Source organism: Aspergillus fijiensis (assembly GCF_003184825.1).
Source record: "Aspergillus fijiensis CBS 313.89 unplaced genomic scaffold BO72scaffold_72, whole genome shotgun sequence".
In the NCBI taxonomy this organism is placed as follows: domain Eukaryota; kingdom Fungi; phylum Ascomycota; class Eurotiomycetes; order Eurotiales; family Aspergillaceae; genus Aspergillus; species Aspergillus fijiensis.
Window position 1 is genome coordinate 58,278 of NW_024469048.1, and position 72,089 is coordinate 130,366.

A 72,089-nucleotide genomic window follows, 5' to 3' on the forward strand; every position below is an offset into this window, starting at 1 on the left:
ATTTTCTTTCATTTTATCTATTTCTAGCTAGATTTATATTATTAGAATTTATCTGTATACTTGTAGGATATTAAGATATAAACATTTAATTGTCTCCACACCGCTTAACTTCATAATATCAAATTTAGTGGCTTCATAATCTGATGAGGTGTCTTTCGCAGGTTTCTGAATCTTCATATTTGGTATAGAGTAGGTAGCCAAGTCTATCTTAAAGCGGTGAGAGCCAACTAACGGCAACAAGGCGGCAAAATCCTTTCACCTTTACTATCCACCTCAGCTCCAGCTATCCTTACTGCGCCCGAAGTGGTAATAGTCATTCTCCGGCCTAACCCTAGCCAATGATGTTGGATACAGTACTACTCTCTTTAATATAAGACCGGAAGACAACAGTCTCATTGACACGCACAGCCTGATTTTCTTGTGAAACCAGCAGAAGCCGTAACAAGACAACATGGACTGGGATCGCAACAGAAGGTTTGGTCGACATGCCCTTTCCTATATTTCCATCCAATCGATTGAGGCTGATGGAGTTTCAACCCTAGATTTGATGATCATCGCGGTGGTGAAAGCTACAGACCTGCTGGCTCTAGAGGTTATAGTCGTCGCAGCAGATCACCTCCCAGGGTTCGATCTCCACGTCTCGTCGCGGACACATGGGTTCCCAGTAATCGGACATATGGCCGTGCTCGTAGTCGGTCACCGGCTCCTTCCAGGCGTCGCCCTTCACGTAGCCCTCATTTCTACAGTCGAGATACTGTACTGGGCTCTTATCAGAAGACATCCTCTCCACCCCGCCGTTTCTCGCCCAGGAGGGAAGGCAGAAATCGATCACCACATCAGTCACTGTGGCGATCAAGATCACCTTATGGCGATGGCCCGTATCGGGAGATGAGTTGGGGCCGAAGCACCCCGAAAAGATTGCGAGAAGCGTCGCCCCCCGGTCGAAATTTCAGGCAACCCCGTAGAGAGCGTCCTTCTCTCCCCGCAGACAAGTATTCAAAAGCTGAACTACCAGCTCGAGATAGCAGTGGCCGCACCCCCCTACTGCACCGACCACGCAGTCCTTTACACACAGTCCGCAGAGATCGGGCACCAGAGTTTGGCGTATCTCAAAAGCGGTCATCACCATCTGCCAAGGGTGAACCATCTCCAGCGCACACGTCGGCCTCTGCTTCTTTACCCAACTCAAGACGGTCATCTCCGGTCAATGAGAGATCCAACGCCTTTCCCGACCAAATCCGGGCTCGCTCTCCGTCGCATCGTACACCTATTTGCTATCAACCTAGAAACTCAGATTATCCAAGATTACGCGAAGATCCCCCAGGTTCGTTGACAGATAAGCCCAGGCATGAGGAAGTAAGATCAAGGGTGCCTGCCCCAGACCATGCGCGCACCGCTACAGAGAGGCGAGGTACAGACCGAGATGACCGACGTCGGTCTTCCGATGCCCAGTTCACTGGAAAAGCACACATGCCCGCTGCTTTTCATCCCAATAGTGTCCCAACACAGCCGAAAGCTTACAACGCCGCACAATCCCAAGCGCCACCGTCCGGTCCTTCACACGGCCTCAGAGTTTTGCCGCAGCAAAATCGCGGGTCGAACATTTCTTTACTATCAGCCCCGACTCGGCCCCGTGGTGGTGCGAGCTTCAAAGATAATTCCTGGTTAGCAACGTCAGCGCGTCGCGGAGGTGCATCTATTGGACTCCACGGAGCTCCTCCGACTGGCCCGCGCAGCAGTTTGCCCCCTACAACACCAATAGCCGAGACAAATCGACAATCGTCTGGCAGACAGAATAGTGTCCCTGGGCATACTCACTCGCGCGTGCAGAAGATTCCTAACCACTTATCCGGACTACGTGCAATTGTAACTGAAGGCAGACCCTTTTCCTCTGGCCTCAACATCCTTATGGAAAAGCGCCTCTCTCAATTGGATATCGATAAAGACAGACTCATTGAGCAGACAATTGACCATCGGAGACTGATTCGCCTTGGTGCGCACGACTGGGACAAACTGGACAGAGAAATTGCTATTTGTGCGCTGAAGAGCGAATTGGCAGAGGGGCATCTGCAGCGAATTAGTGATAGTGATAGCATACACCTTAGCACGACATTCTAAGGTATGCGAACTCGGACTTTGATTTCCCGAGTTGTGACTTTGTGATATGTGTTGTGGGGTTGTTCCGGCAGACTCTTTGTTAGGTTCCGTATGGAGGACATGTAGCTTCTGGTCTCACTGGCTAGACTTTTGCCTATTAACAGCACTGCTATCAAATGTGTAGGGTCGTTTGAACATTCAAGGTGTATGACTTCCACTATCTCATCCCTATGATGTAGAAAAAATGTTCTGGGAAGATCAGACAAGTGGCCGCCTCCTGGCTGAATGGTATATACTCCACATGGTTTTTGTAGGGAAAATGGTTGTACTCTTTACAAGTATCAGTTTTCGCCATTGCCCAGCAGATTGACCGCCTTCATTGCTCTTCTACCGCTTCCTTGTAAAATCGTAGTGGGGTAAACACTCTGCCTAATACCTTGGTTTTCTCACAAGACTCACTAACTTGGGCCCTATTAGTAATGATTTTGCAATACTACTTAGTATGGCGGTCTCATATAGTACGAGTAAATGGGTCCTCGGTGGCGAAAAGCCCACCCTAGATCTATCCGGCAGTATTTGATTAATTAGAATCTTACATTTCGGTTGACTCAGCTGGCTGTTGAAGCTGTTTGGTGATATAATTGTTCAACTTCCTCAGATCGATACCTTATTAGAGAGCGGCAGGTAACGTATTTGGTAAGCGAGTCGGCTATATGAGCCAGTCGGCCACCCATATATTATATATAAAATAGCTGATTTCTAGATCATATTATCTTAACCAGTTTCTATTAAATTGTTTTTCAAATTAGATATTGAAGATTACATATATATATATATATATAATCTTTTTATCTACGAAATAAGAAATTTTAATTATCTTTATTAGCTTTAATATATACTATTTATATATCTTACAAAAATTATACTCTATTAGAGAATTACTACTAGTAAATAATAGATTTTAGAAGAACATAAAGTAATTTATTTATATTAACTAAGTTCTTAAACTAAATATTACAGACTTCTCAAAGTATATATTCTAAGATTATTGAAATATTTAAAGATTGAAATCAGCTTTATATATATAATACATGGGTGGCTGACTCGCTTACTGATTATGTTAGTAAGTGTGAGGTGTGGGACTGCTGACATTTACAATCTGAAGGCACCCAGGTATGTAATATATATTTTTACTACTTTTGTACTCACCGGCGATTGTCAGCGAGTGCGAACAGTACAATGAAAATATTACAAGTAGTAGTACTGTGACTTATTCGATTTAACCTTTAACCAGATATACAGTATGTACATAGTAAAATATTCCATAATCAAGCTACTAACTAAAAGTAGATACTTACTTTATTCTGGTGTTTGAAGTTCCTCAATAGTTCTTTGTAGTCTTCTGTGATCGGCTTTATGTGCTGCAGCATTCTGTGTTGCAGTATCAAGTCTCTGTGCCTACTACTCGGATAGTGTCAAGATGCGGGCTGGCGAGGGTTGGAAGGTATAGCAGTTGGGGCTGGAAACTCTCTTATAGAGTTCTCTGAACTCTTATCTAGCTACTCAGTCAGACTATTACTAGATTTATAGACAGGACATAGCTTGAAAAGCTATAATAAAATTAGAAACAAGCAGAAAATAAAGAAATGATATATTATATATAGAATAATCAGAAAGAGCTGTGGAAAAGAAATATAGATATATATATTCAGTGTACATACAGCTATATGGTCTTTCCTTTGAGAAGTAGTAGAATCTAAGATTATATAATTTCAGATCTATCATATTTTTTATAAATGAAAAGATTGCTACTAAGTCATATATAAGAAAAGAGCATATAAAACTACTTATATCTTTAAAATAGAAAATAAGTAAAATATAATATTATTACAGGTAATCCTTAACACCCTGATTAGCTATTTATGAGTCTTTTTTATTTTTTATATATAATAATTATAATATTGATAACTATAATTCTTTTTATATACTTAACTTTCTTTTTCTTACTAAACTACAAAAAATTAAGAATTAATTTTATCAATCAATTAGATTATTATTATTCTATATCTAACTAATATTTTTTTAATGATTCTAATTTGTTTTAGTATTTATAGAATACAGTATACTATTCTAATAATTATATTAAAACAATAACTTAAAATCAGAAATTCTTTTTATTTTTAAAAACTTTTTATTATTAATATTTTTAGAATTTTTTGGAAAATCTTACTACAGTTAAAAATATTATTAGCTATTTATAAAATTATTAATATCTATATTATTAAACTATTAAATGATAAAAAGGACTTAATAAAATAATATTAAATTAATATTAAGTTACTAATAAAAATCTTTCTTTTTCTATATAATTTTAAAATAAATATTAAAATTAAAAATATTTTATAATTCAAACTTCTCTTTAATATTTAAAAATAATCAAAATAATTTTATAATTTAAATTACAAATTTTTTGAAAATATCTATCAAACTTAGTACTAATTATTATAAGATTCTTAAAACTATAAACTATATAAGTATAACCTATTAATAAAAAAAATTAATATTTTAATAAATTATTATCTGAATAAAAAATTTATTAGTTATTTATAACTTATATTCTTAAAATAAATCTTATTTTTAAATCTAATATTTTAAGCCAGTTAAAAAATCTAATAAAAAATAATTAAAATTTATATAAGTTTTATATTTATTTTAATATTTTGAAATGATATTTTTCTAAAATTATTAGCAAAACTAAAATTATATTTTTTATTAAGCTATTTTATAACTTTAGTTATTATATATAAGCATATATATATTAACTATCTAAGAAATAAAATAAAATACTATTTTTTATTATTTATTATTATTACTTATACTTTTAATACGTGAAATAAAAATAAAAATTAAAATTATTAAAGATTTTATTAAAACTAATTCTAATTTTATAATAATATATAATTTTATAATTCTAATTCTAATTATATGAATTTAATAAGAAAACTTTTTTAATATTTTTTATATAACAGCATTAAATGTTTGACTAATTGAAATTTTTTAAAAAAAATTAGTCTTAATATAAAAATTATAATTTAAAAAATAATATAAAAAATAAAATAGATTAGAATTAATTTTTTATTTTAATCCGAAGTTAAAAACTAGAAATACCTAACAAAATATTAATATTTATATAAATATTTTATACTAAAAAGATTTATATATATATTAATAATAATATAATATATAATTTGGTTAATAATAATTTTATATATTAATATTTTTTTCTAAATTAATATAATATTTTTTTAGCTAGAAGTTATCAATTATACTGTAATTATTAACTATAAAATATAAAATATTTTTAAATATTATTAATTTAAATGTATATAATAATACTTTATTAGAATATATATTATTCTTATTTAAAATATTTTAATATTACTATTTATAATTATATTTATAAATTATAAAATTTATCTATTTTTACAAGATAAATGATAATAGTTTAAATTTATTTATATTTGAAAATTAAATTTTTAAAAATGTATTAAAACTTGCTAGAATTATATTTATATATATATTTTAGTTAAAATCTTAGAAAAGCTATAGCTTTTTAAAAATAAAAAATTATCAAATTCTTTTTAAAATAATTTTATTTTATTAAAATCCGTAGAATTTATAAATATTTCTTATTTAATTATTTAAAAAGTCTTTCAGAATATCATAATAAGAATTATATTATGAACTTTATTAAAAATAAATTTTTACTAGTTAATTCTATTTATTTTCTATTCCAAAATCTTTTCTAATTTTAAAAATTATATAAATAGAAATATTATTAATAAAAAAATAATTTTTAAAAAATTTCTTTAAAAACTTTTATTTTTTTTATATATTTGAAGAATAAAAGTTTATATCTATATATAGATTATTATAAACTATAGAATTATTATTAAAAATTAATATCTACTTTTTTAAGTTTTAACATTTTTAATTATTTTGTAGAATATAAATATTTTAGTAATATTGACATTGTGAATATCTACCATTATATCTATATTAAACAATAAATAGGAAATTATATTTCATATATATTATAACTATTTTAAATATATAATAATATTATTTTGTTTAAGTAATATTTTTATATGTTTTGAAAACTATATTTATTTAACTTTTTTTATAATATTTTTTATTATTTATATTATATATCTAAATAGTTTTAATATTTTTTGAATAATAAGATATAAATATATTAAATATATTAAAGTAATATTCATATAAGTATAGTAGATTAATTTATATGTTAAAATTTTAAAATATTTTTTTCAGAAATGAGTTAAATTTTTAAGCTATATTATTTTTTATAATAATATTATAGTAAATTTTAGTTAGATTAAAATTATTATTTTATAACTATTATTTATTATTTATTATAATATTTACAGTTTTCTAAAAATCTATAATTTTTCTTATTAATTTATTTGAAATTTTTTTATTAGTTTTATTTTTTACTAATATACTAAAAAAAGCTAAAGAAAGGAAGATCTAATATTTATTAAATTATTTTTAGTTAAAAAACTAGTATTTTATTAATTTATTCATATTTTTTAAACTATTTTTCTATTATATTTTTTTAATCTAATTTAATCTATCTGGATTAAAACTAATATCTATAATAAAAAAATAGCTGATATTCTAATTTAATCTAAACCAACTAAATAATAATATCTTATTATCATATAATCTAAAAAAGTCTTAAATATAAAACTAAACTAAAATATTTTAAATTAAAAACTTTTTATTATTATCTATTTTCTCAAATATTAGTATTAGTATCTTGATAGAACTTAATTTTTGATTAAAATCTTATTTAATAATATAATCTTATAAATATTTATAAATTAATTTAAACTTAATAGATATTGAATATATCAATATACAAACAAGCCTGATATTTTTTAAAAAGAGCATAAAAAGAGATAAATTCCAGCTATCTAAACATTTATTTAAACTAGCGGTTAAAAATAGTAAGCTGCTAAGCTAATATAAAACCAGATATTTTATATATTTTTTTAATTTACTGTGAGATCTTCATATTCTCAAGCTATTTAAACTATATAAAATTATTATAATAGAAAAGATAGATTACTCTTTTAGTATTAAAATATTAAAATAGTTGTATAAAATAGAATTAATAAATTTTATTAGTAAAATAATTATAAAAAATATAAATAGTTCTTTATATAATAATATTACTAAAATATATAAATTAATATAAATAATATTTAATCCATTTAAATAAATATTTGAATAATATAAGGTCTGCTGTAAAAAAAAGCTTAATTATTATAATATAGACCTAATATATCTATTCTGCCTGTTCTATCTGTTTAATCTATTTAATCTATTTAATCTATTTAATCTATTTAATCTATTTAATCTATTTAATCTATTTAATCTATTTAATCTATTTAATCTATTTAATCTATTTAATTCTAATAATCTGACTGTTTTTTCTAACTATTTTATATATAATCTATAATCTTTTTAACTATTTATTTATTTTTAATTCTGTTTATAGCTCTTCGAGCTATATCTTATCTAGAAATCTAAAAATAATCTAATCTAATAGCTAGTAAAAAATTTAGAAAACTAGTTATAAAGAATTATCCAGCTAGAACTTTTATTTTTACTATTTAGTTTGACTAAAAACTAGATATTAACCTGTTTTCTAATATTATATAGCTTTAATTTTTAGAAATAATAATTTTAATAAGATACTAGTAATTCTATAACTTTTAATTATACTAAATAATCCAAAAAGGTTTGCTTAATATATTAATAAATATTCTAAGAAATAGTATAACTACTATAATTAGATTTATATAAATATATTATAAAAGCCTAGAATCAGCTTATTCTAAAGAAAACTTTATTCATATTCTAATCCAACCAGACCTAGTAGAAAAGAAATAAGATAATCTAACTATTATTTAATATTATTACTACCCGTAAGATTACTATAAAAAATTTAAATCTAATATTAATATATTAAAATCATTCAGATTACTATTTTTATAGTAAGTATTTATATATATATATTAAAATCTATATTTATTATTAGAAATACTACAGCTGCTATAATAAAAATATTTATATTAATTAATTTTAAATTTTCTGTTTTTATTCTTTTCTTTTTAAATATCTATCTAACTTTAATAAGTTTAAAGACAACTAATCTAATTTTTATTAATTTATTTTTTAAATTAAAAAAATAAATATAAATATACTAATATATAACTACTACTATCTAAAAGTTATATATAACCAGCTGCTTAAATAAAATATTATATATCTAAATATAATCTTATATTAAAAATAGAAAATATAATTTAGATAATTTTATTAATATTTTATATTTATTTAAATTTTTTTTAATGATTCTAATTAGATCAGAACTATATATAATAGATTATATTAATCAAAATAAAAATCTTATAATTTTATAGTATTTTTTGCTAAATTTAAATACTTAGCCCGAGAAGTATATATATATTTAAATATTTTTCTTTTTATATTTGAAGATTATATTCGCCGAGATTATTAAAATATATTTTTTCAATTGATATTTTTTTTAAAAAAACTATTATAACTTAGTTTACTTTTTTAGATTTTAAATAATTACTATTTATAATATAACACCGAAGTTTATAACTATTTTTAAGAATCTTTTTTTAATTCTAGATTTTATAATTCTAAGAACTAGTATAAACCTCGGAATAATAACTATATAGAAAAGTCTATTATTTCTAAATATAATTCTATAAATCTATTTACTTTATATTATTAATCTTTTTATTAAAAAACTAATTACTATAATTACTAAGAATACTTCTACTTAGATTAGACTACTATTTTATTAAAAATTATTTTAAGTCTAATATTAAAGTACTATCAATATTATTTATATATTTTTTGTTTCTAAATCTTTATACTTACTTACTATATTTATTATTTTTAAATTTTAATATTTATTTACTTCTGAGATATTATTTAATTTTTTATTATTTTATAAAATCTATTTTTAATAACTAGATTTATTTATAAGTCCCATAGACTTTTTAATTTTATTTTTTATTATAATTTAAATATTTGTACTTATTCGATTTTAATAAATAATTAAAAAAGTAAGTTTATTTTAAACTAGTAATAGATTAATTCTTTAGCATAATTATATATTGTTTTAAAAATTATATTTAAAGAAATTTCTATTAAGAAAAAACTCCTAAAAACTAATTTAATAGTTATTGTTATTATTTTAAATTCTAAAAATAGAAAAATTTTAATCTATATTATAATTAATACTAAATATTTTATTTTAAGAATAATAAACTAAAGCTAGGCTTAAGCCTAAATAAGTTATTATTATATTTTCTAAAAATTTATAAAATAATTATAGAATTTAATAATTAATAAAAAAACTCAGACTATATTATTTATTATATCTAAATAATTCTAAAAATTTAGAATCATATAAAAAAAGGTATATTTTTTCTAATTATTTATTTTATTTATTATCTAATTATTCTTAGATTTTTATAGCTAAAAGTCTATAATATTTGTATTAATTAATTTATATATATAGTTTAGTTTACTAGTTAGTATTATTATATCTATTATTATATTCTATTAAGATTTTAAAAAATTAGAATATTATATAATATATTAATAAAAGTTTGTTCTAAGAATATTATATCTTTAAAAATTCTAATAAAAAAATCTTTCTTTAGTTTTATTAACTATATAGACTATTTATATATACTATAACTATCTAATATTTATAATAATAATTAATTAAATTAATAAAATATTATAGATTTTTAATAAGCTAGAAGAACCAACTCTATTTAAAAAATTCAAAAAATTTAAAAATAATTTTTTTAAAAAGACTGAAACGCTACTTCTATATTAAGAATATAACTATATTATTATCCTAAAAAATAAAAAAATCTATTATTTGATTTTTTTTATAGAATATTCTAAGATAAATTATAAGCCTTAAAAAATAGCTTTTAAAAAATCTAAAAAAATCTAACATTTATATTAATTATTATATTTCAAATATTATTTTTATATAAAAAATACCTTTTTCTACTTATAAAAAAACTATAAATAATCTAAAAAAATCAAATCTTTTATAAGAATTAATATTATTAGTATCTTTAATAATATTAGAATTAAGAAGAGTTAGAAATATTTTATTATATTCTAAACTATTTAAAATTATATAAAATATTTATAATATTATTTAGACTTACAGAAGCCCTATTATATTTTAATAATATATTAATAATATTATAAAAGATTATTTTATTATATTTTATATTATTTATTTAAATAATATTTTAATATTTAGAGAATATCTATTAGATAGTTAAGAACTTCTATTATTACTATTCTAATAAACTATAATCTATATTTTAACAGAGCTTGATTTTAGAAAAAAAAATGTACTATTATAATATAGACTTAATATATTTATTCTATCTATTCTATCTATTTAATCTATTTAATCTATTTAATCTATATAATCTATTTGATCTATTTAATCTATTTAATCTATTAAATCTATTTAATTTGTTTAATTTATTTGATTTTAATACTTTGACTGTTTTTTTAACTATTTTATATATAATCTATAATCTTTTTAATTGTCTGTTTATTTTTGATTCTGCTTATAGCTTTTTAAACTATATTTTATTTATAAATCTAAAAATAGTCTAATCCAGTAGCTAGTAAACAAGTTAGACAACTGGTTATAGAAGATTATCCAGCTAGAGCTGATATTTCTATCACCCAGCCAGACTAAGAACCAGACACCAGCCCGCTTCTTAACATTAATAAAACTATTTTTAAGATTTTTTTATATTCATATACTACAAGTCTATCTTACTATTTTATTATATGTTTTTTATATAAAATAATCTAATATTAACTTATTATATCAATTTTAGAACTATAGATATATAAATAAAGTTAATTATATTATTCAAATTCATATATATAATTATTTTTTATTAATAAACAGATTTATTTTTAGAATAGATTTATATAAAAAATAGTCTTATAAATCTTTTATAAAATATTATATATTTAACTAATATAAATAAAATTATTAAAACTATATATTTATATATAGACTATAATACCGAAAATCTTATATTTATAATAATATAAATTTTATAAATTTTATATTATTATTATTTATAGATAAAATATTAATATATATTCTAAATTATTTACTACAACTCAACTGTACATAATATTAAATATAAATTTTTTTAAAATAATATAAAATATATTCAATAATATTTTTATTTATTGACTACAGAAAGATTATTTAATATTAAAATTTATATATAGTATTTTCAATATTAACATATATTTTTATTATTAACTAATTTAGTTTTTCTAGTATTTCTTATGTTAATTTAAATTTATAAAATTAAAACTTTTAAATAATATTTTATAATATTTAGAGTTTATAGAAACTTTTTATATAATAATTATTTATATTATAGTTGATAAAAAGTTTATTAATATAAATCCATTAATTAATAATTATTATTCTAGTCTTATAATTTTAGTATATAAAACTATTAAGAAATTTTATTAAGTTATTAAAGTATTTTAATTATAAAACTTTTCTAAATTTATATACTATAATTTTAATTTTTATTATATTAAATATAGCAAAAAGAAAGTTGTTTATATAGAAAAATAAAATTATTTTTTTATATATATATAAATATCAATACTTTATTTTAACTACTTAATTTAAATATATATAATATTTAATTAATTATTTTATTTTATAAAAATACTACTTACTAAAAATTGTATAATATTTTTTTAAATATAGGATTCTACTAGATAATTTATAAAGACTTATCGGTTGGTATATATATATAGATTAACTTTGAAATTTTATACTAAAATCTATTATATAAGTATAAAAATATAATAATAATAATTATAAGTTTTAAAATAATATTATTGAAAATTACAATACAATTTTTTTAAAATTAAAACCGGACTTTTCACAGTTTTTATAGATTATTTAATATATTTTAAAATATTATATTTATTTACTATTATTAATTTTTATAATATATATTTATCTCTTAAAAAAATATATAATAAACAGCTGGTTCACACAATTAAATATATATTTTTTAATTATTCTATTTAGTTTCTATTATTTTCAGCCAATTTAACTATCAAAAAAAGATTTTAGTAGTATTATATATTTTTAGAATTAAGACTTTGATAGTATATATAAAGAATATACTATATAATTAAAATATACTCTAAAAGCTAAGTCATTTGTATAATATATTTTTTTAAAGAATCTAATATCCAAAATAGTTTAAATTTATAATTTTTATTAAAATAGTATTTTTATTTAGACTTCATATTAGTTATTGCTATATCTTTTCCAACAACAAATAGTCTTAGCTAAAGATTTTAATTAATTTAAAAATTAAAACTTATAAATATTGTATATTACAAAATCTTAATATCTATATTAGCTGCTATTTGTTTTAATTTTTAAGATATTTTTAATATTATAATTTAATATAGTTTTAGTAAAATATTAATATTATATAATTTTATATGTTTTTATAATTTTTTCTACAGATCTTTTAGTAGTATAATTATAATATAATTTATAAGATTATAAAATTTGATATCTTTTTTAATATAATTTTAAAATATTTTTATATTTTTTATATTTATAATTATATTTATTATAAAAATCTTACTAACTATATTAATTTTTAATCTTATAATATTTTTTAAATATTTTTTAAAAATTATTATTTAAATTAAATATGTAGGAATATTATATATAAATAACTAATATATTAGTTCTAATACTAGAATATATTTTAAATTATATAATTAAATTTATAAATTATTATTATTTATTATTGGTAGTATATATATTATAATAATAAAATTGAATAAAAATTTATATAAATATAGTAAGAATAATAATATAAATTAATATAAAGTACATAATACTTTTTAATTTTTATTATTTACTAAATTTTATAAACTTTCGGCTATTATTAAAATATTTTTTAGTAATATATTACTCTATAATATTTTTATATTACTTATTAAATATAATTAATATATTATTAGTTCGAGTTTTAAAACTTTTTAATAAACAGATTTTTTACAGTAAATAAATAAATTAATAAAAATTGAATAATATTATTACTTTTAATATCTACCAATTTTGAATATTAAATATTATAACTCCAAATATCTTATAGACTCTATTATTTAATTATTAGTCTTCATAATATTCTTTTATATATTTTTAATTTTATAATTTTAAATTTCAGTTCCGGCTTACCTACTATTTTATTAATATTTTTCTTTATAATAATTAATTTTAGTTTATCTACATAATCTAAATAATAGTATAAAAATATAAATTAATAATGATAAATTAAAGATATTCCAATAGTTTATTATTATTATATATTTTAATAATAGATATTTTATTGTTTTATATATATTTAATAATATAACTAGTATTAAGATTTTTAAACTTTTAATTTTTACTATATTAAATAATATTATAATTATTAAATATGTTTTCTACTAATAATCAATTATATAAAATATTAGAATTATATTTTATTTTTATAATTAATTCCATAGTTTTAGTAGTTCTAATATTAAAATATTATTTAATTTTTTATATTTTTTAGTTTTATTATAATTATTAAAAAAATTAATATATTCATATATCTCTCTAAATATCTATATTCTATATTTAATACAAAGTTAAAATCTTGTATTGATAGATATTCATAACTAGAATTCCATATTAATATAATAAAATAGTCTTTTTATTAGATCTTTTAACAACAGTTATATTAATAAATATATTAATATAATAAGAATATATAATAACTATAAGATTTTTTTAACAATACAAAAAGTTAGAATATTATATATAAATTTGTAATTTTTATTTTTAAGAATATATATTTAAATAAAAATAAAAATATAAATTAATACTATATTTATATTTCTTATAAAAATATATTTATCGCCTTTTTTATATAAAAAAACTTTTAAATCTAAATAAGTTAATAATTAGATTAACTATTTATTAGCTTTTTTGGTAGCTATGTAATATTATTTCTTTTCTTTTAAAATATTGTAAGATTATATTTTTTAATTTATATTTTTTAAATATTTATAAAATTATACTTGCATGACCGGCGTCTGTTTCTTACTTTCTAATAATCTTTTTAAAATATATTATTAAATTAAAAAACTTAGTACTATAAAAATTATTATTATTTTTATTAATATTATTTTTATATATTATTATCTATAATAAAAAATTATTTTCAAATAATATAAAAAATAATAATAATAAAAATATTAATCTTACAGCTGAGAGTCTAGATATTTAAATATTTATATTATAATATATTAATAAATTATAACAGCTTTATATATAATAAAAATCTTGTAATTAAAAAACTGATAATCATAATTCATTATTTTAAATATATTTTTCATACAAATAATTTTATAAATAATAGTAAAAATCTTGTTTATCTATATAATCTCCGACAATTAATTTAAATACTTTCTAAGTATATTTTTCAATAATAAGTTTATAAACTATTTATTAATTAAAATTAATTATTATATTTATATATTAAAATATTTCTCGCCCGGGACGAACTATAATAAAATTAATTTTATTAATTAACTTTTTATATAATAATAGTGGAAGCTTATTTTAATAATATATATTTAAATATTTTATTTTTATTATCTATAAAAAATATTAACAAGATTAATAAGAAATCTAGAAACTTATTAAAAGAAATTATAAATTTTTTTAATATTAAATATAATATTATATAATAATTTTATTTTCGGCTTTTTAATTTTTCAAATTTAATATATATTAGAGGTATTTCAGCTATTAATTAGCTAGCTATAATACTTTTTTAATATATAAAAATCTATAGATTAAAAGAAATAGAAAAGATATTATAAATAATATAAATTTAATAAATATAGGATCTTTTCATAAAATATTAATAGAGTTAATATTCTAAAGTAAAAAAATAATAAATCAAAAAAAGACTCATAATCTGAAAAGAATATAAAAAGAGATAGATTCTAATTATTTAAGTATTTATTTGAACTACCGGGTAAAGATAGTAAGCTATCCAGCTAATAGAGACCAGATACTCTATATTTTTAATTTTATTTTTAAATATAAATTAGATAGAAGTAATTTAATTAATATTTTATTTAAATTATTCGAGCCAGAAAAAATCGTCTATAATAATATTTTAAAAATATTATATATATAATTAATACTTATCTTAATAATATCTAAAATTACAATCCTAATTTAAATATAATAACATATTTTGACAAAAAAGCTTTAAATCTAATATTTATATAATAGTAAATAGGTTTATAAATTTAGCCGGTATAAAATAAGCTAAGTAAACTATAGTTTATATAATAAATTATTTAAAATCCGCTGGTATTACAGCTATAAAAAATATAAAAAAAACAAGAAAATTTATAAATCTCAATATAATCATAATTTAATGAAAATATTATAAAATTAAAATTCTAAGACCGAGAAAAAGAAAGTTTAATTATTTCAAAATTAAGAAATTATTTATAAAAATTATTATATTTTAAGAATAAATTTTATATATTAAAAATCGAAGATCTATATTTGAAATCATTATAATAGTATTAAAGTAATCTATAAATAAAATATCTTAGTTTAAATAAAATTAAGTAATTCTTTATAAAGAATTCTACTAAATTAACTTCTAAAGTAAGATAGAAAATTATATAATATTTTATTCTATTTATTAGTATTAGACTATACTTAAATATTATTCTTCTAAAAAAGTAAACAAATCTACAAATTATATTATTTCTATAAAATAAAACATTTATAGATTTTATTATAAAACTAGTAGAATTATACTATTAAAACAATAAAATAAATTCTATTTTTATAATTATAAACTACTTTAAAAATAACATATTTTCTTACTATGTTTTATATAATTCATATAACAGAAGTAGCTAAACTTCTTTATTATAAACTTAAATTAAAATATAAATTATTTAACAACATTATTATAAATAAAAGTTTTTTATTTACTAGTTATTTTCAGTCCGATTTCTATTATTAAACCAAAATTAAAAAATGATTATTAATAATATTCTATTTATAAACTAATAAGTAAGAAAAAACTAATTAAATATTGAAATATTATATGTAATTTATTGTTATCAAATATTAGAACCACTAGACAAATTTATTTAATAAAATAGAATTTATATATAATAATTATCTAAATAGTTCCATAAAAACTATTTTTTAAAATATTGATAAAATATTTTTTTAAGTTTAGGCTTTGAATAAAGAATAATTTCATAGAAATAAAGATATTATTAATTTTTAAAAAAGTGAAAATATTATATATATATTTAAATAAACTAAAAAAACGTAATAAAAAATAAATAAAAACTATTTAACTTATTATAATAAATATTGTAATATTTTATTATTTGAAAACAAAATAAAATAGCATATAAATAAAATAAAATATTTAAACTATTTATCATAAATATTAAGTTTATAAAAACTACTCAAAAATTAATTTCGAAATTTATAAAACTTTTTAAATTTTTAAAAATAGTAAAAAAATAAATATTTTATCTACATTCTTTAGAATAATATATATAGTTATATAATATATTTTATAATTTATTATTAAAATTTCAAAAAACTAAGAAATTATTATTAAAATACTAGTAATATAAGATTTATATAATGATAAAAAATAAAAAATAAAATAAGTATTAAATGATTTATATTACTTTAAAAAATAGTTCTATTTAATTAAATAATAAAAATAGTTTTTTATATATAACTAATAAATACCCGCAGATAATTTAATAAATATCTAAAAAAAGCCGTGCCAGCTATACCAAACAGCACGCTACTATTAAATTATTAATTAGAAAGAAAAGAAAGTTATATCTAATTTTCTTTTTTATTTAATATTTCTTAATAGTATTTTTAGTTTTTATAATTATATAACAGCTTAATACTATTTAAAATATTTTTTAAAAAGCTAATATAATCTTAGATTAGAACCAACTATTATTATAAAAATTTATAAGTATATATAATAATTATTAATAATATTTTTAAATAATTTAAAAAGAAACACAAAAAGATAGATAATAGTTTATCTAACTTTATTCTTCTTTTACTAATTAAAAATCTTATTAATTTTATTAGTTAGATTATTAAAATACTTTTAGTTAAGACCCTCCGCGAGAATCTTAAGAAAAATTAAAAATATTTTTAAAATATAAGCAAACTAGTAATTATAAATTATTAAAATTATTAATAATTTTTAAAATATATTTATATATTAATATTATTTATTATATAGTTACAACTGTTATCTTTAGATTATATATAAATAATTAGCTTATTAAAATCTAAATTAATATAATTAATATTATAGAAAAGTCAGTAGGTTTAAATAATCTATTAGTATAATTAATTTTTACTAAAAATCTTATTATCTATATTTAAAAGACTATAAATATTATAATTAATTTATTATACTATAATAATAAAAAATTAAATAAACTATATTAATAAGAATATTATTAATATAAAAAATAAAATAATTATTTATTATAAAATTTTTATAACTTTTATATTATCTAACAGTAATACAATTTTTATAACTAATAATCTAAAAAATTTAAAATATCTTATTTATATATAGTTGTTATAAGTTAAAATACTTAATCTAAATATAATAAACAAAAAATATAAATATTTAATTATAATATATAATAAAAATATTAGTTTTATCAGCTATAAAAACTTTATAAAATAATAAAAAATCTTAACTAAAAAATTAAAGCTATTGGTATTAGCTGTTTAATTATGATATTTACTAAAATTATATATATTAGCTAAATACAGCTCTAAAAAACTATTATTAAAAAATAAAGTCTTTATACTAATAGTTAAATTTAATAATTTAAATATAATTGATATTGTTTTCTATAGAGACTTTATGCTTAATAATAAATACTTTAATATTAATTATTATAATTATAATTAATAATTTTTATAACATCTTAAATATTAAAAATATAATTATATTAAATAATATTATTAAAAGAATAAGATTTATATATATTATACCAGACTATATAAAATATTAGATTATATATTTAAAAATAATAAAACATATATTAAATATATAAACTATAGCTTCAAATATTTTATTTTTAACTATATATATATTGAAAAAATATTTTAAAATTATTTAGTAATATTAACTAAAAATATTTATATTATATATTAAACTTTTTATTAGTAGTAATAATACTACTATTTTAACTATATTATATGAATATTATATTAATTAATATTATCTTTAAAATAACTTTTAAGCTGGCTTAATTATAATATATTTATAACTATTTAATTATAAAAACTAAAATTAAAATAGCTTATAGTAAAAGCTGCTATAAATTAACTATAAAACTAAAAACTATATTAATTCCGATAATAAAAACTTTTATTAAAATAAACATCTTCTATAGTAAACAGCTAAAGTAATATTATAAAAAAAATAATTAAGAAACTATAAAAATTAATATTTATAATTAATGTTTTTTTATAAATAATATTTTAGTATAAATTATAATATAGTCTACAGCAGCTTTAATTTATAATCTTAAAAATATTTAGAATATTATTAGAATTATAACCTATTACTACAGCTAATATTACAACTAGTTTATTATTCTAAATAAAATAATAATAATAAATTTAATAATATTTTTATATTTAATACTACTAAATCTACTAAAATTATTAATAATAAATAGTTATTATAAGCAGCTTAAAATTATATAAACAAATTATTAGAAATCTGATAATATTATAATATATTTTTTTAATAAAAAAAGAATATAAAATATAAAACTTATTATTATTTAAGAATTTTAAAAAAACTACTACAGCAGCCAGTTAACTATATATTTTTAGATTTTAAAAAACTATTTTTATCTAGTTTAAAAATTAATATTAAATATAGATTTTATATTACGCGTCTGCTTTTTTATAAATAGATATATTAATCCGAAAATATAAGTAATCTAATATTATTTTTAATTTTTTAAAATTTTTATATTATAGATTTTAAATACTAGCTGTATTTATATTTATAATATATACTAATTTAAAAAAATAATAACTAATATAAAACTAATAAATCTAAGCTGATATTTAAGTCTAAAAATAAAAACCTCTATAAAAAAATCCGGTTTTAAAACTATTATTTATAATATTATAAAAGCTGGATAAGTATATAATTTTTAATAATTTTAATTTATATTATCTATTTTAAAATCTATTAAAGTATAATTATACTAATAAAATAGTTATTTAACTACTTAATATTACTACTAATAAAAATTTAAAATTATTTTTACTAAAAAAAACAGTTATATATAAAAGAAATAATTTTTATATTATAATTAGTCTTATATAAATTATATAATAGTTTAATAAACGTCTTAACTATTATTTTCTGTAAAAAAACTAATAGCTAAATATTAATTATATATTAATATAAACTGTTTTAAACTTTAGCCCGGTATTTATTTTTATAATAAAATATTAAAACTAGCTAAATATTAACTAATAAACTTATAATAATAAACTAGCTAGATAATTAGAATTATAATCAATTTTAAGCCAACTAGTTAGACCAGTTATAATTAATATAATAATAAAAAAATCTTATAAAAATCTTAATTATTACTACTAAAGTTACTATACTAATAAAAATAATTATAAACTATATATAATCTAATTATATTAAAAAAATAAAAAAACTAAAATATTATATATAATAAATAAAGTAGTAGATTAAGTCTAGTTATTATATAGACTATAAAATTTATAATTAAGTTTATAATATATTATATTAATAAATTATTAAATAAAAATATTAGCTTTACTATAAAAAAATAAAAAAATAAAAAATATATTATTAAAAAATTCTAAAAACTTATCTACTAAGTTTATATATAAAAGGATTTATAGATAATATTTATATTTATATTATAAATAACAATTAGTAAGCTAATTAAAAAATTAAAAATTAAAACTAAGCTGTTTTAATAGATTTTATTTTTAATTATCCAGATTATAAATCTTACTAATATTAAAGATTTTAAATATTTTCAACTATATAATATATTTTAGATAATTTTAAAAAAGATTTGCCGAGCTGTTTAATAAATTATATTTAAAAGTTTTTTTAGTTTTAATAAACTATTTAATCTGGTTTTTTAGCAAGCTTTTTTTGATTAAAAAATATTTAAATAAGAATTTTAATATATATCTTAATATAAACTATTATTCTTAATATTTTTATTATTTAACTATTATTATTATCCGCAAGCCTAATAAAAATAATTCTATTATTTTTAAAAATTATTATTTAATTATATTATTTAATATTATAAATAAGATTCTAAAAACTATTATTATTTTTTAAATAAATTATATTATAAAAGTCTTAGACTTACTTTTAAAATACTATATAAATAAATATTAGAAGTAGTTATATAATTATATTCTATATTTTATTCTAAAGTAAGTTTATATTATATAATAAATTAATTATTTAGTAACTAGTTTATTTATTATAAATATTTAAAATATTTATAATAATATTATTTATTAATATCTTATTTATAATCTATAAGAATTTTATATCAGCTAAAATTATTAATTAGATTATTTTTTTTATTAACCAGCGAACTACTATTACTATATAAAAAAATTATAAAAAAAAGAAATATAGTTATTAATATTATCTAAAACTTACTATTTTTATTTATTTTTTATTTAGTTTATAATATTAATTTATTTAAACTATCTATTATAGACAGCTGTATTCTAATTATTAATTATATAAATAATATTTATATACTAATATAAAAAATATTATTTTTAAAAATTATATTTATTTATAATATTCTTATTATTATATTAAGATTTAGTAATACTAATATATTTTAATATTCTTATTTTTAATTAATTAATATAATAATAAATATTTTTATATAGCTAAATAATAGTTTAATTATTAGTAATATAATAATTAAACTAATATAAAGTTTCTACCATCTTAAAGTCTTTTTAAATCCGAAGCTAGTAAAAATTATTTATTTTTTATAATTAAAAATTAAAGCTACTCAACTTATTATAATATTTTTTTAATTATAGATTTTATTTAAAATATATTTATTACTAATTTATACTGTATATATATTATTATTTTTTCTTAGTTATTATTTACATATTTTATCTAGTTTATCCGAGGTATTTAAAACTTTTAAAAAATTATTATTAATATTATAAAATATTTTAAAAATATTTAATAGAAAGTTTTTTATTATATAGCTGAAGTTTTTTATATTATTATTTAAGCTATTTTTAAAATCTATTTTAATATACTATTATTATAAATTTTTATAAAATATACTATCAAAAATACTTATTCTTAGATTATAATATTATTTTTTTATTATAAAATCTTATTATTTATTTATTAATTATATTTTAGAAAATATTATTCTAACAGTTCGAAAACTAATCTAATTATATTATTATTTAATTAATTAAAATATTAATTAGCTAAAAACTTTAGGCTTAATTTAAATATACTAATACTTATAAAAACTATTAAACTAGTAATAGTTTTTTTATAATAAAAATCTCTGTTTATTAATTTTGCTAATTCTAAAAATAAAATTATTTACTAATATATTTTTTGATATTTATTATTTTTTTTATATATACCGACGATAGCAGCTATTCTAGTAATATTAATATTATTATCATAATTTATAATAAAAATTAAATTAAACTAGTTAATTATAAAAATATATATATTATATATTCTATTAAACTAACTAATACTAAACTGGTTTTAAGTTTTATTAAAAAAGATTTAAGAAAAATATTTCTCGGGTAAGATTAATTATAATTATTTTAAAATTTAAGTTAATAATTATTTTTATTAATAATTAAGTTATTATCTATATCTGTATAGAATTAAAATATTAATTGAATTAGAAATTATTAAATAGATTATTAACTAGTTAAACTATGTATAAAATACTAGTTAATAAATATATTTTTAAATAGCTTTTAGGTTATAAAAATATATTTAGTAATAAACTTATTAATAAATATATTATTATTATTATTTTTTAAACTATAAACCAACTAATTAATATTCTATTAATTTTTATTATATATTAGTATTTATAAAAATTAGCTAATTAATAATAAAAAGTTAATTAAACTAATAATTTATATAATTATTATAATTATTATATTTATTATATTCTTGCTAATATAATAAAATTAGTTTTTTTAGTTTATATATTAATTTATACTAAATATAGTTCTTGGTATTAATATAAATACTAACTAGTAAAATTATTTTAAATATTTCTTTAAATATTATTAAAACTGCTAAACTAACTACATATTTTTATAAATAAAATTCTTAATTAATTAAATATATTTTTATTAAAGATTTAAGATATAATTTTCTGTGCTAAAATATTTTTTAAATCAAAAAAAAGCTTACTAACTTCTAACATATTTTTAACAAAAAGTTAGTATAATAGATAATTTATTTTATATTATATATCCGGCTGTTAAACTAATTCTATAGTCTAATTAATCCGATAAAAAGATTAATATTCTTAAAATATCTAATATATTTTTATTACTTAAAATACTAGTCTATTTTTATATTAAAAAAGAAATAATTAATATTATTAGACCTTAAAACTTAGATATATTATACTAGTTATTGTTATTTTTTATTTTTTTATTTTTATATTAGTTTTATTCTTTATATTCTATATACTCTTTTTGATTATATTAATTATATTTTTATTAAGAATTTTAAAAGTATTAATTTATATTTCTTAGCTCTGCTAAAATATTAATAAACTATAGTTAAAATCAAGCTATATTATTGTATTTATTTTTTATTAAACTATCTTTTTATATTTTAGAAAATTCTAATTTTACTATTTTAATAATAATTACATTAATATTTTTATATTAACAGCTTTTATATTAGTATTTTAAAACTTAGTACTTATAAAAGCCGATATAAATATAGTTAGATTAAAAAATATAAAAAAATCAAGCAGTAAGAAAATAAGAAAAATATCTTTTTAGATTACTATTTTTTAAACTACTTGTTGCTGTCTAACTATATAAAAAACAAATATTTATTAAATAAAAAAATAATAGGCTTTCTGCAGATATTCTTAGTTTAAAAATAAGTAAAAAAATAATAATAAATAAAACTATAAAAGATGAAAATTATAAAAAAAAACTATTAAAAAAATTATAGAGCCGGAAAATATTATAATGATAAATAGTCAAATAAAAAAGAAAAAAAAACTTTATAAAGATAAAATAGTTTAGACTTAGTAAAAGTATATAATATTCGGATAGATAATATAAATATTTTTAGAATTAGCTATCTAAGTATCTATAAAACCGGATATTCTAATATTTCATCAAAATCTTTTTATAAAGAATTGATAGAGAAAAAAAATATTAAATTTTTTAGTATATAAGATCTTAATATAAAAATATTTATAATTATAATTCTTAGAAGCTCTAAAAATATAATACTAGTTAATTTTAATTTTATTAATTAAAAAATTTATTGAGATTAATATTAAGAACTAGTTATTTAACTAGTTAAAATATATATATTATTTTTATACAAAAAAGTTCTGTAAATATCTAAATTTTCGAATAGTCTTATTAAATATTAAATATTTAATAATCTAGTTTAATAAATAAAAAACTATATTTACTAATTCAAATAATCTTAAAGTTCTAATAGCATAAATTATATAATATACTATATTTTTATCCAGCTGTTAAATATATTAACTATTTAATATATTATAAGGTATTATAATTTAATTTTCTAGTTCTATATATTTTAATATTTCTGTATCTATATTATTTTATATAAAAAATAATGATATTATAAAATAAAAATATAAAAATATATAAAGAAAAAAAAAGAAAGATAATTAGAATCCTAGTCTTTATATTATCTGAGGTATAAGCTTAATAGAAAAAAGAAATATTAATATTTCAAAAAATAATCTCTAGTATTCTAAAAACATATATCCGAAAAAACCCAGAATTATATTAGATATATTATTAACTTATTAGTATATTAGACTAAAAGTCCTAAAATAAAAAGATACTAAAATAATATAATAGTATAAAGTTATTATTTCTTTTATATATAAAGTATAGAATATTAAGTACAGATATAAAAAAAGACAAAAATAGAAGAAATAAATAAGAAAGAAATAAGACAAAAAAAGGAAGACATTAAGACAGAGAGATATTAAGATAGAGTCAACATATAAGAATAATTAATAAATAAATAAATATTTTAATAATATATTTTCTAACTATTTATATTCTTATATTTAACTGCTATCAAATTATAAAAAAATAATAGGTTAAAGATAATAAATTTTATCTATTTTCCATTAATATAAGTATTTGGGGAAGTCGAATATAGAATTTTAATTATTATATGTATTATCTTTTCTATAATTTAGAAAAAATTTATTTTAATTATAATAGTATCTACTATCTTAGCTATAGTCATTTTTATAATTATTTTAATATTTTAAAGAAGATAAAGAAGAAGTCTTGTTATTTTTTATTACTTAAACTAGAATTACTATAATTATTTTCAAATTAATATAGCTGATATTTATTAAATTATTTATTATTTTTAATATTTTAATAAAAATATTTTTAATTTTTATTTTCTTAATATATTATTTTTTTATTTTTCTAATATCTGTTAGGTTCTAGACATTAAATATCTTAAAATAAAAGTAGATTAGAAAAATAATAATTAGTAGTATTATAATAAGAACAAAGGATCTTTTAATATATTTAATAGCTTTGTTATCTTAATATTCTATATAATTGGTATTTTAATATCTATTATATTAATAAAACAGATATCAATATTTTTATAAATAATATATAGATTTCGGCTTATAAAATAAGAATTATAAGAATTAAAATATATATATTTTTCCAAAATGATTTTTAGTAGGATATTCAAAGATCGATAATAATAACTAGATTTATTGAATTTTGAAATAATAAGCAACTACTTAATTAAAATTAATAAATAGTTTTTTTACTAGAATTAATTTACTTTATATCTATTTCCTTAAATATTGTAAATATTTTAATATTCTTAAGTTTAGTATATTAATAATGTATAACTATTATTAATATAATAGATAAACTATATATAGAATTGGATAATTAAACTAATTTGATATTTTAAATAAATAGCTTATTAAAATTCGACTTATTAAATTAAAAATAAAAAGAGCTGTATTTAATATATTCGAAAATATTATTATTAAGTTCATAAATAAAATTATATTATATATATAACTGAACTTTTTACAGCTCATACACTAATTCTAATAACTATTTATATCTATTTAAAGATAGCTTTAAAATTAATAGTCGAATAATTTATTTAGTACTTGTGTTCGGTATGATTAAAGATTTTAGAATAAATATATTATTTAAAAGAATAAAAATATTAGTTTAATATTATTACTAAGATAATTCTACTTGTTTTTATATCATTTCAATAATATAAAATAAATTAAATAATCGAATAGTTGTTATGTACAGAATATAAAGGTTTCAAGAATAATAAAACATAAACAGTAGATTTTAAGAATAATGAAGAAATAAGATTTAATAGATATAAAAGTAATAATCTTTTTTTATTTTTAAGATAAATAAAAGCTTCAGTATAGATGATAACAGAAAACAAATAATATAAAATATTTAGAGACAAGTTGCGATATAATCAAAAAAAGAATTATATATAATAAAAATATATAGAATAAGATATAATTATCTTTGATTTTTAATACAAAAAAGATCTTACAGCTGATGTTGAAATAAAAAATACTAAAATTAACTAATAAATAATTATAATTATTTAAGTAGACAAAGAAAGATCTCAAATAAAGAAAACAATAACCAGCCTTTTTGAAAAATCTCAGAATAATATATTTTAATATACTTTACAATCTAAAGCAAAGAAATATATAGAATATGAATATTAGAAAAAATATAAATTCTTAAATATACTATAGAATAAAATAGTTAAGTATATATTATATAAATATACTACTAACTATAAATAAATTATTTTTAATAGAAAGTAAATAGATAAAGAAGTTGTTTATTTCATAAAAATCTAAAAGACTGAAAAGCTAAGTACAGCTTGCTGTAAATAATAATACAGAAGGACAATACACCGAGCCGCGGAGGCAGCGGCCACAAGAACCTTGGTTATATTAATATCTCGGCTTTTTTTTCTACTTTCTCAATATAATCAAGAACTTAATTATTCATGAGATTCGTCTTTAATACAAATGATTAAAATAGAATATTAAAAATATTAATAATATACTATAAAATGAATAATAAAAATAAGAATAAGAACGATATATAAAAACAATATATAAAAATAATATAAAAAATTGATAAAAAATTGATAAAAAATTGATACAAATTAAGATTTGAAAATAAAAATTTATTAATATATATTAAATCTTTTTATTTATATATATATATTTTTTATATTAAATTCTAATCAGATTATGAATATAAAATATATATCATTTGCTATTTTAGAATTCATAATTCATATAATATATAATACTATAGAACAGCTTTTTTATTATAAAAATACTAAGTTTTATTATTTTTTAAAAAAAAATTTTAACAGGAATACTTTATTAAAATAAATAATAAAACTATTTATAGCTTTACTATTATCTTAAATACTCTAAGTCAATAGAAAAATATAATTATTTTATAATATTTACAATTATAATAATTTATATTTATTACTAGAATAGTTTATTTTTAGATTAATACTAATTTACTGGACTTTTAATTCCAATATTTATATTATTATACTATTTATTTCTTTTTTATATAATATACTCTTTTAGAATCTTATAGAAGAACATTTTTAAAAATTAGTTTTAAAAACAATAAAAGATTATTTTTAACTATTTTTGTCTTATCTAATCAACGTGTCTACTGCGTTGAGTAGTTCCGAACAATATCAAACCAATATTAGAATGCCCTCGTCCTTGACAACATATATAGATACTTGAAATTACTACTTAAGGATGACGAACATCTAGCTAAGATCTCCCATTATGTCTTCATCAACCCCAAAAGCAGCATGATCGATACTGCTCTTGCCGCCTCCCTTTCCTGTAACACCAGACCACCCCTGGCATCTCACAAGGACATCGATGTTCTCACGGCCTATCTTTAACTCATTGTTACATTCCCTACAGTTGTGGCTCAAGAGCTCGAGTGCATGGCTTTTCCTCATTAGCCCAACCCTCATCCTGCTTCGACTGCAATAAGGCTGTATGGACTTAGGGAAACGCAACATGCTGAGAGATAGATCGCAAGGCCTTTGCAACAGTCGTGCCCCTAGCACTCCAGACATCACAAGAAACGCAATCAAATTCTCGATCTTCGCTGATGAGACCAAGCCTGCAGACGCCGCTTTTGCTGCGATATCTCTTGTTGTCAGAGCGGAGAAAACTCTGCAAAGTTTGAGTACAAGAAACATGTCATAGGCCTGCAAAAGCTGGCGAACAAGGCCAGAATTGAGATCCTGGTAACGTATCAGCGAAGTTCGCTAGTTTTAGGTGTTGCCCATGCATCAACTCACAGCACACCAAACTAATTTCCCTAAATCCGCCTCCGTGCGCAATCTCTGCTCATCCGACTTTTCAAAAGCATCGGCGAGGGAAAGATAGGGTCTTGCTACGGCTTGGTATATCTTCATAACATGCGAGGATATTATCTTTGGAGCAGTAACGAGCTAACTCAAGCAATTAGTGAAATGCGAATGAGGTTTTCACCCTGACCACGCTGCTAACTCACCTTGCCGTGTCTCAGTAAGCCCACAAGCACCCACTTTTTGAATGCTTCAATCATGACTTTGCTCACTGAATTGACAACAGGGAAAGAGATCACAACACTCAACCAGTGCAAGGCCTTATCCCACTCTTTAAGTGCCATGTATATCATGGCACCATAGAGATAATACTGCACAATATCCTTGTGTGTCAGTCTGGAAGAGATGTCGGGTGCTTCTGCAATAAAATCGTTGGCATCGTTGTTTGAGGCTAGCATATATCCGTTGTCACCCCGGGCAGGCTGCTCCAAGCTTGTATGACTACTGGATATGTGTTTATCAAGTACAGGCAATGCATAGCTGTAAGACTGCGATAGCAGGCACAGTCGGAGGAACCTTGGGTGCAACGAGGTGAATTCACACACGTTTTGATCAATTCGCATTATTGCGCCACTCAGCACGCGGACTGCTAATACTGGCTGTTGCATGTTAGATGCCTAAGACAGGTTGGATATTTAGAAGAGAAACTCACCTTCGAGTCATCTTCTGCGGCATCTAGAATAATATTCACAAGTTGACGCCATTCATGGCCCACAAAATGAACTTGAGGTCCTTTGAACTCTCTCAAAAACTGTACGGCTGGAGACCATAGTCGGCCACTGGGCTTTATGTCGTCTGGCAAAGCACTTCTTGTTCTGCTGCGTGCCAAGTCAATCTGATGGAGCAACACGAATAAGTAGGGTAAAGTGTGCTCGTGGGGATTCAGGTCCTTTGAAGAATTAGACTCCAGATCAGTACAGACTTTGATAGAGGCCGCATATGCCCGTCATCTTTCTGAGGAAGCGTATATCTTTGCTTACAGTCAAGACAGCCTCGCTGAGAAGGCTGTGACTTGATCGCCTGAGAATAGCGACCAATTCCTGGACCCGGTTTACATAGTCGGTTTCAGATAAGCGATTTTGAGAATGCAGATGGGATGATAAAGAGATAATTTGCTCAACAGACTCTGCCATGATTAGGCTGTAGGATCGGGTTTGTTTTGATGCCTCGAGGAAGACTGAGTAACCTCTGCGCCCAAATGAGGGCTGGCTTTCAAGGTTTCAATGATTGACGCAATCTCATATGTATGGTGCAATAGAGGTAATGCCCAGAGAAATGGTTGAGGCGTCAAAACAGCATGAGCATGGGCTGGTTGAAGAAGGTAAATGATGTTCTCCACTAGCTAGAAGATGCTGCCGAGGTTGAATATGGGATTTGGCCGACGTGACCCACGGACGTTATGCTAAGGATGCCCGCCTTTAGGATAAATGGGTCTGCAGTAAGATTGTATGCAGCTGGGTCAATTCAGAGTGTGAGATGTAATCTCGACATACGGAGTATGTTTCAACATTGTGTAATAAGTTCCAGTTGTGATCCAGGCGATCCGGCAGGGAGCATAACGCACCGCCTGGGACCCCACCAGACTACGGGCTTTTTGGTTAGCAGCATTATTTACAGGTTACGTACCTTGTATCTTTAGCGTCCTAACCGTGACTCACTGACCGAAGTCTGGCAGAGGCTCGAACTGCACCCCGGATTTCGCGATCCAGACGGCTCACTTCAGGCTCTGAACCTGTATTAGTAAAAATTGAGCATCTTCACTTGTATTGTGGTCTATGATGTCCCTCACAAATTCCTCACCAGGCGAGATCGCAAAATCTGCGTCTATAGCGTCTCGTCTTTTAGCAACCCTATCTGGGGCCGAGAGGGATGACGCTCTGACAGCGCTCCACGAAGCCATTGCGAAAAGCCGGAATGATATTCTAGCAGCCAATTCGAGAGATGTCGCGGCTGCTGAGCGCGCAGTTGAAGCCGGCGTTCTCAATCAAAGTGTTCTCAAAAGGCTCGATCTGTCACGACCCGGGAAATTCGAAGATATGCTTCAGGGTATCTTGAGTGTCAGAGACTTGCAGGATCCAGGTATCAATTCCACCAAATTACTACGTGACCTCTCCCTTGCGATGTGATCAAAGAGCTGACGTAGCGAAGTCGGGAATGTGACCATGAGGACACTACTGGATGATGGCCTGACGCTCGAAAAAGTCAGCTGCCCCATTGGGGTGCTGTTAATCATCTTTGAGGCTCGCCCTGAGGTGATAGCCAACATCGCTGCCCTTTCTATAAAATCTGGCAATGCTGCTATTCTCAAAGGTATGTCTATTCTTCTTTTGTTGCAGAGATCGCCTGGGACTAATAGCGATCAAGGTGGCAAGGAATCTACTGAGTCTTTCATGGCAATATCCAAGGTGATTTCAGAGGCTATCGCACACACTCAGGTGCCAAAGGCTTCGATCCAGTTGGTTGAGACGCGAGAGGTTGTCTCTTCCCTTCTTGCTCAGAACACCTACATTGACCTGGTTATACCCAGGGGCTCCAAGGACCTTGTTCGTTTCGTACAGGACAACACCAAAATCCCTGTTCTGGGCCATGCAGACGGTCTTTGCTCCGCATACATACATCGCGACGCCGATCCCGATGTTGCCTTGAAGGTTATTGTAGACTCCAAGACCGACTACCCGGCAGCGTGCAACTCCCTAGAGACCTTACTCGTGCATGAAGATGTACTCCATACTATCTTTCCTGCTGTTGCTGAGGCGCTCTTAGCTAAAGGGGTATCACTCCGTTGTGATCCGTCTTCGAAAGAAGCGCTGTCGAGCAAGATTGTCGGTCAACAACATTCTTTGGTTTCGGACGCTGTCGAGTCTGATTACGAGACCGAGTTCTTGGACCTCATTCTGGCGGTGAAAACTATACCCGGCGACGATTCACCTGGGAAAAGCCTTGACGCAGCAATTGCCCATATCAACAGGCACTCGTCAAAACACACCGACATGATTGTCACGAGATCAAGAAGCACTGCCGAACGGTTTATGAATGGTGTTGATAGCGCCGGAGCTTTCTGGAATGCCTCGACGAGATTTGCAGATGGGATGCGTTATGGTTTCGGTACGGAGGTTGGAATCAGCACAAACAAGGTCCACTCGAGAGGCCCTGTTGGCTTAGATGGATTGACCATTTACAAGTATAAAGTCCGGGGGCAGGGCCACAGAGCTGCGGATTATTCCGGAACGGGTAGTGGAAAAAGCTGGAAGCATGAGGCGTTACCTTTGTGAGATGCTGTTACAAATTCCATCATTTAAAATTGAACGTTTCAATCCATTTTCATTTTCGTGGCGCCCAAGCTTCTCTATCTGATTATTCATGATTAACAGCTAGCCTGGCGCAGGAGACGAAGTAATCGGGCGCTAGCCATGGTTCAAGACCACATGTTTGAGGTTGTGCTACATTCTCCTGCATAACTGGGCAGCATCTACTTGACAAGGAAAGTATGAGCCTGACCACTATTTTTAAACCTTGAAACCACGAGACCTTCTCCGACCACGAGCACGCTCAAATTTGCGGCCCTTGCTGCGCACATACGGTTTCTGTAACGTATTAGCCCGGTCCAATCCACTGAATCGATATAACATGCCTTGTGGCTGTGGGGGCCGAAGCCAAAGTGTTTGACAGCCTCTCTGGCATTCTTAGGTCCGCGAAGCAGAAGAGTGTTGGCTCCAGTGGGGGCGCGCAGAGCAAGCTGATCGAGAGTAAGAGTCTCACCACCGGCCTTCTCAATCCTGGCGCGAGCAGTGGCAGTGAAGCGGAGAGCGGCAATCGAGAGCTTGGGGACGGTGAGAAGGCGGTTGTCGTCGGTCACGGTTCCGATCACAACAATTGTCTTGCCCTTGTGGGAGTCGGTAACGTTGGAGACAATGCGCGAGATGGAAACCGGGGGGCGGTTGATCCGGGACATGAAAAGGCGACGGAGCACGACCTTGTTGAAGTTTGATTCCGTGCGACCTGACATGGAGCAAATTTATCAGTCTTCATTTGCTGGGTATTCTGATGGTCAGGAAGTGGTTGGTGTCATACGGGCGAGGAATCGATAGAGCTTCACCAAGACCTGCAAGTAAACGTTCTCGCTCTTGGGCGCCTTGCGGTGGGTGCCGCGCACATGGTGGCGATCCAAGTCGATACCTATACAAAATCAGTACTTGTTCGGTTCACATTTCAGCGATAGCAACGCCTATCGCAAGTTTCATGAAAATGAAATTTCAGCGGCCGACACCATGCACCGTCCGCAGCATTCAGAGACGTACCCATGGCTGCTGATTCTGATGGGACACCTGTAGGTTAGCTGGCTATCGCACCCGTAGGTAAAGTGAAGCTGCTCAGGATTTTAGTCTACGATTTTCAGATGGACGGTGTGTGCGGGTTGTGCCCTAGTCTAATCCGTAACAGGTCATACCCGATGCCTGGGTGCCTGGCGCCCCGGGCAGCCTCAGTGAATAACTTTATTCGGGCCCGTAAGTACGTGTACTTAAGTGTAATGCACAGCTCCGCCTCCACCTTGGCTCATGCCTTGTAATTAAAATTGTGTTCTTGTAGTACTAGCTTGCTCTTAGACCCATAGTTTAGCTAATTACATCTGCGTAGGAGTATTCTTGACGTTGATATTATCTACGGATAGAAACCTTCGTATTCTTGACTTTCTCTTCTGCACCTCAGGAGATTATCAGAGAGAGTACAATGTTGTATGTTAGAAAAATCACTCCCATCAATCAATAAGATCCTGCTCGTTCCAATAGGAGAATTTACAGGTCCTTATTCCTTCACTGTGTTTATGTGGCATTGGTGATCTCTTTTCTTATGGGCTGAAGAAATTTGTCCACGCGCTGAGATGCACGGCGGTTGTATTCTCATATCTCGCCCATGCTAACAAGGAAGTCCCTTGTCAGCTCAAAGCTGAGCCAGCTGCTGGCCATACTTGGGGCCACTTTCAGGAGATTGGGAACGATTCCTTTGAACAGGCCTCGTATTCCTTCCTCGGCCATAATGACTTTCACAGCATCTACGACCGATGTGTATCGATATCCCATGCCCGACATTGTGTTAATCTGAAATCGTCGACGTAAAACATCACTATTACAACAGTGGTGAGTATGAGGCCGCCCGTGCGTGAAGATGACAGTAGTGTGTGGGTCTCTTACAATGGATAGGTGCAAGTCTGAGCCACTGCCCCGGAAACTGCCCCGGCTAATAATTTACGAACGGAACTGGGCGTTGTTTCGCCTTCGGGGGTGAGATAAGTGCGAACCGATTCATATGTCATGAAATTTAGACCAACCTATAGCTGTCAGTCCACAAGCCAAGTTTATCAATTGTGATGTTAATGCGGTCCTTACATATGGGGCAACACCAGCCACTGTGGGGATTATACCCCGATACAATGCTACTATGCCACCTTCGTTCTTGTATATTAGGATCATGGTTGTAAGCATACCCGGCAATGGCTCCCCGGCTCCCCGCTGGCCAAGTGCTGCAAACGAGGCTGACTGGATAGAAAGCCGAGTTCTGACTATGTCTAGAGGATAGGTCACCGTCACAGATGTAACCCCTGCAGCAGCTCCGCATATGAGCCGCCGGATAGGGGACAAGTCTGTATTGGGAGAAGGCTCTGCGAACTATAGGTGATCGAGTCAAGTAAAGTCAGCATTGTACTAGGCTTCACATGAGAATGCTCAAGGGGAATGTGGCGACTGAGTCCGGGGCTTTGGACAACCAGCGCTGAACTCACTGACTTTCTTGTAGAGATTATAGCTTCCGAATTGGACCGCGGAGTACGGCACAATGCGGATGCAGTTAGTCCCGTTTCCCCGCAGATAGCCCTTCCAGCCTTCTTCCTTGCCTATTTTCACCAGCGCTTTCCATATTGAAAGTTTATATTCATTTCGCCCAACACTTTGAATTTGTAGAAGGATCTTGAGACGTTCAAGTGGCGAGACAATGGTCCTAGATACGGCCCCGGCCACGCCGCCGGCGACGAAAGCTGCGGCAACAGGTTCCGAAATCCTCCACTTGATCCTATTACTTAGAGTAGGCGCCTGTACAGGAAAGTTGTCCTGAGGTGTAAGTGCGCTGACTGTCTGTTACATGCCGGCGGTCATACCTGGAAAGTGCTGGACTTTTGCATCTTGGGCACTTCGGACAACGCAATTTGATCTTCGCCCTCGGCAGATGAGACTGCGTCTCTGTGATTCAAGCTCATCGTCTTATCAATATGCGGCCTCCAGGCTGAATTATATGCATTCGTGGGAAGGCTGCAGTAGAAGATAGCACACAGGAATAGAGGGAGGTGTATCCGCCTTGCTTTGTGGAGCGTTTGCGATAATGCTAAAATATAAAGTGGACGTGTGATGGAGGTGCCTTGACGAGCTCATTCGGTCATTCCACATGGAAACGAAGGCAAAACAATGTAGAGAGCCTGAATGTCAGTGGTAGGAGCGCAGTAGCTCTGGGATGAGATGACAACTGTGCCCGGCACTACACCACATTAGGGTCAAGAGGCCCGCGGCGCCAACTACACATGCTACAAGCAGTTGGTGCTAAAATAAGCCTAGTCAGTGGAGGGCTAAATCAACGGGCAGGATGGTAAATGAGGTCAGGTGCCAAGAGTATTGATGAGAAGTGTCAACGGAAGTGTAATGCTTTATGGTAAATCACACTTATTGCTCCACCAACCGACCCGAATGCATACGGAGGAGTCAATGCAATGCAAATACTTATCACTTGGCAACCCCCACCCGGCTAAAGCCAGGTCGGCTCCGTAACGGCTATTGACAGCGGCTGTAGCTCGAATATTACTGCAACTAAACCGTATATAGTAGGTGGTAAGACTTCTAAGACCTTTAGACACTATATGATTATGCTCTAATACAGAATAAGATATTCTAATAACATAATCAGTAAACAAGTCGGCTATCTAAGCAAGTTAGTCCCTCTATTGACGATTACTATACTATCAAACCTGTTTTTGTGCAGATGTTAATTTCTCTATTAGAAATATCTTCATTGCAGAACTTAGTAAAACAAAAAAAGACTTCTTTTTTATGTAAAACCACTTATAGAATTTGAATTTAGTTTATTTGTAATGTTATGGTATTGTTATACGCAAGGATTCTACATTTTAATATAAGTATAATTAAGATGGTTAGAGGAGAAAGTTATGGTAGAATACAATAAATATAGTTTGGATAAAGATTGATGTGGCGATCAGATTTGTGTAGAAAGTATACTTTCTTATTATTAACTATGAAGAAAGGATCTACCTATAGTATCATGTTATTATCTGACTTGCACCTAGCAGCATCCCCTTTTTTAAGTTATATTATAATAAAGACTTAGAAAACAATAAAATCTACCCGATGTGTTAAACACTGTATGAAAATATAAAATATAAATAAGATAATAACCGATGTAATAAACACTATATCTAAATAAGATATTAACTACAGAAAGGATTTAAGAACTTCGAGTAAAAATAAAAAGTTAAATATAGAATATATTTGACATAACAGAATAGTACAAAAAAACTAGTTGCTGTTCTAAAAGTTCTGAATTATTTTCTTAATATTAATATTCTGTAAGAATAGCTGTATACTATAAATATAGTTAAGTACTGACTTTATTAAATTACTTGGAGTTATCTAGTTAAGTAGATTTTTAATGATTTCTTTGTTTTAAATAAGTTTAGTCTATTTCTTGTCTATATTTTTTAACTTATTTTGAATTAATGTTAAATATGTTTAGTAGACTTCTAGTTTCTTGTTATACTGTTTTTATACCACCTGCGCTGAGTATAGTATCTGAAAAATAGATTTAATCTTATTTTATTTTGGAGACTTTAAACAAAGTCTGTTATAGATATTATATTTATCAGGCCTGGTATTCTAATTTATATCTTATTTTTATTTTAAATATAGTAGTATACTTTTGCTTGTTTATATTTTATATTTATATTATATTTTCTAATATTATAAGCGCTGTATTAGTTCTGGAGGCTTAAAAAATATTATAATAAAAATATATATATTTTTAGTAGGTTTTAACAGCTGTAGTTGCTAAATAAATATATATTAATGAAAAATATCCGTCTGTGGTATAGAAAAGTATTTTAGATTTTTTTATATATCTAAATAGTTCTTGGATTTTTAGAATTAAAGTAGTTTTATAGACCGGTATTAATATAGAATATTATTACAGATAGATTTTTACTTATAGTTTAGGATATTAACTTTTTATTATAAATAAAAATTCTGTTTAAAATAGTTTTAATATTTTTTATATCTCTATAATTTTTATAATTATCAGTGATTCTTCCGCGATAATAAGATATTTAGAATATTAAGAAGAGTATGAAGAGAGATGGATTCCAGCTATCTAAGTATCTATATAAACTGCCGGCCAAAATAGTAAGCTGCTTAGCTAATAAAAAGTCACATATTTTATATATCTTCTTAGCTTATTATAAGATCTAAATATTTTAAAACTATTTAAATTATATAAAATTACTATAATAGAAAAGACAGACTATTTTTTTAATATTAAAATACTAAGATAATTATATAAAATAGGATTAATAAATATTATCAGTAGAATAATTATAGAAAATATAACTAGTTCTTTATATAATAATATTACTAAATATATAAAATAATATAAATAATATTTAAATTACTTATTTAAATAATTATTTAAATAATATAAAGTCTGCTGTAAAAAATAATTTAATAAAATTATTTATAAGATTTTTTTTATATTAATATACTGGAAATCTATTTTACTATTGTAATATATATATTTTATATAAAATAATCTAATATTAATTTATTATATCAACTTTAGAACTATAAATATATAAATAAGATTAATAATATTATTAAAATCTATATATATAATTATTTTTTTATTAATAAATAGATTTAGTTTTATAGTAAACTTATATAAAAAAATAATTTTATAGAATATTTTATAAAATATTATATACTTAGCTAGTATAAATAAAGTTGCTAAAACTATCTATTTATATATAAATTATAATACTAAAGATTTTATATATATAATAATATAAATTTTTATAGATTTTATATTATTATTATTGTTTATATATAAAATATTAATATAAATTTTAAATTATTTACTAAAATTTTAGCTATATATAATATTAGTTATAAAGTTTTTAAAATAATATAAGATATATTTAATAATATTCTTATTAATTAACTATAAAAAGACTACTTAATATTAAAATTAGTATATAATATATTTAATATTAATATATATTATTATTATTAGTTAATTTAGTTTTTTTAATATCTTTTTATATTAGTTTAAATTAATAAGATTAAGATCTTTATATAATATATTTTAATATTTAAAATTTTAAAAAATAATTTTATATAATAATTAGTTATATTATAATAATTTATAAAAAGTTTATTAATATAAGTCTGCTAACTAACAGTTACTATTCTAATTTTATAATTTTAATATATAAAATTATTTAAAAATTATACTAATTTATTAAAATATTTTAATTATATAATTTTTTAAGCTTATATAATACAGCTTTAATTTTTACTATATTAGATATAGTAAAAAAAAATTGTTTATATATAAAAATAAAATTATTTTTCTATAAATATAAATATAGATATTTTATTTTAATAATTTAAATTTAAATATATATAGTATTTTATTAATTATTTTATTTTAAAAAATACAGCTTGCCGGAGGCTATATAATATTTTTTTAAATATTAGATTTTATTAGATAATTTATAGAGGCCTGTCGATTAGTATATATATATATAATAATCTTAAAATTTAGTATTAAAATAAATTATAATAATATTATATTAAATATATTATAATTAATAAAGTATAATAATAATAATTATAAATTTTAATATAATATTATTTAAAACTAGAATATAATTACTCTTAAATTCAAAACTAGACTGTTAGTAGTTTTTATAAATTATTTAATATATTTTAAAATATTATATTTATCTGCTGTTATTAATTTTTATAATATATATTTACTTACTAAAAAATATACAAATATTAAACAGTCGGTTAATAAAATTAAATATATTTTTTTTATTAATTATTTTATTCTGTTTTTATTATCTTTAGTTAATTTAGCTATTAAAAAAGATTCTAATAATATTATATATTTTTAAAATCAAGACTTTATTTATATATAAGAAAATTATATTATATAATTATAATATATTTTTATTTAAATAATCTAATATCTGAAACAGTTTAGACTTATAATTTTTATAAAAATAATATTTTATTTTAGACTTAGTATTAGTTATTTATATATTTTTTAAATGATAAATAATAATAACTAAAATTTTTAATTAATTCGGAAATTAAAATCTATAAATATTATATATTATAAAATTTTAATGGTTATATTAGCTATTATCTATTTTTATTTTTAAAATATTATTAATATTATAATTTAATATAGCTTTAGTAAAATATTAATATTATATAATTTTATATTTATTATTAATATATATAGCAGCTTTATCTATAGATCTTTCGATAATATAATTATAATATATTTTAATAAAACTTATTATTTTTTTAATATAATTTTAAAATATTTTTTATATTTATAATTGTATTTAGTATAAGAATCTTGCTAGCTGTACCGGTTTTTAATTTTATTTTATTTATTAAATATTTTTTAAAAGTTATTATTTAGATTAAATATATAAGAGCACTATATATTAATAATTAATATATTACTTTTAATACTACAATATATTTTAATTAGATTATATAATTAAATTTATAGATTAGTATTATTTTTATCATTAGAGTATATATTATAATAATAAAATTTGATAAAATTCTATTTATAATAATATTAAATAATAATAGTTTATAGTATTAATATTATTATAATATATTTATAAATATAATAAAATTACTTATTATTTAAAAATTAGAATAATTTTTATTTATAATATTAAGTTTTATTCTTTCTGGTATATAATAAAAGCGAAGATAGTTTTTATTTAAGATTTTAAAATTAAACTTCTATAGTATATAATAAAAGTAGAAATAATTTTTATTTAAAAAATCAGCCGGATTTTTTTATTTAAAAAAAATTATTTTAATATTTAATATTATTAATAATATTTTCGGATAAACTCTTTTTATTAGAACTGGAAGAATTTTTTTTATTTATAGTTTAAAATAATTTTTTTATTATTTTTTTTATAAGTTTTAAAAGATATCTGTAACAGCCTTTCTAATAATTATATATATTAAAAATTTTAAAAAATAAAAAAAAATAGAATTTAAGTTTAAACTTATTTATAAACTAATAATTTAAATATATTTAATAATATTATTTATTATTTATATATAATTAGCTATATTAATATTAGATTATTATTATTTTTCAGCAGCTTGCTTTAAACAGGTTTTTAGTTTTTTAATAGTAAGAAAAAACTAATAAAAAATTATATAAAAATATTTTTAATATTATTATTATAATTATTACTATATATATATATTATTTAAAAAATTTAATACTATTAAAATATATAATTTTTCTAGTTTTTTATTTATAAATATAGAATATATAATTATAATTATTTTTATAGCTAATAAAATAGCTGATCTATATATATAGTTTAAATTTATATTTTTTAATATATTAAGAATTATTTAGATTAATTAGAATATAAACTTTATAATTATATATATAATTATATATAAAGATATTTAATTAATATAATATCTAATTTAATATTAAAATATATATACTACTTTAATATAAATAATAATTTTTTATTTAAAAAAATTAGATAATTTATAGTATATATTATTATTTTAACTATTTTTAATTAAAAATATTCTAGTAGTCTAGTATTAATTAGTATTATTCTAACTCTTAATATAATATACTATTTATATTATTTTATATAAATATTTTAATAATAATAATATAAAACTAATATAAAATATATAATATTTTTAGATTTATATTATTTTCCAAATTTTATAAATTCTTAATTATTATTAAAATATTATTTAATAATATACTGGCCTGTAATATTCTTATATTATTTATAAAATATAATTAATATATTACTAGTTTTATTTTTAAGATTTTTTCATAAATAGATTTTTATACAGTTAATAAATAACTTAATAAAAATTAAATAATATTTTTTATTTTTAATATTTATTAATTTTAAGTATTAAATATTATAATTCTAAATATTTTATAGATTCTATTCTCTAATTATTAATTTTTATAATATTTTTTTATATATTTTTTTAAATATTATAAGTTTTATATTTAAAGTCCGGTTTATTAATTACTTTATTATTAATATTTTTTATTATAATAATTAATTTTGGCTTTCTTATATAGTCTAAATAATAATATAAAAAATATAGATTAATAATAATAAGTTAGAAATATTCGAATAATTTATTATTACTATATATTTTAATAATAGATATTTTACTGTTTTATATATATCTAATAGTATAATTAATATTAAAATTTTAAAATTTTTTATTTTTAATATACTAAATAATATTATAATTATTAAATATTTTTTTGCCGACAGCAGATTATATAAAATCTTAAGATTATATTCTATTTTTATAATTAATTTAACAGCTTTATTATTTTTAATATTAAAATATAATTTAATTTTTTTATATTTTTTGGTTTTATTATAGCTATTAGAAGAGTTAATATATTAATATATTTTTTTAAATATTTATATTTTATATTTAATAAAAGAATTAAAGTCCGGTATTAATATATATTTAAAATTAAAATCTTATATTTATATAATAAAATAGTTTTTTTTACTAGATTTCTTAGTAATAGTTATATTAATAAATATATTAATATAATAAGAATATATAACAGCCGCGAGATTTTTTTATAATAAAAAATTTATAGTATTATATATAAATTTATAATTTCTATTTCTAAAAATATATATTTAGATAAAAATAAAAATATAAATTAATACTATATTTATATTTATTATAAAAAATATGTTTTCTGTTTTTTTTATATAGAAAAGATTTTTAAGTCTAAATAAATTAATTATTAAATTAATTATTTACTAGCTTTTTTAATAGCTGTATAATAATATTTTTTTTAATATATTTACTAAGATTATATTTTTTAATTTATTATTTTTTTAGGTGCTTACAGAATTGTATTTATATAATTAATATTTATTTTTTATTTTTTAATAATATTTTTAAAGTATATTATTAAATTAAAAAATTTAGTATTACTATAGAAACTATTATTATTTTTACTAATATTATTTTTATATATAGTTATTTAGAATAAAAAATTATTTTTAAGTAGTTTAAAAAAAATAGTAGTATAGATATTAATTTTATAACTAAAAATCCGGATATTTAAATATTTATATTAAAATATATCAATAAACTATAATAATTTTATATACTATAAAAACTTTATAGTAAGAAAATTAGTAATTATAATTGATTTTCTAAGTATATTTTTTTTATCGATAATTTTATAAATAATAATAAAAATCTTATCTGTATATTTAAATTTTAAAAACTAATTTAAATACTTTTTAAATATATTTTTTTAATAATAAGTTTATAAACTATTTATTAATTAAAATTAATTATTATTTTTATATATTAAAGTATATGTTGTCTAGAACTAACTATAATAAAATCCTATTAATAAGATTTTTTATAAAATAAAAATAAAAACTTATTTTAATAGTATATAATTAGATATTTTATTTTTATTTATTTATAAAAAGTATTAATAAGATTGGTAAAAAGTTTAAAAGCTTATTAAAAAAACTATATATTTTTATTAATATTAAGTATAATATTAAATAATATTTTTATTATTAGTTTTTTAATTTTTTATATTTAATATATATTAAAAATATTTCAGCTATTAATCAGCTGGCTGTAGTACTATTTTTATATATATAAAAATCTAAGAATTAAAAAAAATAAAAAAGATATTATTAATAATATAAATTTAATAGATATAAAGTTTTTTAATAAAATATTAATAAAGTTAATATTTTGGAGAAAAAAAGAATAATAAGGAAAAAAAATATTATGATCTGAGAAGAGTATAAAAAAAATAAATTCTAGTTATTTAAATATTTATATAAACTGCCGGCTAAGGCGATGAGCTGCCCAGCTAATGGGAGGCCAGGCACTCCACAAATATAATAGTCTGTATAAACTAGAAAGTATATTTTATTATTCTAAGTAACATATATTATAGGGCTTGTTGGAATATACTCTTTATATATATTATTTTTCTGATTAGATATTAAAAACTATTTTTTATTAAACTGTTTTAATGTTTTTAATAATAATATATATCTAAATATTAGATAAATCGATGTTATCTAGTAGAAATCTGTTATTATTTATGTTAGAATTTTATATAATATTAATCAGTAGAGTAGACTTCAGCTGTATATATTTAAAGGTTATCTTAAATAGTATTATAGTAGGCAGTTCCTAATACTAGAATATTACTTTTTTTATATTTAATTATTTTATTAGTTTAATTATTATAAATAAAACTGGTTTAGCTGGTGCTGTAATCAAATTAAAGATCTGTTAACTATATAAGATTAGTTATATAGAAAGAAATTTAATGTTTCTGATATAATGACGAAAGAAATTCAAGACAGAAATATTGAGATTCAGAATATTGTGTGGTTTGTGGTAAACAGGAAGTAAAGTAAGAAAAGTATTGAGTAATATGAGATGAGAAGTGAGGTGACAACCTGTTTGTTTGGTAGCAAGGTGAAGTTATGTTAGATGGGAGGTGAGATGAGGTAGAATAAAAAGGGTATTATTCCTATTTGTCCGCTCTCTTCTGTTTCTTTTTTTGTCTGCAAGTGACGCAGCAACTCTGGTATATTGTTTTCAGCATTACTAATTGGTTTCTATGTCTTCTTTTTTTATTATTATCCAATAATAACTTCTTTAGTTTTCTTTTTTAATATTCTTGTAATTTTATATTTCTTTTAATTATGTACTACAACTGCTTTTATATTTATAATATTTAAAATAGACTATTAACTATCTTTGTCTTCTATCTTTGTCTTTTTATATATATTTTTATAGCTTTTTTTATATATCTATACCTCCGTATATCTTTCTTCTATATATTTAAATATTTATATTAATTAATTAATCTATTAATAAACATTAAGATCTTAAGATCTTTACATTTTTATATATAGCCGTGTAGTTAAAAGTTAGTAATATATTTAGTATAATCTTAGATTCTTTTAAATATAGTTTTTTAGAATGTTAGATATTATTTTTTAATATATTATTATTATTTTTTTACTGAGCTTGTATTTTATATATAAATAAATATAAAAATTAAAATTATAATTATTTTTTTATTTATTTTTTATATATATTATATATATTGTATTCTTATACTTTTATATTTCTGTTTTATGATATTATTTTTTTGTATAAAAAGATATAAATATAAAAATGTTAAGATATATAGAACTAGAATATTAAATTATAATATTCTATAATATAACAGATAGCTAATATATTTAATAACTAAATAAAAATATAGTATACTATATAATTTATATTATTAAATTTTTAAAACTATTAATATCAGCTAATATAACTTTTTATTTATTAAATTAAAATATCAACTATCTAATACTCATAAAACTATTTATAAATTTAGATATTTTATAGATTTTTTTTATAAAAATAGTATATATATTTTAGCGGAATGAACAGCTAACTTATAAGATTAATTTAGATAAATCTTTTAAATATATAAAATTAAAATTAACTAATATTATATTATTAGAACTTCTGAGAACTATATTTATAGATTTCTTTATATTAAGATTTTAAATATTAAAAAACTTAATATTCTTTTTTTTATAGATTTTTTATAGAAGAAATTTAATAAAATATTAAAATATTTAGTTCTGCAAATACTATAACAGTTTATTTTAAAAATAGATTTATATTATTTATATGAATTTTATATATGTTTACTAAATCTAAGCTATATTATTTTTATAAAATATTTTTCTTCTGTTCTATTAAGAATATTATTTAATAATGTTATGTTGTTTATATTAGAAAAGAATTCCGCGCTTTCTATATTAGAATTTTTTTTATTTTTTTTTCTGTATTCTTTTTTTAAATATTTTTAGACTAATAATATCTGTAGAAAATCTACTATTTTGTTTCTTATTTAATAAACATCTGTTTTTTATACGGTTAGAAAGTAATAAATCGTCTAGAAAATAATAATCTAAAAAAATATTTTTTTTATTTTTTATTAAAATTTTTATTTATTCTTTTTTTATATCTTTATTATATAATTTATTTATATTCTTTAATCTGACTATATCTATATTGGCTCTTATAAAAATAAAGTTCTAAAATATTAATATTAAAACTACTAATAAAGAAGATATTAATACAATTATTATTAAGATATTAATATTAGAAATTTTTAAAATATAAAAAAATAGTCTAATAAAGAATAAATAAAATAATATAGTTTAGTTATAATCACAGCTTACTAATATTATAATAAAACTAAAAAATATAAACTAATATCTTTAAGACTTTAAATAAAAATATAATTAATATAATTAAAAAAACATAAGATATAAAAAACAAAACGAATATAAAAACAAAAAATGGGATAATTGAACTTTTTAATATGGAACTAAACCAGTATTTTAAATAATAAAAATATATTATATACTTTGAGAATTTTATTTTTTTTATTAATTATATTAAGAATATAGTTTATAGATATTGAAAATCTATAGTATAAATAAATATTATTAATTATTTCTAAAATATAGTTTTTAATTAGTATCTTATATTTAGTAAATATAAAAAAGATATCTATATGTATATATTTTTAGAAAATGAAATACTTTTTAAATTCAATATTATTTAAGTATTTACTTGTTTACAAGCTACTATAAATTATAAATAAATAAACATATATTAAAATAAATCTATTGAAATATTTATTTAGAATTTTATACATAATTATAAGATTTTTTATATTAATATTCTTTATAATTAGTTAATATTAATATAAATATATTGTTATTCTAATTTTATAGTTGGTATTAATCTATCTATAAAATATTTAATAAAGATATTGATATAGAAGTAATAATTATTATAATAATAATTATTAAAAAGAATGATTTTTTAAAAATATTTTAATAATATATATTAGAATTACTTTAATAATACTTACTAAAACCGGAATAACTATTAGAATTATTAAAGAACCTAATATAAAAATAATTATAATCATTATAATAAATATTTTTGAAAAAAACTTTTACATATTCCAATATAGTTATGACTAATATAATAATAATTTTAATTTTAGAAAGTTTTCATTTATTAATATAAATATAAATACTAATAACTAAAATAATAATAAATATTTTTTTAAAATAACATAAAATATATAAAAATAAAATAATTTATAAGTACAGCTGCTGCAGTAGTTTTTATGCTTTAGATAATTATTTTTAATTCTTTATTTTTAAATTAAAATAAAAAGCAAAAATATTAACATAAAGAATAATAAACAATAATAGTTTTAAAATTACATAAACAGACTATAGTAAATATTTTAAATCTTTATTTAAAATAATAGCTAAGTTTAATTATAAGTATATACTATTTTAATTTATTTTATTATATTTACTAAATTTAATAATACATACTATAATTATAATAAAAGCTATAATTGTTATAAAAACTAGATTAATATTTATTATAATAATTATCATAATATTAAGTTTTATACTTAATATTATAATTATAAAAATAAAAATAATTATATATATTTTATTTTTTTATTTTATAATAATAAATCTAACAAATTAATAACAGTTTATAATTATTATTATACTATTTTTATACTTTATAATAAGCTATATTAATATATTTTTTCTATAATAATAAAAAATTTAAATATTAAATTATCAAAATTTATAAAGTTATAAAGAAGTTTCTGTTTAATGGTAAAACATATAAATATATAAAATATTCGTTTATTATAGTTAAAAGACGTTTAAATTTATAAGTTAGAATATAAAAATAATAATATATTAGAAGATCTTTTACTAATATTTTTAGATATTATACTAATATATTATTATTTTTATATTTTAAATTGTAAATTTAAACATCTTTTATTTATAATAAACTAATACTTTATATTATATTACAATAAAAATATTTATTATAAATAATCCTAAATTTAAAAGAGATATACTTATTAATATTGATATAGTTAGTTATAACAATCTTTTATTTAACTATTATTATTAGAAAGAATATTTAAGGGACTATAAAATATATTAGTTAATATTAAAATATAATTTAAAAATAAATAGATATATTAATTTATTCAGCTAGATATATGGTAATATTAATATATGATATAACATATATATATTTATTTATATAAAAATAAAACTACTAGAAGATATAAATTATATATTTTAATTCTAATTATAAAAAAATCTTATAGTTTATATATATTTAGTTAATTTATATTTTATTTTCATATAGATTATAAATCAAATATTATATAATATTATGATAGCCATATATACTAGATTAAAAATAGTTTTGAATGATAAATATACTAGAATATATTAAAAAGAATCATATAATGAACCTAATATATTATTTAGATAACAAAATTTACAATATTTACTATATTATATAAAAAAGTTCAAATATACTAATTTTAATAAATATTAATAATATTATTATATTTGTAGTTTATAAGATATATATTCTATATATATAATAAAGAATAATTAGTATGTACTGCTGATTTTAAAAATAATTATAATAAAAAATTATAATTAAAAATAAAAATAAAAAAAATAGAAATACTAAAACAGCTAGAACAATAATAATAAGAATATTTAAGAATATTATAAATATAAAAACAGCAGATATAAAAATAGTAAAACTAATAATAGAAAAATTAAAAAATGTTTAAATAAAAAATTAAAAGCAGTTAAAAACTATAAGTTTTATATTTAATATTAAAAAATATTACTATATTACAGATAGATTAAATTATAGACAATAAAATTCTAGAACTATTTAGTATTTTAGAAAAATAATTAGTAAATATAATGTATAGACTGAATTAAATAAATCTAATATTAGAATAGTAAATATATTTAAAAACTAATAATTAAAAAGACCAATAAAAAATATTAAATTATTTAAATTATATATATATCACATCAGCAAGTAGAATTAGAAAATTATAAATAAAATATTAAATCTTTTATGTTTAAAATAAAATATTTTTATTAATAATTATATTCTGATTATATATTCTATTTTTATCTTCCAAAAAAATAATAATTAATTTAATTATGAATATAAAAATAGTAAAAAGACATATAATAATAGACATAAAAAATAAATCAAAAATTATTTTAGATTTTTATTTAATTTTATTATAAAATAATATTATTTAACTAGTAGCCAGATATATATATATATTATAATAATAAATATTTATAAATAGTTTTATCAATAATTTATAAAATAGAAATATTATAATTATGTTATTATCATAATATATCGGGATTAGAAAGTTTTTTATATTATAACAAGCCTGGGCGATCCTCGCTTCGCTCGGGGTATTAAAGGGTAGGCTGCCTCGCAGGGCTTCTCGTAGGGCCGTTGGGAGGGCTGTTCCTCACAGGCTTACTCGCAGGGCTGTTGGCAGGACTGTTGGCAGAATTGTTGGCAGGGCTGTTTCTTAAAACTTGCTTGTAGGGCTGTTTACAGAACTGTTTATAGGGTGGTTCGCAGGATTGTTCGCAGGGTGGTTTACAGAACTGTTTCTTGCAGGCTTGCTCGCAGGACCGTCTGTGGACTAGGACTATTAGTTAATAAAACTAAATAATTATTTGACTTTTTAATCTGTATGTATAGCACGTATAGAGAACCGCGGGAGAGATATGGGTCTGTTTAACCTATAAAAAAAACTATAAAATAATTAAAAAAAATTAGGAAAATTGAGAAAAGGATCGTAAGAACCGGGTCTAATTTCTTCTATATAAAAGAACCTTTTCTTTATAATATAGCTTTTTTTTCCGAAGAAAAAGGACGAACAAATAGACCGGAATAAAAATCTTACAAAAAAAGCATGTTTTTCGGCATAACTTACCCAAAACAGATCCGAAAATTCTAAAAATAGATTTAAAAAATGCGTGAAAAAGTTAGATTTTGAAAACTTTAAAGATTCTTTAAAAATATTAAGAATTAACTGAGTTATTAATTTTTAAAAGATAAAATCCGAAAGAACTGTATTTTCGTATGGTATATAAGATTATAAGATTCATGAATTTAGTTTTATATATTAAGAAATAAACAAATCTTAATTTTAAAAACTTTTACGTATTTTATAAAATATATATTAATAATCTAATAGTTATTATACTAGTTAATTTTAATATATATATAAGGTATTTATATTAAATATTTAAATATTTTATAATAGTAAATATTAAGTTTAAATCTTTTTAAACTTTTATAATTTCTTTATCTATATAATTATTAGATTAATAAATTAATAATCTTGGTTTATTGATTTTAAAAGAAAACTAATAATAATATGTTTTTTATTTTCTAACATATTATTAGTTTTAAAATATTATTTTAAATATTATAAGCTATTTATGATATTATATATTACAACATACTATTTATATATAACTATTTTAAAATAAAAAAATAATATTTTCAAAAATTTGTTAAACTAAAAAAATTAAATCTAAGAAACATATTTTAATAATGTTATATAGATATTAATAATTCATAAGCTTATTATTTTTAATAATTTATAGATAAAGTTTGATAAAAATAGAAATAAAATACTCATATATTTTTAATCTAAATATTAATTGTATATTAATCTAAACATTTTATATAAAAAATATAATAATATTTTAATATTTTATATTATACTAATTAAAATAAGTTATATAAACTGTTAAAAATATTTTTATATATTTAAATATAACTAATTTTATTTTTAAGTAGATTTTTTATAGTTTATAAATAAATATAATTATTAGCTAACAAAACTTAGAATATTTTATTTTATATTAATAATCTCTAAGATTTAATATAATTTTAATATTATATATATATTCATAATTATATATATAAATTATATAAATGTTATAAGACTTATTAAAATAATAATATTTGATATAATAGTTTTAGAATATTGAAATCTTTATTTTATTTATATATTTTAATTTATATAAGATTATTATTTATATATATATTATGAATTAAAAAAAATAATAGTCTTACGAGAATACTTTTTTATTTTCTACTTAAAAATATATTATATATATTTTTTAACATTAATAATCTTTTTAAAGTAGAATTAGTAGTAATATAAAAAATACTATATTAATTTTTTTAAATATTTATTAACTAATAGTTTATTATAAAACAGTAAAATATAATATTTTATTAATTTTATTATTTAATAATTTTGTGGAGTGCCTGGCCTTCTATTAGCTGGGCAGCTTACTATCTTAAACGGCAGTTTAGATAAATACTTAAATAGCTGGAATCTATCTTTTTTTATACTTTTTTTAGATTATAAGCCTTTTTTTTATTTATTATCCTTTCTTTTTTTAGAGCGTTAATTCTATTAATATTTTATTAAAAAACATTATATTTATTAAATTTATATTATTTATAATATTTTTTTATTTTTTTTAATTTTTAAATTTTTATATATATAGAAATAGTACTATAGTTAATTAAAAACCAGAATATCTCTAATATATATTAAATATAAAAAATTAGAAAACTAATAAGAAAAACTTTATTTAATATTATATTTAAAATTAATAAAAATATAAAGTTTTTTTTAATAAGTTTTTAGACTCTTTACTAGTCTTATTAATATTTTTTATAAATAAATAAAAATAGAATATCTAGTTATATACTATTAAAATAAGCCTCTACTTTTATTATACAGAAAATCTTATTGATAAAATTTTATTATAGTTAGTCCCGGGTAAGATATACTTTAATATATAAAAATAATAATTAATTTTAATTAGTAAATAGTTTATAAACTTATTATTAAAAAATATACTTAAAAAGTACTTAAATTAGTTTTTAAAATTTAAATATATAATGTCACAGTGCAGACCTAATATACCTATTCTACCTGTACTATCTGTTCTATCTGTTTAATCTGTTTGATCTGTTTTACCCCAACAATCCGACTATCTTTTCTAATTATTTTATATATAATCCGTAATCTTTTTAATTATCTATCTACTTCTGATTCTGTATATAGCTCTTCGGGCTACATCTTGTCTATAAACCTAAGAATAGCCTAATCCAGTAGCTAGTAAAGAATCCAGAGAATTAGTTATAGAGAATTATCCAGCCAGAACTGTTATTCCTACCACCCAGCCAGACTAAGAACCAGACGCCAGCCCGCTTCTTGACATATAAATAAGATTTTTATTATTATTTATAAAATTATTTATAAAAAGAATATACTTAAAAAACAATGATTAGTTTTTTTATTATAAAATTTTTATAGTATATAAAACTATTATAATTTATTAATATATTTTAATATAAATATTTAAATATTCGGACTTCCGGCTGTAAGATTAATATTTATATTATTATTTTTCTTTTTTTATATTATTTAAAAAATAAATTTTTATTTTAGATAATTATATATAAAAATAATATTAGTAAAAATAATAACAGTTTTTATAATAATATTAAGTTCTTTAATTTAATAATATATTCTAAAAATATTATTAAAAAATAAGAAATAAATATTACCTATATAAATACAGTTCTGCAGACACCTAAAAAAATAATAAATCAAAAAATATAATCTTAGTAAATATATTAAAAAAAATAAAAAAATAATATTATATAGCCACCGAAAAAGCTAGTAGATAATTAATTTAATAATTAATTTATTTAGATTTAAAGATTTTTATTATATAAAAAAATAAAAAATATATTTTTATAATATATATAAATATAGTATTAATTTGTACTTTTATTTTTTTTAAATATATATCTTTAGAAGTAAAAACTATAGGCTTATATATAAAACCATAAATTTTTTATTATAAAAGAAAATCTTATAGCTATTATATATTTTTATTATATTAATATATTTATTAGTATAGCTATTGCCGAAAAATGTAATAAAAAAATTATTTTATTATATAAATATAAAACTCCGGCTTTAAATATACATTAATATTGGACTTTAATTTTTTTATTAGATATAAAAGATAAATATTTAAAAAGATATATTAATATATTAATTTTTTTAATAGCTATAGCAAGACTAAAAAATATAGAAAAATTAAGTTATATTTTAATATTAAAAATAATAAAACTGTTAAATTAATTATAAAAGCATAATATAATCCTAATATTTTATATAATTTATTATTAATAAAAAATACTTAATAATTATAATATTATTTAGTATATTAAGAATTAAGAAATTAAAAATTATGACAGACATCTGGGGTCACGTGTTTATAGATCTTACTACCTCTTGGAGGACCAGCCCTATAGTTATAGATATTTTAATTAATATATATATATTTTCTTATAGATTATAAGCTTTTAAAGCTATATTTCTTAATAAATTTATTCTTTTCTATTTCTTTTACTAAAATCTTTTTATATATACTAATATTTATAATATTAACGGCTTCTTATATTTTTGTTTAGTAACTTCTATATTTAATAAAATAAAAAAGTCTTTAAAATATTCTAACTAATTTAGTATCTAAATCCGGTATTTATTAATTTATTAAATTAATTAATTATATACTTCTATTATACAAGAGGTATGGCTATATATTATACTATAATATTAAATAAAAATCTATTTAATATTAATATTTTTGAAACTATACTTAAATTAAAAGATTAATTTAACTAACTAATATAGTAATATAATTTATATAACTATTTTAAATCTAAAAATCTAAATATTTAAAAATTATTTTAAAATAATCTTATAGCTTCCGATAAGCTTATATTATATAATAAAACTAAAAATAGATATATATAAAAGCTTATTTATTAAATTATTAATAAAAACATCGCGCCGCCAACTTATATAAATATATAATATAGTATTAATAAAACTAAATAATATAATTATATACTTTATACTATATATAATACTGATATTAAGAAATAGAATCAGTTAAACTATTTAATTCTAATTATATTTAAAATAATATATAAAATAAGCTTTATAGTATGCTTTTAGAACTATAAAATAATAATTAATATATATTTCTTTTTTTTAAAAATATATAAGACTTTTAATTTTATTATTACTATGTATTTATATAATAAATAGATTTTAATTTATTATAACAGTATTAATAATTAAAATATTTTTTTTATAAAATTTATAGATATTCTTAATAAGCTGTGTAGTATTAAAGCTGTTAATAATTAAACTAAACTTTTATAATTTTTTATTATTATATAAGATACTTTTATTTTATAACTATTTATTATAAGCTAGTATATAATATTAATAGATAAGTTTTTTTTTCTATAATTTATATCCAGTTTATATAATTTAAATATATTCGGAAAAATTAGTCCTTAAAGTTATTTATATATATTATTAGTAATAAGATTTTTATTATTAATATTTATAATTATAGCAGCAGTAATTATAATAACTATAATTAAAACAAAGACTATAGCTGTAAATATAATAACAGCTATAACTATAATAGAAAATATGTAGCTACGCGGCTACACGTGAAGACGTGAAGACCTCAAGATCTTAATATTCCTTGATTGATGGATTGATTACAAGGCAAGATGCTGGCTACACGTCAAGTTGAGATAAGGAAATAAGAAGTACGGAAGGAAGGAACGACAAGGAGGCAAGGAGACGGAGAGATGAGGACAACAAAATAATTAAATTCTAATATTTAATTTAAATATAAAAAACTTAATACTGCTTACAGGAATTTAAAATTCTATATTTTCTATTAATATAATAAGAATTATTTTTTAAGCAAATGTTTATTAAATCTAAATAAAAAAGATATAAATATATATATTAATATAATATTTATACCGGTAAAAATAGTATTATTATTTAAATTTTTTATTATTAATATTATTAATATTAATTATAATTTACTTAATATTTTTATTATATTAGTTTATTTTAATATAACAGCCGTAGTTTATAAAAATATTTATTTAAGGTATATAAATAAATAAATAGTTAACTTCGAAGTTATAAAAAATATAAGCTATTTTAAATACTATTTTTTTATTTTTATATTTTATATTTATTAGATTAAAACAGCTATTAATAAAGTCTTTTATATTATCAGCTACAGTACTATTTTTATTAAATTTATAAATAAAAATAATAATCCGACTGGTATATTTAATATTAATTATTATCAATTTACTTTAGCTTTTTTAAATAATCTTATTTTATATAAACAGCTGGCTTATTTAAATATTTAATTATATATAATATTAGAAAAAATTATATTTTTTACTTAAAATAATAAATAAATTAGTTATATTATTATAAATAAAAAATAATATTTTATAAATATTATTAATATAATAAATTATAAGATTATATATAGTTTATATGATTATAATATTTTAACTTATTTATTTTACATTAATCTTATTATATATATAGTTAAAAAAATATTATACTAATTTTAATTTATTTAATATATTATTATACAGCTTATATTTTAAGTAAAAAATCTATAATTTCTTAAAATATATTATTAATTTAAATAGTAAAAAATATTCTATTAGTATTTTACAAACTATATTTACGCGGAAAAAAATAAATATTTTTAATATTATATACTAAATTATATAATTTTAGACTTTAAGTTAAAGATTTTATAAATATTAATATCTATAATTTACTATTTATATATAATTAGATTAATATTTATTATTTTATTATTTTTATAAATTATATCTTCTGTTACTACTAGATCTTTTTTTTTCAAAAACCATAGTAAAGTTTATAATAATAGTATACTAAAATATTAACTATTTATAATTTATTATTAAAAATAAAATATTATTTAGAATCTGATTTTATATTACTATTTTAATTTTAATTTAATTACTTAAATTAAAAATAGATATTTTGGTAAGTCTTATATCTCTGTTATAACTAATAATTAATTATATTATTATTTTTAAACTATATTATTTTTATTATAGATTATTCTTAGAACCGGTTTATATTTAATTTTATTAATAAAATACTATATAAAGTCTTATATAGTCTATAACTAGATATTACTTATTAAAAAATTCTTAACTACTACTATTAGTATTTTATTTTTTAAAAAAACTTATAATAAATTAGAGAATTATATATAAACAAACTGTTTTATAAATTATTTAAAATTTATTTATAAAATATATAATATTAAGATCTATCAAATTATATATATATATATAATATTATTTTTAATAAAAAACTGATTTTTTAAATATTTATAATAGTTTTTTTATATAATTTTGATTTTATATATAGTAGTATTTTTAACTCGAAAAAAACTATTTAAAAGAATATATACTATTAATTCTTATATACTATATTTTTTTAATATTAAAAGCTATTTTAAATAGAGTTTTCTAATATTCCAGCTTTAAAAAATAAGAATAATAATATAAAATCTAACTGGCTTATCGAATATAAATAAAGCAGTATATTATTTTTTTTAAATATTTTAAATAATATTATATATAATATAGTTTTAATAATTATTTTAACTATAAATAAAGTATCTATATCTAATAATTTTAATATACTATTTTTTCTTATTAAGAATAATATTTTTAATAATAAACTAATAATTATAGAATTTCTAATTATTAATTATTTATTTTTAGTATTTTTATTTATAAAAACTATATTCCAGCTGTTATATTATTTAATTTATATATAAAAGCTGTTTTATATTTTATCTAAATTATTATAATTCTATATTATTAATATTAATAATAATCTGAATCTTTATATTAATACTTTATTTTATTTTTTAATTAATAATTATTTTATTTATATTTTATTTTTTAATATTATAATTATACAGCCGACTATAGATCTATCTATATATTATAAAAAATCTTTTACTATAAAAAAATTAATATTATAAAATATTAGTTATACTTTTATCAGTTATACTAATATTATAGCCTGTATTAAAATTTTTAAATAATACAATATTATTTATTAGAAAATACAATAACAGATTAAATAAAATATTTTTTATATTATTTTATATTTCTATAACTTCTAATTTCTATTTTTTAAATAGATATAAAAAATTAAGTATAATAATATATATAAAGTCTGTTTTATTATTAAAAATTTTTATTAATATACTAATAAGAATTATTAAATAAATAAGATTTATACTTTTATTATAAAAATATTAGTTTTAAGATTTTTATTATTTTTACTATTGTATTTAAATAAATATTATACAATCTTAATATTATTATAACTTTTTTTAATACTAAATTATATAAATTAATATATATTAAACTATCGAAGAGCTTTTAAAAAATTAATATATATAATATATTTATTTAATTATTATATAAATTAAAACAGATATTATATAAATAATATAATATATTTTATAATTTTTTTATTATAAACAGCTTTAAGTATTTTTATATAAATTATTTTATATTTATTAAAAACAATCTTTATATATTTATTTATATTAATAATATTTTATTTTGAATATTAGATATCTTTATAATTAATATTTTTAAAAATCTACTAAATAGTTTTATTAAGTTTATTAATAATAGTTTTTATACTTATTTTTTTAATATTAATATTATATAAACTAACAACAGTATATATTTTTTATAAAAATTATATATTAAAAACTATTTAAAATATTTTAATATATTAATATATAAAGTTTTTTTTATATTATTTAATTATAAAAATTTTTTATTTAAATATATAGAAACTATTCAGCCGGATAATATTAAATTATATTTAAATTATATTTAAATATTATATATATAATTAATAAGTTGTTATTTTTTATAATAAATTCTAATAAATTTTATATTTAAGCTATAAATCTTATCTAATATTATTTTATAGATTTATTAAATTATTATTTTTTTTATAAATGTAAAGATTTTACCTTTATTAGTTATTATAATACTAACTAAATCGGCTTTTATATTTTTGATATTATTTTAAGTTTTAATTATATTTTTTTTAGCTTGTTAACAGATCAATTTTTTAAAATTCGAAAAAATAAACTATTGTTATATTATTTTTTACTAAAAATAAATATTACTGAAACTATTATAATCTAAAAACTTTTTTAACTTTAATTTTTATTTATTAAATTAAATATCTAAGATTTTAAAACTATATTTATATTAATAACTAAAGCTATTATAATTTATACTAATAACTAATCTATTATTATTTTAATCAAAAATTCTAAATTTTATATAAAAATTAAATATATATCTATTAAATAGTATTTTATATAATATGAAGTTTATACTAAAAATATTAAATTTATTTATATTAATATAACAGACTAAACAGCTGATAGTTTTATAAAACTTTTTAAATATCTTATTTATTCTTATTTTAATTAAATAGTTTAGTATAGTAAATCTTATTTAATATTCTTATATTTATATTTTATTTATTTTCTATTTCGGAAATATAAGCAGTTTTATATCTTTTTTTATATATAACTGAATAGCAATCTTTTTATTTATAAAAAATATAATAAATATCTGGGATTATATAATCTAAGATCTTATTATTTTTTAGAGAACCAGCTATATAGCTGTAGACATCTTAATTAATATACATATATTTATTTTATGAAAATCTTAATACTAGTTATATTATTAAATATATATAGAACAGTAAAATATTTATTATTAAAATACATAATAATAATAAACTATTTAAATATTTTTTATTTATTATTATTAATTTATATTTTTTATATTATTATTTAGACTATATAGACAAGCTAAAATCAATTATTATAATAAAAACTGTTAATAATAAAATAGTTAGTAAGCCAGAATTTTAATATAAAATTTATCAAAGCTAAAAAAATATATAAAAAAATATTATAAAAACTAATAATTAGAAAATAAAGTTTATAAATTATTTAAAATTATAATACTTAGTACTGAAAACTAGTAGATATTAAAAATAAAAAATATTACTTAATCTTTATTAATTTATTTACCAGTTGTATAAAGATTTATTTATTAAAGATTGTTAAAAATAAAACTAGTAATATACTAATTATATTTAATAAATAATATAAGAATATTATAGATTAGTATATTATTAAATAATATAAGAATATTATAGATTAGTATATTATTAAATAATATCTTAATAATAATGAAAAATTTATAAAATTTAAAAAATAATATAAGTCTAAAAATATTATATATTTTATATCAGCTTTATATTACTATTATTAAAATATTTATATAGAATAATATAAATAGTATATTATATTAATAACTAGAATAATATTAGTTAATAATAAACTATTAGAATATCTTTAGTTAGAAATAATTAGAATAATAGTATATATTATTAACTATTTAATCTTTTTAAATGAAGAGTTACTATTTATATTAAAATAATATATATATTTTAATATTAAATTAGATATTATTTTAATAAATATCTTTATATATATAATTACAGAGTCTATATTCTAATTAATCTAAATAATTTTTAATATATCAAAAAATATAAACTTGAATTATATATACAGATTAGCTATTTTATTAGTTATAAAAATAATTATAATTAAATATTCTTTTATTATAAATAAAAAATCGGAAGAATTATATATTTTAATAATATTAAATTTTTTAAACAATATATATATAGTAATAATTATAATAATAATATTAGAAATGTTTTTATATATTTTTTATTAGTTTTTTCTTATTATTAGAAGATTAAAAACCTGTTTAAAACAAATTACTAAAAAATAATAATAATCTAATATTGATATAGTTAATTATATATAAATAATAAATAATTTTATTAAATATAACTAAATTCTTAGCTTATAAATAAATTTAAACTTAGACTTTATCTTTTTTTTATTTTTTAAAATATTTAATATATATAACTATTAAAATAACTATTATGAATATTTTTTAAAACTTATAAAAAAATAATAAAAAAATTATTTTAAACTATAAATAAGAAAAAGATTTTATGATTTTTAACAAAAAAATTTATCCAAAAGTATTATTAGTAATATTAAATACTAAAATAATTTTTTTAAGTAAAAAAATCCGACTAGTTTTTTAAATAAAACTTTTTTTATTTTTATTATATACCGTAAAATTCTGGTTTTAAAATCTTAAAAAAAATTATTTCTACTTTTATTATATACTTAAAAGAATAAAACTTAATATTATAAATATAAATTATTTTATTTATTAAACAATAAATAATTTTATTATACTTATAAATATATTATAATAATTTTAATACTATAAACTATTATTATTGAATATTATTGTAAATAAAATCTTGAATTAAATTGAATTAAATTAAATATATTATATATATATATATCAGCCCTAATAGTCGAGTAGCAGCAGGTCCCAGTTCTACAGATAGACAAGCCGTAAGAGTATTAAATTATATATAAATAAAAGTTTTAGCTAGTTAGCTGTTTTTTTTGTAAAAAATTTTAATTTTTATATAGTTGTTTATAAAAGTTTTATATAATTTTTTTTATATAGTAAACTAGCGGTATTTAGTAGTTTGTAAATATATTTATTTCTATACTTATTTTTCTTAATTAGTTTTTTTAAGTATTAACCGGTGGCTATCGCAGCCTTTAACTACTATATAATTTAAAATTTAATTTATTATTAATATATTTACTAGTTAGTCTAAAGACTTTTAAATCTTATAGTCTTAATATAATAAATAAAAGCTTACTATTAAAAAAAGCTAGTTAATAGTATATAAATTAGCTAATAATTAGTAGTTTTTTATATATAAAATAATTATATCTCGGTAAATATAATATGAAAAATAATATTAATTAGATTTTAAAGTTAATCTAAAAATTTTATATATAATATAAAGTAGATTATTTATCTTACTATCTTTTTTTAAAAAAAATATGAAAAGTTAATAAGTTTTTTTTTAGGCTAAAAAATATTTTAATAAAGAAAATTATATTTTAAATATTTAATAAAATTATTTTTAATTAATTAAGATTTTTATTTATAGAAATATATAGTTAATTTATTAATTTTAATAATATCTAAATAAATATTTAAAATAATTTTATTAGTTAGTATTTATATGAATACTAAAAATTATATTTAATATAAACTAGTATATAAGCTAAAAATCTTTTTATTTTTTCTTATATTAATAAAAATATAATAAATATAATAATTATATAAATTACTAGTCTAATTAAATTTTTAATTATTAGTTAGTTAATTTTTGTAGATATTAGTATATAATAAAAATTAATAGAATATTAACTAATTAGTTTATAATTTAAAAATTAGTAGTTTTAGTATATTTATTAGTAAAATATTTTTATAATCTAAAAACTATTAAAAATATATTTATTATCTAATATTTTATATATAATTTAACTAGTTAATAATTTATTTAATAATTTTTTACTTTAATTAGTATTTTAGTTTTATACAAATATAAATAATAGCTTAATTATTAATAAAAATAATTATTAATTTAGATTTTAGGATAATTATAATTAATTTTATTTAAGGAATATTTTTTTAGATTTTTTTTAATAACAATTAGAGCTAGCTCAATACTAGTTAATTTAATAAAATATATTATATATATATTTTTATAACTAATTAGCTTAATTTAATTTTTATTATAAATTATTACAGCGGTATTAATACTACCGGAGTAACTACTATTATTAATATATATAAAAATATAATAAATAATAAAAAAAATATATTAATAAATAATTTTATTTTTAAAATTAGTAATATTAATAGATAGAACTTTTTATTATAAAAAATTATTATTAGTTTAATAGTTTCTATATATATTAATATATTTAGATTAAATCTAAGATTTTTTATTAGTTAATATTCTAACTAGTTCAATAATAATATAACTAGATTAGTTTTTAAATTATTAGAATAATATTTTTCGAAATATAATTAATAAATAAATAATAAGATTTTATAATAAAAAAATAATATGATAATCTAAAAATCAATATTCTTAGTAATATATTTTATAAAAATTTATAATAATAGTATATTAAGACAGATTTTAAAAATAGCTTAAAAAATAATATAAAAAGTCTTAGCTATACAGTATAAAATTCTATATTAGATATTTTTCAAATATTTTATAATATTAATAGCAGTTTTTTAAAAGTTTTAAATATTCTAAATAAACTAAATAAAATATCTAAATAGTAACTAAAAAAGAAAATCAGTAGTATATATATAATAAAACTTAATAGTAAATATATTTAAAATAAAGCTTATAATTAAAAAAATATTATAATAAATTAAATAGCTTCAATTTTTAATTATAAAAAATAAATAATTTTTACTAGTTTTAGATTTAAAAAAATCCCGAGATAATAGAGATTTTATATTAATTGAACTATCATTTTTATAATAATTAAAAACTTATTTAGCTGTATAATAAAAAATATTTTTATATAAAAAAAACTTTTTATTATATTATTCAATCTATACTTTAAAAATAAGAATATTAAAATATATTAGTATTATCAGATCTTAATATAATAATAAAAATATTATAAGTAGATATAGTTTTTAAAAATAATATTTTTTATATTAATATATAGATATTATTTATATAATTAATAATTAAAGTATAGCTGTTTACAATAAATAATTTAAATAAATTAATATTATAAAATAAATAAAAAATAAATAAGAATAATAAGTTTTAAATAATATTAATAATTATATTTTTTTATAATTCTTTTTATATAGTAATAGCGGTTTTCTAGTTAGTAAAAAAAATAATCTTATTAATAATTTTAATTAATATATAATATTTTTATAAATTATAAATAAAATATTAGTAAATAATATTATTATAGATATTCTAAATATTTATAGTAAATAAACTAGCTATTAAATAACTAGTTTATTATATAATATAAATTTATTTTAAAATAAAATATAGAATATAATTATAAAATTATTTTTAATATCTATTTATATAATATTCTAAAAATAAATTCAAGATTTTTATTATATAGTTTATTTAAAAAATAATAATAGTTTTTAGAGTCTTATTTATAGTATTAAATAATATAATTAAATAATAAGTTTTAAAAATAATATAATTTTTTTACTAGACTTATAAATAATAATACTAGTTAAATAGTAGAAGTACTAGAAATAATAATCTATATTAAAATATATATTAAAAATCTTATTTAGATATTCTTTAATAAAAAAAAACTTTTTAAAAAATTAGATTAAATAATTTATTAAAATTAGAAGTTTTTTTAAATCCAGCTTAATAAATAGTTTAATAAATCTTTTTTAAAATTATTTAAAATTTATTATATAGTTTAGAATATTTAAAATCTTTAATATTAATAAGACCTGCGGTACTAATAATCAGAAATAAAATTTATTAAAATAGTTCAATTTTAATTTTTAGTTTTTTTATTAATTTTCTGGTTAGTAACTATAGTATAAATATAAATATAAATATAAGATTTTTATATATATAAATTTAATAAACTAGTTTCTAAAATTTTTTAGTAAAATATTTTTTATTTTCTATCTTCTTATAATAAAACTAATATTTTTCTTTAATAATTTATTAATATAATATATTACAGGCTCGGTTGTAGATTTTATAATTTATATAATAATTAGATTTAGTCTATTATTTTATTTATTATATATAATATTTTAGTTTTTTTATTTTTTTAGTATAGCCGGGCTGTATATAATTTATAATTATTTTTATTAATATAATAATTTTAATAGTAGTAGTTAAAATTTTAATAAGATTTTTTATTATTATATTAATTATAATTAGTCTAGCTAGTTGGTTTATAATTAATTATAATTCTAATTATTTAGTTAGTTTATTTTTATAAACTTATTAATTAGTATTTAGCTAGTTTTAATATTTTATTATAAAAATAGACACCGGACTAAAATCTAAAATAGTTTATATTAATATATAATTAATATTTAACTATTAATTTTTTTATAGAAAACAATAGCTAAAATATTTATTAAACTACTATATAATCTATATAAAATTAATTACAATATAAATATTATTTTTTTTATATATATCTATTTCTTTCGGTAGAAATAGTTTAAATTTTTTATTAATAGTAATATTAAATAGCTGGATAACTATTTTATTAGTATAATTATATTTTAATAGATTTTAAAATAAATAATATCAATTAAAATTATTAAAAATTATATATTTATCCGGCTTCTGCAACGCTGTAAATAATAATTTTAAAATCAGATTTTTTTATTATAAAAATTGTTATTTTCGGGCTCGGATGTTGGCTTAAATTTATTAGTTTTATATTAATTATTTTTTTAAACTAATATATATTATAAATATAAATACAGCCGGTATTTAAAATCTATAATATAAAAATATTAAAAATTAAAAATAATACTAGACTGTTTATATTTTCGGATTAATATATTTACTTATAAAAAAACAGACGTATAATATAAGATTTATATTTAATATTAGTTTTAAAACTAAATAAAAGCAGGTTTTTAAAGCCTAAAAATATATAATTAACTAGCTGTAATAATAATTTATTTAAAATTTTTAAATAGTAATAAATTTTATATTTTATATTCTCTTCTTACTAAAAAAATAAATTATAATATTATTAGACTTTTAATAATTTATTTATATAATTTTAAGCTATTTATAATAGCTATTTATTACTAATAGTTTTAATAGATTTAATAATATTAAAAATAAAAATATTAAGTTTGTTATTGTTATTTTTATTTAAAATAATAAATTAGTTATAATATTAACTATAATAATAGTTTATAATTTTAATAATATTCTAAATATTTTCAAAATAATAAACTAAAGCTATTATAGGCTGTACTACAGCTTATATTAAAATATTATTTATAAAAAGATTTTAGTTTTAGATATTAATTTTTAGAATTTCTTAATTATTTTTTTTATAATATTATTTTAGCTGCTTATTATAGAATATTTTTATTTAAAAAAGAATTTCTATTACGAAAACTAATATAATCTTTAATTTTATAGTTAATTTATAATAATTTTTATTATAAATTATTTTAGTTTTAGTTTTTATAGTCGAGTAGCTGCGGGTATATTATAATTAAGCCAGTTTAAAGCTTAGTTTAAAAATAATATTAACTAATATAATATTAACCAGTATAATTAAAATAGTAATATTACTATTACTAATAGAAAGTTTAGTATATAATATAAATATATCTAGCTAATAGTATTAAATAGTTTTAAAATATTTCTTTTTTTTATATAAATATAATTAAAAATAAAATATTTCAGCTTATAGTTTATATATCTAGTATATATTTTATTATTTTTAAATATATAATTTATAGATTTATATAAATCTATATAATATATATAAGCTTAGTTTTTTTAATAGTACTACTTAATATAACTATATTTCTAATATTTAAAATATTAGAAAAACTATTAATTATAGTTATATTAATTAATATTAAACTATTTATTATTAAATTTAAAACTTTTATAAAAGAAATATTTACTATATTTAGATTATTAAGTTTAATTACTAGTATAAAAAACTTATGTTTTTTATAATAATTTTTTAAAATTTTATTTAGCTAATATATATAATCTTAGTAGATATTATAATTAAATAACTAATATTAATAATTTTAATTTTTTTAATTAAGATCTTTTATTATTTTATAGGATTTCTGTAGCTAATATAGCTAATATTTATATTATATATTATAATTAAATATTTATATTTTGTAATTATTATATTTAGATTAAATATTTTAATTTATAGCAACTGTATATAAATAAAATATTCTAGATTTTTTAAATTATTAGTTCTAAGAATTATATTATAATTAGATAATATAAAATCTGTGAAAATCTTATGATAAATAATTATTATATTTTTTATATTAATAATATTCTTATGAATATAGTTTATTAAAATCTTATTATTATAATATAATAAATTAATTATAATATCTGTAGTTTTTTATATATAAATAATAAGATTTTTAGTAAAAGCTAACTATATTAATAGATTATTTAAATTTATTAATTTACTTATAATATTAGTTATATTAGTTTAGATTTTAATAAACTAATTATTAATATATAATCTAAAAATAGTAGTTATAATTATATAATAAATAATATTAATATATAAATATATTCCAGGGGCTATTATTAATAGTAAAATAATTATAAATTTGCTAAAATTATTAATAATTTTAATAATTTATAATTACTTATTTATTTATATTTAAAAAATATTTTTAATTTTTTTAAGATTTTTACAGAGGGTCTCGACCGAAAATATTTTAATAATCTAGTTAGTAAAATTTATAAAATTTTTAATTAATAGAAAAAAAATTAATTTAAATAGACTATTATCTGTTTCTTTTTATTTTTTTTAAGTTATTTAAAGATATTGTTAATAATTATTATATATACTTATAAATTCTTATAACAATAGTCGATCCTAATCTAAAACTATATTAATTTTTTAAAAGATATTTTAGATAATATTAAGTTGTTATATAACTACAAAAACTAAAACTATTATTGAAAAATATTAAATTAATCTAAAAGAAAGTTAGATATAATTTCTTTCTCTTCCCGATCGATAATTTAATAATAGTATGCTGTTTAGTATAGCTGGCGCGTTTTATAGATAAAACCTTACTAAATTTTATTATTATAGTATATATTTTAGTAATAATAAATAATACTAATTTAAAAATTTAATTATATAATTTAATATAAATATATTCTAATATTAAAACCGATATAATAATTATTAATATATAATATTTTTATATATTTAATCTAAATAATAACTTTAAAAAGATATTTAAAAAAATAAAATAAAATTAAAAATTAACATAGTTAGTAAGATTTTTATAATAAATATGATTATATATATAAAAAAATATTCTAAAACTATATTAAAAAAATAATAAGTTTCATAATTTTATAAAATATATTATAATTATATTATTAAAAGATTTATAAATAGAACTGCTATATATACTAATAATAAATATAAAATTATATAATATTAATATTTTATTAAAATTATATTAAATTATAATATTTAAAATATTTTAAAAATTAAAGTAAACAGCAGCTGATATAACTACTAAAACTTTATAATATATAATAGTTATAAATTTTAATTTTTAAATTAATTAAAATCTCCAGCTGTTACTATCTATTATCTGAAGAAATATATAAATAACTAATACTAAGTCTGAAATAAAATACTATTTTTATAAAAATTATAAAACCAAACTATTTTAGATATTAAATTATTTGAATAAAAATATATTATATAAATAATCTGGTCTTAAAAATATATTTCAATTATATAATATATTTTTACATATATTAATAAAGTTTTAATGCTAAAAATATATAATATTATTAAAATCTTTTTTAATAATTAAATTAGCTAAGTGTAATAAAAACTAAATAGAATAACTAATAAAAAAATATAATTAATTTTTATTAATAGACCGGCTAATATTTATATACTTTTTAAAAATGAATATATATTATAAAAACTAATAAGAATAAATAAATATAATATTTTAAAATATATTAAATAATTTATAAAAACTATTAACAGTCTGGTTTCAATTTTGAAAATAATTATATTCTGGTTTTAAATAATCTTATATTAAAATTTATAATTACTACTATTATACTTTTATAATTATAATATAGTTAATATAATATTATTATAATATATTTTAATATTAAATTTCAAAATTAGTTTATATATATATACTAACTAATAAGCTTCTATAGATTATTTAATAAAATTTAATATTTAAAAAAAATATTATATAGTTTTCGGTAATCTATATTTTTTTAAAATAAAATAAGTAATAAAATATTTATATTTATATTTTTAAAAAATAATTTTATTTTTATATATAAATAACTTTGTTTTTGCTATATTTAATATAACAAAAATAAAGCTGTATTATATAAGTTTAAAAAAGCTATATAATTAAGATACTTTAATAAATTAATATAGTTTCTGAATAGTTCTATATACTAAAATTATAAAATTAAAATAATAATTATTAATTAAAAAACTTATATTAATAAATTTCTTATAAACTACAGTATAACTAATTATTATATAGAAAAGATTTTTATAAATTCTAAAAATTAAAATATATTATATAAAAACTTTAATCTTATTAACTTAGACTAATATAAAAAGATATTAAAAAAATTAAATTAGCTAGTAATAAAAATATATATTAATATTAAATATATTATATATTAATTTTAATATTAAATAGTCTTTTTATAGTTAATTAATAAAAATATTATTTATAACAGATATCTGGGGTCACGTGATCTTAAATCTTACTATCTCTTAGAAAACCAGCTATATAGCTGTAGATATCTTAATTAATATATATATATTTTTTTATAGATTATAAGCTTTTATAGCTATATTTCTTATTAAGTTTATTTTTTTTATTTTTTTTATTAAAATCTTTTTATATATACCGATATCTACGATATTAATAGTCTTTTATATTTTTATTTAGCAATTTTTATATTTAGTAAGATAAAGAAGCCTCCGAAATATTCTAATTAACTTAATAATTAAATTTAATATTTATTAATTTACTAAATTAACTAATTATATATTTTTACTACGCGAGCGGCGTGGCTATATATTATACTATAATATAATTAAAAGATTTATTTAATATTAATATTTCTAAAACTATACTAAAATTAAAAAATTAGTTTAACTAGTTAATATAGTAATATAATCTATATAACTATCTCAGGTCTAAGAATTCAGATACTTAGAAATTATTTTAAAATAATTATATTAGTTTTAAAAAATCTTTTTTTATTTAGAAAATAAGAATCAAGTTATATAAGTTCTTATAGTCTATATAATAAAGAATAAAAATCTATTTATATATATAGATATTTAATACGGTATTATTAAAATCAAAAAACTATATTTTACTAAATATATATAATGTAAATATTTAAAAATAAAACTAATTAAACTATTTAATTTTTATTATTTTTAGTATTATATATAAGCCTAGTTTTATAGTATATTTTTAAAATTATAATATAACAACTAAAGTATATAAATCTTTTTAAAAAATTTATAAAACTTTTAGTTTTATAACTACTATCTATTTATATAATAAATAAATATTTATATATTATAACAGTACCTTTAATTAAAACAGATTTTTAAAAAAATTTATAGATATTTTTAATAAGCTATATAATATTAAAATTATAAATAATCAGACTAAAGTTTTATAGTTTTTTATAATAATTTAAGATATTATAATACTTTTACTATTTATTATAAATTAATATATAATATTTAAAAAAGCTGCTATTTTCTTGTTAGTTTATATCTAATTTATATAATTTAAATATATCTAAAAAAATTAATTCTTATAATTATTTATATATATTATTATTAATAAGATTTTAACTATTAATATTTCTAATTATAACAGTTATAATTATAATAGCTGAAACTAAAATAGAGATTATAACTATAAATATAATAATAATTATAAATATAATAAAAAATAGTTAAATTCTAATATTTAGTTTAAATATAAAGAATTTAATATTATAGATAAAAATCTAATATTCTATATTTTTTATTAATATAATAAAAATTATTTTTTAAGTAAATATTTATTAAATCTAAATAAAAAAAATAATAAGTATATATACTAATATAGTATTTATACTAATAAAAATAATACTACTATTTAAATTATTTATTATTAATATTATTAATATTAATTATAACGTATTTAATATTTTTTTTATATTAGTTTATTTTAATATAGTAGTTATAGTCTAAAAAATATCTGTTTAAACTATATTAATAAATAGATATTTAACTCTAAAATTATAAAAAAATATAAATTATTTTAAATATTATTTTTAGATTTTTATACTTTATATATACTGGGCTAAAACAGCTATTAATAAAATTTTTTATACTATTAATTATAATATTATTTTTATTAAACTTGCAGATAAAAAAATAATCTAACTAGTATATTTAATATTAATTATTACTAATTTATTTTAATTTTATTAAATAATCTTATTTTTTATAAACAGCTTGCTTGTTTAGATATTTAATTATATATAATAATAAAAAAAATTATATATTTTATTAAAAATAGTAAGTAAATTAGATATACTATTATAAATAAAAAATAATATTTTATAAATATTACTAGTATAATAAATTATAAAATTATTTATAATCTATATTATTGTAATATTTTAACTTACTTATCTTCTATTAATCTTATTATTTATATAATTAAAAAATTAGCTATTTTATTAATTTTAATTTATTTAGTTTATTACTATATAGTCTATATCTTTAAATATAAAATTTATAATTTTTAAAGTATATTATTAATCTAAATATTAAAATAAATATTTTATTAATATCTTATAAATTATATCTACGCGAAAAAAATCAGATATTTTTAATATTATATATTAAACTATATATTTTTAAACTTTAAATTAAAAATTTTATACATACTAATATCTACAGTCTGCTATTTATATATAATTAGACTAATATTTATTCTTTTATTATTTTCATAAATTATATTTTTTATTATTATTAGATTTTTTTTAAAAACTGCAGTAAGATTTATAATAAATTTATTATAATATAAAACTATTTTAAATATTAATTAAATATTAATATTAAGTATATTTATAATAATAATATATTAAAATATTAACTACTTATATCTTACTACTAAAAATAGAATATTATCTAAAATCTAGTTTTATATTATTATTTTAATTTTAATCTAATTATTAAGATTAAGAATAGATATTTTATTAAGTCTTATAGCTCTGTTATAACTAATAATTAATTATTTTATTATTTTTAAAACTATATTATTCTTGCTATAAACTATATCTAAAATTAGCTTATATATAATTTTATTAGCAAGATATTATATAAAGTTTTATATAGTATATAATCTAATATTATTTATTAAAAAGCTTTTAGCTGCCGCTATTAATATTTTATTTTTAAAAAAACTTATAATAAATTAAAAAATTATATATAAAAAATCTGTTTTATAAACTACTCTAAATTAGTTTATAAAATATATAATATTAAGATTTGTTAAATTATATATATATAATATTATTTTTAATAAAAAACTAATTTTTTAAATATTTATAATTATTTTTTTATATAATTTTAATACCGTATACAGCGGTATTTTAAATATAGAAAAAGCTATTTAAAAAAATATATATTACTAATTTTTATTTACTATATTTTTTTAAAGCTAGAAACTACTATAAGTAGAGTTTTCTAGTATTCTAACTTTAAAATAAAAAATCAGTAACACGGACTCTAACTAGTTTATTAAATATAAATAAGCTAATATATTATTTTTATTAAATATAATAAATAATATTATATATAATATATCTTCTGATACTTCTAATATACTATTTTTTATTATTAAAAATAATATTTTTAATAATAAGTTAGTAGTTATAAACTGTCCAATTATTAATAATTAATTTTTAATATTTTTATTTACAGAGACTATAATTTAAAAACTATTATATTATTTACTCTATATATAAAAGATGTTTTATATTTTATTTAAATTACTATAATTCTATATTACTAATATTAATAATAATCTAAATCTTTATATTAATATTTTATTTAATCTTTTAATTAATAATTATTTTATTTATATTTTATTTTTTAATATTATAATTATACAGCCGACTATAGATCTATCTTTGTATTATAAAAAATCTTTTACTATAAAAAAATTAATATTATAAAATATTAGCTATATTTTTACCAGTTATACTAATATTATAGTCTGTATTAATATTAAAAGCTTTTGCTAATATACTAATAAAAATTATTAGATAAATAAAATCTATACTATTATTATAAAAAATATTAATTTTAAAATTTTTATTATTTTTATTATTATATTTAATTAGATATTATATAGTTTTAATATTATTACAGTTTTTTTTAATACTAAACTTTATAAACTAATATATATTAAACTATTAAAAGACTTTTAAAAAAATAATATATATATATTTATTAAATTATTATATAGATTAAAGCAGATATTATATAGATAATATAATATATTTTATAATTTTTTTATTATAAACAGTTTTAAGTATTTTTATACAAACTATTTTAGATTTATCGAAAAAAATCTTTATTTATTTACTTATATTAATAATATTCTATTTTTAGTACTAAATATTTCTATAATTAATATTTTCAAAAATGTGTTAAATAATCTTATTAAATTTATTAATAATAGTTTTTATATTTATTTTTTTAATATTAATATTATATAAACTCATAATAGTATATACTTTTTATAAAAGTTATATATTAAAAACTATTCAAAATATTTTAGTATATTAATATATAAAATTTTTTTTATATTATTTAACTATAAAAACTTTTTATTTAAGTATACGGAAACTGCCTAGCTGAATAATATTAAATTATACTAAAAATATAATAATATTCTAATATAAATTATATTTAACATATATTTTAATATTATATATATAATTAATAAGTTATTATTTTTTATAGTAAATTCTAATAAATTTTATATTTAAGCTATAAATCTTATTTAATACTATCCTATAAACCTATTAAACTATTATTTTTTTTATAAATATAAAGACTTTGGTTTTATTAATTATTACAATACTAATTAGACTAGTTTTTATATTTTTAATACTATATTAACTTTTAATTATATCTTTTATCTTACTAACAGATCTATTTTTTAAAAATTTAAAAAAACAGACTATTATTATATTATTTTTTATAAAAAATAAATATATCGCTTAGACTATTATAATCCAAAAATTCTTTTAGCTTTAATTTCTATTTATTAAATTAAATATTTAGTATTTTAAGATTATATTTATATTAATAATTAAGTCTACTATAATTTATATTAATAATTAATCTGCTATTATTCTGGCTAAAAATTCTAAATTCTATATAAAAACTAAATATATATCTATTAAATAATATTTTATACAGTATAAAATATATATTAAAAATATTAAATTTATTTATATTAATATAATAAATTAAATAGCTAATAGTTTTATAAAATCTTTTAAATATTTTATTTATTTTTATTTTATTAAACAGCTTGGTATAATAGATCTTATCTAATATTTCTATATCTATATTTTATTTATTTTCTATTTCGGAAATATAAGCAGTTTTATATTTTTTTTATATATAATTAA

At 18.2% G+C, this 72,089-nt stretch overlaps 5 protein-coding genes across 5 annotated transcripts; 2 read left to right on the forward strand and 3 right to left on the reverse strand.

The window, feature by feature from the left end:
- Positions 1-487: 487 nt before the first annotated feature.
- BO72DRAFT_452519 (uncharacterized protein) lies at positions 488-2,281 on the forward strand. Its single transcript, XM_040945742.1, has one exon. The coding sequence runs from the start codon at positions 889-891 to the stop codon at positions 2,116-2,118; it is 1,230 nt and encodes a 409-aa protein (XP_040796628.1). The 5' UTR covers positions 488-888; the 3' UTR covers positions 2,119-2,281.
- Positions 2,282-27,534: 25,253 nt separating this feature from the next.
- On the reverse strand, positions 27,535-29,757 carry BO72DRAFT_414421 (putative COP9 subunit 3). Its single transcript, XM_040942540.1, has 5 exons — positions 29,183-29,757; positions 28,855-29,091; positions 28,349-28,801; positions 28,134-28,286; positions 27,535-28,076 (listed from the first exon to the last, which is right to left on the reverse strand). Exons 1-5 carry the CDS (start codon positions 29,333-29,335, stop codon positions 27,585-27,587), a joined length of 1,488 nt encoding a protein of 495 aa, XP_040796629.1. The 5' UTR covers positions 29,336-29,757; the 3' UTR covers positions 27,535-27,584.
- Positions 29,758-29,842: 85 nt separating this feature from the next.
- BO72DRAFT_439319 (glutamate-5-semialdehyde dehydrogenase) lies at positions 29,843-31,532 on the forward strand. The gene is made up of 3 exons (XM_040943409.1): positions 29,843-30,281; positions 30,351-30,512; positions 30,567-31,532. The coding sequence occupies exons 1-3, from the start codon at positions 29,978-29,980 to the stop codon at positions 31,472-31,474; spliced, it is 1,374 nt and encodes a 457-aa protein (XP_040796630.1). The 5' UTR covers positions 29,843-29,977; the 3' UTR covers positions 31,475-31,532.
- BO72DRAFT_489646 (60S ribosomal eL18 domain-containing protein) lies at positions 31,500-32,504 on the reverse strand (the record flags this gene model as incomplete). Its single annotated transcript, XM_040948101.1, has 3 exons — positions 31,500-32,201; positions 32,274-32,378; positions 32,501-32,504. 3 exons carry the CDS (start codon positions 32,502-32,504, stop codon positions 31,672-31,674), a joined length of 639 nt encoding a protein of 212 aa, XP_040796631.1. The 3' UTR covers positions 31,500-31,671.
- A 314-nt stretch (positions 32,505-32,818) lies between these two features.
- BO72DRAFT_452524 (putative mitochondrial carrier protein) lies at positions 32,819-34,912 on the reverse strand. Its single transcript, XM_040945743.1, has 5 exons — positions 34,351-34,912; positions 33,983-34,285; positions 33,587-33,865; positions 33,392-33,528; positions 32,819-33,323 (listed from the first exon to the last, which is right to left on the reverse strand). Exons 1-5 carry the CDS (start codon positions 34,447-34,449, stop codon positions 33,101-33,103), a joined length of 1,041 nt encoding a protein of 346 aa, XP_040796632.1. The 5' UTR covers positions 34,450-34,912; the 3' UTR covers positions 32,819-33,100.
- Between the last annotated feature and the right edge of the window lie 37,177 nt (positions 34,913-72,089).

Coding starts and splice junctions, on each gene's coding strand:
- BO72DRAFT_452519 (XM_040945742.1), top strand. CDS start 889: ATGAGTTGGGGCCGAAGCACCCCGAAAAGATTGCGAGAAGCGTCGCCC.
- BO72DRAFT_414421 (XM_040942540.1), bottom strand. CDS start 29,335: ATGGCAGAGTCTGTTGAGCAAATTATCTCTTTATCATCCCATCTGCAT. Junction 29,092..29,182: donor TCAGCGAGGCTGTCTTGACT/GTAAGCAAAGAT, acceptor AATTCTTCAAAG/GACCTGAATCCCCACGAGCA. Junction 28,802..28,854: donor CCGCAGAAGATGACTCGAAG/GTGAGTTTCTCT, acceptor AACATGCAACAG/CCAGTATTAGCAGTCCGCGT.
- BO72DRAFT_439319 (XM_040943409.1), top strand. CDS start 29,978: ATGATGTCCCTCACAAATTCCTCACCAGGCGAGATCGCAAAATCTGCG. Junction 30,282..30,350: donor CAGAGACTTGCAGGATCCAG/GTATCAATTCCA, acceptor GACGTAGCGAAG/TCGGGAATGTGACCATGAGG. Junction 30,513..30,566: donor CAATGCTGCTATTCTCAAAG/GTATGTCTATTC, acceptor ATAGCGATCAAG/GTGGCAAGGAATCTACTGAG.
- BO72DRAFT_452524 (XM_040945743.1), bottom strand. CDS start 34,449: ATGAGCTTGAATCACAGAGACGCAGTCTCATCTGCCGAGGGCGAAGAT. Junction 33,529..33,586: donor TGGCTGGTGTTGCCCCATAT/GTAAGGACCGCA, acceptor TGACAGCTATAG/GTTGGTCTAAATTTCATGAC. Junction 33,324..33,391: donor CAGACTTGCACCTATCCATT/GTAAGAGACCCA, acceptor CTGTTGTAATAG/TGATGTTTTACGTCGACGAT.